The 72,089-nt window shown below is 38.8% G+C and overlaps 1 protein-coding gene across 1 annotated transcript; it reads right to left on the bottom strand.

Annotated features, from left to right (window-relative positions):
* Positions 1-23,156: 23,156 nt before the first annotated feature.
* Positions 23,157-49,563, bottom strand: PPP1R3A (protein phosphatase 1 regulatory subunit 3A). The gene is made up of 4 exons (XM_069003878.1): positions 48,770-49,563; positions 28,183-28,241; positions 27,937-28,073; positions 23,157-25,716 (listed from the first exon to the last, which is right to left on the bottom strand). The coding sequence occupies exons 1-4, from the start codon at positions 49,561-49,563 to the stop codon at positions 23,221-23,223; spliced, it is 3,486 nt and encodes a 1,161-aa protein (XP_068859979.1). The 3' UTR covers positions 23,157-23,220.
* Between the last annotated feature and the right edge of the window lie 22,526 nt (positions 49,564-72,089).

Here is a 72,089-nt window from a genome sequence, read left to right as displayed (position 1 = left end):
TATATGGCTGACCTAAGCAAAAGGAGCTAAAAAAGCATTCAAGTAAACACATGGATTCAAACTCGAAAGTCCAATAAACGCTTAGTGGAGCAACTATGGAAACCAAGCCAGCCTGTTAATCACTAAAGGTTCATCACCACAGAAAATTTTATGACTGCTTTGTGGACAATATTTCAATATTTCTTTTCACTACAATAAGTATTTTCCAAAGAAATTCAACATACTCTTCTTACTTGATATGTTCAGAAGATTCAAGTTGAATACAGGGAGATCATGGATTTTCAGTTGAATATAGTATTTCTACAGGCAAATGTATCGGCTTTCTGGAAAAATCAAAGTTTGTAGACACTGTAATCTAAGCACACTTTTCCCAAACACCATAAATTTGTCATACTTATTCTGGTTCTGTACAGTTGAAATCAGTGGGAACTTCTGCACAGACTCAGGCAAGTGGTGGGTCATCCAACTGCCAACAAGACCTACAGCCACCTTTGCATTTTGTATGTGAAAGGTAATAACCAAAATGAGCATTTCAGGAATATCAGTTTGACACATCAAATTGTGTTAGTCACAATTTTTTTTGAGATTGACGTAATGCAAAAGAGCACAGTAAATACAGACTTCTTCTCTTCCTACGCCCTCACCGCATGCACACAGTTGCTTGGGTATGAAACTCCAGCAAATAATCTGACAACACAAACATGAACTCTTTAAATGTTTAAAATATCCTGATTACAACAGTATTAAACGTGTCCCTTTACTTGGGAACTCTGGTCCTGACAGCAACTAAAATTACTCTAAACCTCATCTCTTTTTCAGACAGAATTTCCTAGCTCCTGCTGTGTGGCATCTACCACTAATCTGACATGCCAGAACAGTGGCAGAACAAAGAGGAAACCATTGTAAATGTATTTATTTTTTAAATCTGCATAAAATGAGTATTTCAGGGATGCAGTATTCAACCTCTGACTGCAAAGTTTAGTCACCCCTAATCAGTCTTCAGTGTAGAATTTTATCAGCAAATGCAGAAAGAAATAGTATCATTTTGTAACTGCATCTGGAGGCAATAAAGTGTGGGTCTGTCTGTATGGGGAAGTTGCAACAAAATATGCCAGGGCATGAATTTCAAGCACAATAACTGCTATGCTCTAAGTCTCTCTGTAGATGCTCTGCAACACCAAGACTTTGGGGGTTTATTCCAGTTTAGCTTAATCCATTTTCACAGTGGACTCCTACAGAGGAATTAGTGTCCACAGAGAGAACTATTTCTTAAAGGTATTCTGCGATATTTTCCAACCAGACAAGCACTAATTGATAATATATTTTAAAATATATATTTCCCCATAGTAATAAAATAACAAACCTGAGTACTTTTTCAGGGGAAATTAGAGCTCCTCAGAGACTAAATCACCCCCATCTGCTGTTTTGCAACCCGTGTTGTATGGCAGCCTCTCCTACTTACACATGCTAAAACAGTGCATGAACAAAGAGAAATTCTGGCACATGCATACATTTTCCAAATTTACATAAAATTAGAATTTCCAGAATGCATAATGTGCCAGCCATCTCCAAGTATTGTTAGTCTGACTTGTCTTTGAACTGGGTTGGTACAGTATCGATTATATATGAAAAAGGCTGTTACTTTCCCTGTAGTACAGGCTGTATTGTAGCATATGTCACTAAAATATAAAAAAAAAAGTGCCAGACTGCTCATATAAAGTGGCATGAAGAAAGCATGCATGATCTTTTTTTTTTCTTCTCTTTTTTTTTAAATTTTTTCTTAGGAATTAATTTCTTCATGAAGATTTTGGCTTTCCATGCCTGAAAAAATGTGAAATGTAGGCAAACAGACACATTTCCTGAAACTGAGTTACCTGTTTCACTGACCAGAAAGTCTTATGTGTTGTCCATCAGGATGGGCATCAGCCAGTGAATCACATCACTTCTAGTTGGGACATTTCAGATACAAATATTATGATGCTAATGCGAGTGTTACTTAGTGTCAGAATTTTAGATTAATTTTCAATATCTAGAAATTTAATCCACAGTCTGAATTGCTTCAGGTCTGTCCTAATGAGTGTTACTGGCATATCACATCTTTATTGATGTTATTTTTAAGACAGATATATGAGAAGAGGGACTACACAGAGACAGCATTTCCCTCCATTAGGAGTGCAGCAAGCCAACCCAAACTGTATCCTGTCTGCTGAGGGTGTGATGTGAGATTTATTATGAAAGTTTTCTCTGTGTTTCAAGCTCAAACATTATCAAACTACCAAATTTTTTTTTCCAGAACCCACACTGAGGGAAAACAACATATTAATGCAGTGAAAATTGTTTGAAAATATTAATTTTACTGATATTATTAGAAAAAGGAAAAACGTAGTTGTGGAAAAATTGCCCCAGCATGTATTAAAAAGGTACCCTGACATTTTTTAGAATGGTTAAAACAATGAAATATGGAACATCAGCAGTATTTAAAATTGTGTTTCCAAAAACCATCTCACTGTTTGTTGAATATTTTCCTGCCCTAAATTATGCCAAAAATTCTACTTCATCTCTTGATATTCCATTTTTATTCCATTAAATGAGTATGAATATGAGTAACAGTTGTTTCATTTAACAGTTTTCAGGGCACAAAAATGCCATGGAATAGAAATGTATCAGAAAAAAAATCAAGATTTCCTGGGTTTTGTTTAAAATATTTCCACTACACTTATCAGGGGAGAATAATTTCAAATGCTAGGTGTTAAACAGATGAGAGTAGATATATGGAGAGTCTCACACCATCTCCTTGTTTGTGAGCTGAACATTTGTGTTACTGGTATTTAGCAGCCCTTACTAGGCAGAGTTTGGGGACAGCTGGGAGAAGTTTCAATGGCCTTCAACTCTTCTGAGGAACTTCTTTACCTTTATCTTGTTCTTCAGTTCCATAGTAATAGTAGATCAAACCATTTATTGGGTTTTATTGATTGGAAAATGGTTCTTAGTAGACATAAAGTAGATGTTTATTTCAGTTTTGCCCATGTACTGTAGATTCATAGCCTGGTCTTACTGCCATGAATGCCTGTCTTTGAGGTTGAGAACATGATGCTGGAAAAGCTTGCAGACATTATGCAGACATCTTGCTTTTGTCCTTACCAAGTAACTTCTAAAATCAGCATACTTTATCTCTTAAACATGAAAAGAGGTTGGAGTTTAAGGATTTTTTGTTGTTGATTGGTTTTCTTACTTTTGCATTGACCAACTTCCATTTTAGTCAAAAGAATTCATGCAATCAAAGCAGTTGAAGTTCTGGGAATCTTCTCGTAGTCTTTTTTTTTCCTAGTACCAGTCTAAATGGAAATACATATTTTTCTAAAGAGGGTCTACGAATAAACAGGATATGTAATGAGCAGCCATTAGATATTATTTCCTCCCTCATGCAGAAAACTCCGTAACTCACTAAGGAAATAACCACTTGTGAGTCTCTCCTTGAAAATGGGTTTTTCATATTTTGTGGCAATTTTCATGTCCCCTCTATTCATGTATATTACTGTTTCACCTGTACATACTTCATTTACATTTTGTGGTACAGTTTTTATTTTGTTGCATTATGACTTCATATATTCTGAAGGCCATTTGGACACAGAAAATACGTTGTGGTAAAGCTCCTACTAGCCTAATTAATACTTACCCAATGTGAAGAAGCCTATAAAATAGGGAAAGGCCCCAAACCAGCACCGTACATCTACTTTTATTTTCCTTTTCTAAAATACCCTAGAGACATAACGCAAACTCCAGCTCGGATGATGTTATCTAAAATGTGTCATGGCAACTACTTAAACACTGATGCAGTAATATACTGTGTAGTTGTAAACTGGTTTCAGACAAGCAGTTTTCTATAACATACAATACTATTTTATTTTTTGGTACACCATTCTTCATTATGTACTTGCTGCAGTGATCAAGAAATTCAATAAGGAATAATTTCAGTATTTTCATCCAGTCTAAAGCAGCAAAATTTTCATGCAAACCTACTGAAATAATGCAACATTTTGTCATGAACTTCAGATGGTGTTTCCACACAGAAAATAGCAACAGTAAAGGATCTGTGAGTTATCCACTTCAGGAAATTTTATCTGTCTTTTGACCCACTGCTGTTTCAAAGGCAGAAAATAGGTCTGAGTGCAAATATTGCACTTGAAACTGTATTTCTCCTTATCTTGGGAACAGTGATGTACTTTCCACCATATCTGAATTTGTTTTACACAGTACTATATTAAGTTTCGCTTACAGAGAGCAACACAGTGCTAAACTAAACATCTGACTTGATAATAACTGGAATTACCGTCAAAGTCACACCCCATGAGCTGTATTTCCAATTTAAAGACCATGTTTCAAGTACTTGGATTCCTAGGTAAAATGTTCCTGAAACAGACAATCCAAGACTACTTAAACACACCATGAGCACAGTCCTACAAACCTGTCTTTAGAGTCTTGCAGAGCCTGAGGTTACTGCCTGAGTGGCCACAACAAGGAGCACTTACTGCAGTTTCTAAACCCTGAAAATAAAGGGGGTAAATAAACGCAAATCCCAAGCAGCCAAAGATGAATGATAATGAGCTTTTTGAAAGGTCACAGCAAGTCACCTTCCTGCAGAGGAAGCACCTATATTTACATAGGGGAAAGTCTAAAGAAACATTAAATTGTGTTCTCTGTCACACACACACCACCTAAAACTGGAAAACACAAGACTGAGACAAGCAGACAGTGCAGCCATACCTGAAGTACTTTGGACTTACCAGGATGTAAAAGAGATAACTTAATAAATTATGATTTTTTAAATTGTTTTGAAGTATTTTTATTCATGATGACAGAATTTGGCTGTGGATTGTCCATACTCCAGATGCAGGTGACAGTTGAGGTCCAGCAGGTGTGGGAGAGCATCCCTTCCCAGCCTTGACTACTCTCCATGTGTCTTGGAGATGGAATAAAAAAGTCTAGTTGGCTCCATGAAGAATGAGCTCATGCAAACCTGCAAGGCAGTTTCAGAGCTGGAAACACTCACAAGCATCACAGCAACACTCAGCTGATACCCCTGGAATCAATCTGGTTCCTACCATGTTTATTGCTTGCTCTGGACACATAGGATCTGAACTGATTCCGTGTTGCTCCACTAATTTTCTCATGCTCCACAGTACTTTTTACTTGCCCTGCAAGGACACTTTTAGTTTGGGCCCAATACTGTTAGGTCACACAAACCATCTCAGGCCCAGCAGTTTGCCCAGCCTGGCAGGTTTTGTCAGATTCTTCCTAGCTCTGTGGGAGCCAGAGAAAGACCAGAAACATGAACAAAACCAGTAAACCTTGCATCTGTCTTGGACAGACAACACAGTAATCTCTTCAGCTATTTTATCTAAGTTTATATAACTTCAAGCACTGGTTGCCCATTATTTCAGATATGGCAAACCATTACTTCTCCAATATGCTTTTGTGTGGAATTAATGATACTGTGCTTTTAAAAGACTGGCAAATGGCTAAACTGCCCTGTAATGCCTTCAAGGAGAGAAGGATTCAAGTGCAGAGACCCATTAGTAGTTTGCCAAGGTGAATGCAGTGAATTGGTGCCAGAAGTATTGGACTGGAAGATGAAAATTTTAGAGGTTCCACAAAATCAAAAGGCCAGTTGACGCCTGAGGGGTGAAGAAATGAGGCACTGCAGTTGTGACAAGGCCTGCATGGATGTGTTGTTTCTAAAATGACTGCTGGGCTGTGTGAATAAGAGCAGAAATACAGAACTGGACATCAGACACCTCCTCAGCCTGCAGCCACCATCTGCCTGCAGCAGTGCTGTGTCATCGTGCTATGATAATTTTGCAGTTTGTGACTGCAAAAATAGTGGGTTTGCAAAGAGTTTAAAGTGTAAGTAGAACCCATGTCAAAGAACAGTAGTCCCAAAATAACTCTCAGGATATCAAAACCATCAAGGTACCTGAGACCTGTGAGATCCTCTCCTCCCAGCCACCACAACAGACTCTTCCTTGCTATTTCAGTCCCCTGTGTTTTCTGACTACCATCAAAATGCTGACTGTGTAGCACTACCTGGTTCTCCAGCCTGGGTGCAAATCTCTTTTTTTTTGTCTCAACTGGGACAAGAGCTGGATGCATGCAATCTGTCTTGTTCTCTTGTATGGATAGGGAAGACGGGTACCTCCTAGGGCATTGATATGTCACATCCCACATGGAGACACTCAGGGTATGGAGGCCCCAGACATGCCATTCAAGGTTGATTTTCAGGCATGGATAGAGCCATTCTTTCAACACACACTGGATTAAACCAGCTCATTGTATTACCATGTATAAACATTTTTTACTCTTACTCTACAATAAATGTAGGGGTGGTTGTAATATTGACTGGAAATAGGGAATTATCATCCTTAAAAGACGGAGGAAGACTGACCTAGAACACAAAGAGGTTATTAATGCTTTTGAAAATATACCACTTGGACTTGAGTCAATAGCTAGTGAGGCAATTAATAAAGAGCAAGACTAACAATATATTTGTATTCTCTTTGTGCACAAAATGTAACTGAATAGACATAAAATCCATCCTGCTATTGTCTTTCTCTTCTTGTGGTTGTGATGGAAAGGAGATGAATGTATTTGAGAGTGGTTTCCTATACACTGTAGTCTTGTACAGTATCCCATTCACATTACAGAATAGGATTGGTACTGCAATGAATTATCAAGACAGGAAGCTCTATACATACTTCTCTATCCCTCATGTAGGGTATGTGACTTGACTTTCCTACAAATTCACCAACTTTCCACAGAAATAAAATGTAAAGTATGGCTACTTCTGTAAATTCTCTCTCTAGGAAAGCTGGAATCCTGAAGGTTTTAAAAATACCAATTTCAAGGAAATTAAAATATTTTTCATTAAGACCTTTTATGCATTTATTTTTAAATGCTTAGCTCATAATGTTATATTGCACAAAACCCTTCACTTCATGTGAGATTGTAGGGGTGCATGCTGACAGCTGGTTTTAGAGCAAATTGCTGCTGGAAAGGCAGGTTGCCTTTTCCCCACAGTCCCAGCTGCCTGTTTCCCTCCTCTCTTCATAATGGAGTATCTTTCTGTGCAGTCGGTTGAGTTCAGTTAGTGAATTATCTATTTTTCTGGCATTCCAGGTAGACCCTGCTATGAGTGACAATTGATTTTTCATCTGAGTAGATGGGTGCAAACCAAATCAAGTTTATAAAATCAATTCGTATTCCAAGGTAGGTTATTAGCTCAGGCACATTTAGTTTCCCTGTTCCAAGCCAGAGCTGTATTCCAGCACAGATCTCTATCTGTTTGTACATACCTTGAGTGGTCAACTCCCAAGCAAGTTTTAAAGTTGTTTTAGAGTACCAAACATTAACTCTAGATTTTTTTGCCAAAATAAACACCAAATCAAACAGAAGCAGGCCTTCCTGATAGCCAGTCTGTACAGTACTGTTCAAATAGCTGGAACACCTACTGCTGTGAGTCCCAGTACTGAAAGCCTGGGTGGGAAAACATAAATGAATTGCAATATGTTTCACAAGGTTACAGGTGATGAAAGTTGCCACAGTTGCTCAATGCTTTGATGTTTAGAGGATTTTAGTGTTTAATTCCTTCTTTACTGAAAAGGCAACTATAGATGGAAAAAATACTTGCATACATGAACAAAGTGATTCTGAGCTGTTCTGAATGGGTTTATTGAATTTGGTCTGATGCATTGAGCATTCCTTTGTCTATATTCAAAGTTTATTATTTCAAAAATGTTGTTAAATGCTATATACATTCAAGTATGCACTTTTTTTTTGTCTGTAAAGCAGCACAAATCCTTGGAAAAAATGAGCACAGAGAGAAATCAGGTCCCCGAGCAAAAAAATTTCCAAGCTACAAATGCTACAAGTGGCCAGACTCCAGATTATATGAGGACTTGCTCAAAGAACTCTGAATTTTCTGCATATAAATACTCACCTAATCTTCCATCAACCTCTTTTCTGTATAATTCCCGCTTTCCATAAACTGCATTTTGCATGCTTAAAGGTGACAACAAAGAAAAGAAAATAATATTTTAGAATCTCTGTGAGGCAGGATTAATGAGTGGCTTAAACTCAGTCCCTTTGAATGGGTATTTATTGATTCTCACTATAACATAAAGAAGAGAATGATGGAGAATTCACTTACTCACTTTGTCTAACTCTCTTCTCTGGTGTGGTGAACTAAAAAGAACTGGAGGTAATGGTTCTGAGATTGTGAAAGGAATATATGAGACCTCAGAAACCTGCATCATTTACAATACCATCAATTCTTAGTTTCCTCTTACATTCTTACTTTCATAGTTGGCAGCTTTAGGTGCACATATGCTATTTTAAATTCAGAATTTGAATAAATTCACAAAAGAAATTTATGTGTTCACTTTACAAGGTCAAAAGCAAATTTTTTTTCACTGGCAACTCAGCCTCACCATATTGGACATTTAAAATTCAATTTGTGTTATTTCTGCCAAATCTAGTACATAAGCATTAGCAATAATGATTTGGAAGCCACATTTAGCTGTTTAGCTGTTATTCCTAATGTGACCATAACTATAGCATCTAAGTGGAGTACTGATAGCCTTGTTAAAGATTCATGCAAGTGCCTGGGACACAGCTCTATTCTATAGCTACATTAGTGCTGCTGGACTGACAAATATAGCATTGTTTTTCTCACTGCAGTGTGACTCACAAAAACCTCTCACCATAACAAGGTAATACTTTTATAAAATAACTTTTCAGAGCACAGCAGGATGTGACAATAATTTGTGAAATAAAAATAACAATAAATGAAAACTTAACATTTTAAAAAAACTGTCTGTAAATCTCATTCTCATTTAGCTTGAGTTACTTTGGACTTGGAAGAAAATGTGATATCTAAGATCAAACTGCTTTTAAAACAGCAATGCAAACTTCAATTTATGCTCTCATGTCAGTGCAAACTGTAATAATTCAAGAATTTTGCAATTACTATTCACCACATGAACGTATTTCTTTCTAATTTTATACAAGTCAACATCTTAAATTTCAGAAAAGCTGTTGGTATAAACAGGGGTTAGAATAGCACATCTGCAGATCCTTCTGTGCAGACACTGCAGGTGCAAATTCTGTGCTAAGTCATGACCCACAGTGTGTTGTTGACTATGACGTGACTCCAGCACATATGAGACTTTGCAGCTAATAATTCTAAAAGCAGATCTGTGTCCATTGAAGATATCTGGCCCATATTCTGTTTCAGTTGAGCACCCCAAATCACAAGGCACATTCACAAATGTGCCAAATGTTATGCCTCTTTCCTGACATTTCACTTGTGAGCTCCCCTATCATATCACTTCTTCCCACTGGGCAGCTTAAAGTCACATCTTGACTTAACAGCTTGCTGGGAGACCGTTTGCTGCAGCAGATCTAAGCTTCCATGGAAGTTTAAGAAACTAAAGAAATACTTCTAACCAAGTAGATTTTTGTTTCCCATTCTGATGGTTGTTTCTCTGCTACCTCTTTTGCAAGAGTAAGGAAAGAGGTGAGCAGTACAAACTACATTTGGTCCAAACTACACATCTTACATGTCTAGAACTGACCCTGAGAGGCAGATTCTGCTACAGAGTTCTGCTGTCTTCTGAGATGCTTCAAGCTCTCATTGCTAATAATGCATGTGAAAAACAAAGGAAATACACAGTGAGATATGCTAGGATATAGACTTGAGGACATAAGGCTGGGCTTTGGTGAGAGAAGTCATAATAATAAAGACATCAAACAGCCCACCAGACTTCCTCATCTCCCCAGCGGCACCTGTGGAAGGCAGAGGCTCATGCCTCTGTCCTCCCATGCCATGCTATAGTGCTGTCCTCCCATGCCATGCCACCACCCCCAGATGTGTTTCCCATCACATGAGCCCATGCTGCTCCAGCTGTGTGCAGGCTCTAGTCTGAACCACCACCACCATCACAGCCACCCCAGCTGACTCTCACACCTACTTCTGGCCCTTCAGCAGTGACCTTTTCTGCTGCTGCCTTTCCTGGAGCTGGTGCCAGGGCTGTGTGTGGTGCGTGCCAGCAGGCAGCAGGTGCACTGCAAGAACTCGCAGAGCACACTCCCACATGGCCAAAGAAGTGCTGTAAGATCATGGATATGGGGAAAGGGCATCATGGGCTGTGATGGTGGATCAGGCATGTACTCTGACTCTGTATTCAGTGTAGCAACAGCACGTGGCTCTTAATTGTTATAACTTAATTTTTCATTTTTATTCTTTAAGAAGTGGGATTCTGAAATTAGCTTTATATTTGGGGCTGGCTTAGAATGGTTTATCTCACAGAGTGTAGTCCCATTTGGATTGGAAAAAATTGTAGCCTAATTGTAGCAGTTAAGCTGGTAATAAACTACTACCTTAAAGTATTTTCCCCAATTAAAAATAAAATCTATCTTTTTTAATACAAATAAAAACGTCTTACAACTTTACATCCTAATTATAGTTTTTAAGTGCCAAATTCTTTGAAAAATCATTACAAGCCAGCTAAAGGGAGAGTGGAAAACAGTTTTATCATAATTACACAATTGTGAAGTTTTACAATAAAGAAGTTTTTAAGAATTTCCGTTTGTCTGAAGTGCCTTGTAGATTTCTTTACAATGTTTTAATTGCACAATCAAAAGCAAACACCTGTTTGAAATTAGCATACATCCAAATAAGGAACAAAGACATGCATTTTTGACAGTGAGAATAATTAACCACTGGAACAGGCTATCAATGGATAACATGCATTCTCATTCACTCTCCTTAAATCAAGAGTAGGTCTGTTTTTAAAAGACACTGTCTCTTATCCTGGGATCATTTATTAGAAGTTCCATGATCCGTGTTATGCAGGAGATTGTAATAATGATGGTAATTTTTGCTAGAGATGTCAGAGAATATTTTGGCTCCTGGGACAGTCACACAGCACATCCATGAGCTCTGGCTCCTGTCAGCTGCCATCAGCCTGCAATCCCTCTTTCCTGCGGATGAAACAGTCAGCAAGTTTTAGAGATATTTATCTCTGTTTGGTCTGTAGCTTTCACACTGCCCCTGGTACAACCTTCCACCTTGAAATCTCTTTACTTAGAATGTTAGAATGAAAATTATATAGTAGTTGCTCTGAAAGTGTTTTGCAAAAGGAAGAAAGCCGCATATATTTAATTAAAACATAAGAGCCCAATTCAGAGGTGTTTTAGGCATCTTTCATTGATTTCACTATCCCTACCTTTAAAAACATAGCTGTTACTTCTTAGACTTGAATATTTGGACCTTACTGTGCCAAGACATGTTCAAGCACTGAATTAAATGTGGTCCCCAGCATGAACAGCTTACATAGATGCTTCAAAGCAGTGAACGAAATTCCACTCCAATGCAAAATTTACTTCATTTATACCCTAAATATTTCTCATCCCTGCTGGTCTGGCTGGGAGCGCAGACTACAACTGCCTCTCAAATAACTAGGGGATGTGCCTGAACTCAGTAAAGGACAGAGCCAGTTGCCTCAGGATTTGTCACCCAAATCCAGCCTATCTTTTTTGGATCCTCCAAGTTCTGCAGGAGGATAGATCCTGAACAGGATATCTATGGCTGGCCTAAGTAGTACTTACAAGCCAGGTAGGGATTTCTTCTCAGGTACAGTGGGATTATACTGTGATGGTTCCTTTCTGCTGTTTCTCTCTTCTGTCTTTTGCTGTCCTCTCGATTCTTTGATCTGCTCCTTGTGAACAGTGGGTGTCATGAGCAAAGCAGTGATTCACGGCCATCTTGGCCACAGTAGCCACAAAGCAATTGAGTCTAGAAACACTTTTGACAGGAGGAAAAGAAGCAAAACTTCTGCTTCAGGACATGAGGAGACCAGACTTCAGGCTGCTCTGGGAATTAGTAATTAGGGTCCCCTGGGAAAAGATTTTTGCATTTGCTGAAGTCCATCTGTGCTGGTCACTTTTAAACATCACCTATGCGCACAGAAGTGGGCAATTCCCAAATGTCAGAAGTCAAGCAGGAGAGGCAGAAGCCCAGCTTGGCTGAACAGGGTTCTTCTCTTGGAAATAAAGCAAATTAGGAAGGTGTATGTCCAGTGGAAGCAATGTCAGGTAACATGGAAAAATAACAAAATGGATTATCACTGTAGCATGTGACAAAAACTGTAGCCAAAATTACCCAAAGCCTCCTACAGCTCAATTAGTTAGACCTTCCAGTCACCCTCAGATAACACAAACCTGTTCCACAGACTGTGTCCTAGACATGTGGTTTTTAAATAAGATTTTTTTTTTTTTATTACTGCTGTCCAATCCCCAGGTTTTTACTCAAAAGATTTTCCACCATTAATTTGTGTAAATCAATTCTAAGCATCACTGTGAAATTTTCATCAATTTCTTGAAATTGCATTTGTGGCATTGCAAAATGACACAATGAAATTTAAATTTTGTACATTTTTCCTAATTTATATGAAATCATTAAGATTTTATGAGCAAATCTAAGTGAAGAATTTGTCTAAAATTCATGTATTTCAGACTCGGATTTGTGAAGTAATTTGCTTGGCTTCACTTTATTCACCCATCCACCTTCAGTGCTTCAGCTCCTTCACTATTACCTAGTTAATATATGAAGTATTTCTTCCTTTCCTCCAAGCAGATGGGGGCTCATTGTGCCATACTTTGTACAAACCAAAGACTGCTTTCCCATCTCAGTAGTTCAGAGTAATTCATCCCAGGGAGGGCTCACTGATCAAACTTGGCAGTGTGCTCAGCCACCTCTGCCCATCAGGAGAGAAGCCTCATCATGACCCAGAGTATGAGCAGACCAAGCCTCCACTTGCCTGCAATGCACTGATTAGACACACCTATGTCCCTGCACAGCTGTAGGACACTTCATGCCAGGAGGGTGAATTATAGTGTAATTAATAAACAACTTTGTCTGTGATGCCAGACAGGAGGAAATGTATTGTGAACACAGCAAGGTAGGTTTTTGAAGGGGGATTGCAATTTTAAATGTTGCAGTTAGAGAGGTTCTCCTTGAAAACTTCAGCAACTATAGGACTGTATCTTCAGAAGAGAATCCATTCAATAGGTGTTCTAGGGTCAGGAGTTTGAATTCTCTGCTTTTGTAGTCACTTCTATCTAGACTTTCCATAGCAGAGCTCTATCTGACTGACTGCCAGCTCCAGTTTATCTTGCAGCTGTCCACTTTGGACCATGATTTGCTTACCACTAATGTAATGGTAATTTGTATGATGGTATGGTTTTATTTCCATATAAGTAAATTATCTGCCATATCTTTGCATTAATATGCCTTTGTACTAAGCTGAAGTAAAAAAGACAAATGCAGTCTTTCTTGATGTCAAATTGAATGGGAGTGCTTGTGGAATACAAACATTTTAAAGGACTTAGGTATTAAAGAATGGGTAACATGCAAAAAGGGGAGATTTCCCGAACCCTTAGTTTGGGGACATTTACATGAACCTTAGTATTTAATTTGTCTGTCAGGAAAGCCAAGAACCTTGTGCTCAACCAGATTGTCAGCATTCTGTTAGGGGGACCCTTCACTGAGCAGTCCTGCTGGATCAGAGGGTGGTTTCACCGACTTAGGGAAACACACCAATGGAGTAAGGGAGACCCCTCGGCAGGTCTTCCCACTTTATGACCCCTCAGTGGGTCTTCCTCTTTGAGTATATTACCCCCTGCCAGTGACTGCCAGTGCCCATGAAGGACTCTAACAGAGTAACACTCTTTTTCAATATAAAATTGTGACAGGTTAAGGTTCGAGGATTGTCAGTGATAGTAGCTGACTGCAAAAATGCATTCAAAGCAATACACGGACAAGCCTCAATAAAATTACTTAGCTCAGATCGATTCCTCTTCTATGGGGAAGAAGACAGGTTCACCCCATTGACTGATCTCAGCAATTGCAATGGAGCCTTCCCTAACTTTTCATCTTATTGTCAACTTACCTGTATACTATTTCTTTATGCTCAGATGGAGTTTGAGTGACTTTAGTCATAAATTCTTTGTTTACTAATGGGTGTAAAAGATAAAGTCAAAAAGTATATAGAGAGCATGCCCAGTGAGGGGTGGTCATACCTTGGAGGTGCGTAACTTTGGGATGGAGGTGTGTGTTAATATTACAATTAGGATATAATCTGAGGTGAGTGATTTCACTACTGTTGTTGGCTCAACACCAAGACATCTCCTATCTCCCCTGGTTGACAAGGTGTTATGCAGCTTCTCAGCTACAAAGTACCATCTGCAAAGTATCTCCCTGCAAGGATTCCTACAGAGCCTGCCCACAGTCTCTCCACTCTGCTCCATCCTCCATTCCATCCCCCTTAGCAGATGCTATGGTTGCAGATTGTCGTGTGTGGAATCATCATGGAATAGGTTTTGAGTATGCCAAATTCATTCCATCCAGGGACCAGCAACTGTATTTTACCCTATAATATCTGCACCATTATAACTTCCATTAGGATGTGAATAAAACTTCTTGGTTTCCTCTAATTGTATCCTCAGCCATCTTTCACCACCTGGGCATCTGAAAAGGAAGTTGTCTTAATTATAGCTATGATGCTAGACAAGAGGCAATAATGTCAAGAAAGAGACAAGATAGGTATTGAAAGGTAGATGCATATTTTTGTTACTAATTTAATTTAGATTGCTGTTAAATTTTCTTTCAAAATACTGTCTCTTCTCATGCACTGAGGCCAAATAATGCTAGCCTATATATAATAAAGGTCTCGAGTGCTTAAAACGAGAATTAAGTGGATCTGAGTAATGTAAAGCCAAAGTCATAATCCAGGGAATCATGTAAGGCAGAGTCCATGGAGTGCCCCAAGTTATGGTCTCCTGGTTGCCCTGATCAGGAGACCTGGCATATAGTGATGTTGCTTTCTCTCAGTGACCCCAGAGAAGGAAATGCAGATGTGCAGAGGAGTGGTGGGGCAGCCCTGTCATCCCCAAACTGGAGTTCAGAGTAGAAAGCCCTCTGGGGATAAAATTCACCACAATATTGGCACATCAGCCACACTGCGTACACTTGACTGCAGCTTCTACCTAATTCTGAATTTATTTAAATTCACCAAGTACCTTTCTGTTCAAAAGTGGGATTAGTCCACATCTGTGAGTTTCTGAGATGTCACTCTGAAACAGCTAATTTTCCATTGCATTGGATTATGAGCACAGAAACCATATTCAGGGCTCCAGGTTGCACTTCCAGATGATGGGCACCTGTGCTCTCCATTGCTTCAAGACCTGTGGACTGTGAAGAAAACTTGCCCACAACAATATGACTGGCTTAAATATCACATGGAACAAACAAACATGAAAATTGTGATGTCTAGTGCATGACAAAAAATGTAGCTTTGTATCCACGCAATTGAACAGGGTTCAGCATTGGTTTATTAAAAATATCATTAACGAGATTACAGTTGTCATAAATCTAATTTATAATCAATTTTTATTGCATGTATAAGTTCTTGACGTTTTCAGAATTAAAAGGAAAGTACATGGCAAGTCATGCTATTGCCTTATGCAGTATCAGACAACACACTTTTGAAAAAACACCATGTTTGCTTCTCACTTGAGATGTCTATGTTAAAGGATGATATACAGCTACAGGTGTAAGTCTGTTCAGATTAGTCTAAAAGGTCACAACTGCAGTGGATAGTGTTGAGTTTCTTACATTGTATGTCTTCCAGTGTTTGATAATTTCAAGGTAATGACAGCTTATTTAAACATTTCTTTACACCAAATTATATAGAATGTAATAATAACACAGTGAATTACTGTACATGCAGTTTACCATGCACATGAGCATAAGATTGAAGGCAAGGACACAGATAGCTAATGGCCACGAGTGGGTTTCTAATGGCCACATGAATGGGTGTATGTGAAACGCACTGAGCCGAGTCCCAGCAAAGCAGACTGCGAGCATGTCCCAGCCACACCATCCAAACACTGCGTTTACAGCAGCCTGCCCACCTCACCTGCAAGGTTAACAGAGTCATTGCCTTTTCCCCCAGGAACAAAGCCTTTATTAATTGGCTTTCTAATACTGATGATTTTTTTGCTACTAATATACAAGGAGGGGAAATGAAAAGACTTGTCTGTGTTTGTGCCCTTTTCTGGAGCGCAGCATGGCTTAGAGAACAGGGATGTGGTGACCACAACCTCAGCCTGAACTTAGAAAAAGATAATTTTCCTATTTATGAATCTCTTGTCTACTATGGGACAGTGCAGGCACATGGCTGCCTGGTTGCTTTCTTGCTTTCTTCCTCTCTTTTCCAGCTCTTTTTATCTTCCATTCTTCCGTCTATTCTGTAAGTTTTATTAGTAATTCTGCCATAATTCTACAAAAATGCTGCATTATATAAAGGGATTCGACACTACAATTATATCACAAAATTGTATAAAACTGTCCTAGTTAGTACTTAGAAGGTTCTTTTATTAAGCAAACACTTCTCTGTGGATAAATCAGTAGTTTATCAAGCAGTATTTCTCTTTCACACCTAATCTTACAAAGGTGTTATAAAAGCCTGACTTCTGTCTGCCAAAACATGAAATAAGGATGGGTACAAGCCAAGACCCCTTGTGACTGCTGAGACATTTCCCATAGGTTTGTCTAATTCTGAGATGGTCAAGGAATTGCTCAGTGCCTAACTGCCCCAAACCATTCAACAGCCTAGACCATTTAAGGAGATATGAAACCTACACAAGAGACCTCCTACCCTTGTCCTTCATCAGTCATGGATCTTGGCTCATTCATAGCACAGAGGGACAGACAGACACATAGCTTGTATGAATAAATAAGGAGTTTCTGAGGAGCTTAATCAGGACTTTCACCCAAGCTGGCCCTTGTTTTTGTCTTTAAAGTGTTCAGGCCACTCCTAATTGTCCATGGTTGCCTTGAGAGGAGAAAGTATTCCTCCCTAATTAAAGGGGACCTACTTTTTGTCTTTTCCTCAGCAGTTCTCATTTCCCCTTCAGAGATACTGGAAAATTGGCAGTATGGAGCTGCCTTCTGTCCTCCACTGGAGAAGGTAGGGCCAGGAGCACAAGCAGTTGGCAGCCCCAGAAAGATCACTGGTGGAAAGGATCAGAAATTTCCACATAGATACAGCTTGTCTAGTGGCTTATATGAGTTTGTATGTTCTATGATCTCCCTGTCATCACATATATGCAAGACATACTCATGCCCTGTAGTCCTTAGGAATATAAATGTCCTCCTGCAGCCATGTATACTATTAAAAAAATCAAAGAAGCTCCTACGTGGCTCTGAACTATACCAGAAAACACAGGGATTGTGGGAGCTGAACTATTTACAGATAGTTTTATATTTCTTCACTAATAAGCACAGGCTGAAACGTACTCTTGTTTTCTCCTGACACACATAGCTTCATGTCATTGGGGACTGACCTGCATAAACAGCCATGAGGCAGGTTTGTGGGTCCAGCCTGAGGCTGTCCCCCCCAGAGGGTTATAATGTCCTGAGAAGGAGCTTTTGTTTCTAGTCCTCAGAGTAATGCTCTAATCTTGAATCATTGAATATTAAGGTCAAGAGTAAGATATTCTCCACTATAATTCCATTAAGCAGCAGTTGATAAGTTACAAAAAGAAGTTAGCATGTATTTCAGTTTTTTATTCTTTATATAGCTAATACCATATTTGTCCAACCTACTCAGAACTTATTAAACTTTCTCATCTCTAGAGGAAGCTGTTCAGAGACTTTCCATTTAGATGTTCTATTTACTATTTCTTTTCCATTCTTCTATGAAATCTAGTTCTCACCTTTCCATTCCCTTTTCCTAGAGCCACCCATACACATATGCACACACACATCTCATAGGTACCACCAAATCATGCATATCACACTTGTTAAATATCTCAGCTCACCAAGTTCATGCCTACTCTGAATGCAGAAATTGCCTGTTCCCTTCAACCTCCCCATGGTTTTGAAAAATACTGTCCTCATTCAGGCATGTGTAGTTTTGGTCAAAAAACCTCCCCTGACACCTACTTGAATTATGAATCCTCAGCAGCATCAAGACCTCCTAGATCAAAAAAGCACACGGAGTCCTCTCATTATCCATATAGCTCTATGGTCTCCTTTGCAGACAGTGTTCTCAGAAGAGCTGCAAGTCTTGGAAAGCTCAACTGGGAGTCACAAAAGGATATGGTTGCCTGAAGTGGAACTGTGCTGGGATTCAAGCATCTTTGTAGGTTTAAGAGAGAAATTCACAGTTCATGGTTAGAACAATTCTCCACTCCTGGTTCATGAGGGACTGATGTAGGCCTGGAAAAGTAACTTTATAGTCTAAGGAAGAAGTAGACCTCACTGAGGAGATATAAAGGTCTTGGTATTAGTTTTGTATTTTACCTAAAGAGAATGCACAAGGTAATCTTGGAACAGTTTATATCCAAATTTCCCTCCAAGCAATGGCTTAAGGGGTTAAGCTTTCTCTTTCTCCAGACCCAAAACTTTGGGTTTGTTTTCTGCAAAGTTTTCTGTCTTTGAAGGCAGCTGTTTAGGTACCTCAGTGCACGAGAGGGCTGCAGAATATGGAACCTGACCTGAAAAATCATGTCCCTGCCACCCAGCATTAAGTAACTAATCCCACTGACAGGTGAAGGGTGTAAGACCTAACTCTGCCATCAGGGCTTTTTATTAGAAAACTTTGGCAGTTCCATATTTAACACATTGCCTATTTTGATTCTTATTCATATATTCAATGACTAGAGAGTTTAGGTGTTTTATTCAGGGATGTATATACCATTGGGCATATAAAATTTAGTATAGTGACTCAGAACATTATCATATTAACCTTCCTTTAGGGATCTAGTTGATACTCTGTCCTCTTTATTTTTTCATTTCCAATATTAACTGGGTCTTTAAAGGCTGTAGCTTGTTTCAGAGCCTATCCTTTGTTGAGCCAGAAGTCACAGATGGATAAGAATCAGCAAGCAATTAGCAACAACAAGTACTTAGGTCATTAATGATGTAGCTTGTTCTGACTATCTCCTGGCAAGGTATCTGGATGCAGAAATTCTTCTTGCTCCTCTCTCTTCTGCCCTGAATTTATATTTAAGGCAATTCAACAGATTAGACATGCAGCAATATGAAAATTAATTTATTTGTTACATGTGCAGTTTGGATAATAGCCATGGGATATGCCTCCCATGGTATGGAATGTAGATACACCTCATATTCCTTGAAATAATGCGAGGAAGCCTTTTTCAATTATATTACTTTTAATCACTATATTGTACCAGAGTCGAACTCTTTGTGACCACAGGATTACCCTGCCATGTAGGATCACACCCTTTTTCTGTTGCATAGCTTGAAGAAATAACTAGAAGCTACTAGAAATTAAAGTATTAACTAGAAATATGTTACTGAGGCCTTGTAGCCAAGCTGAATACAAATCATTGCAAGAGCACAACACACCACTTATTTCCTGAAGTAAGTAAAACTCAGTATTTTGCCAGTGTTATAAAGGTGTTTCTTCCATACTACAAACAAAAGTAAGAGGATTTTTAAAAGATAGCTTATCAAATGATAAATAAAAAAAAAGATAAAATTACTTGCTTTGTTGTTTTAAGCACATACATACTTTAAAGTTCGGGCACCTGTGCTCACAGATCAGTCTAGAGTCCTGTTTTGCAATCATAAGGTACAATATGCTGATTAAATATTTTAAATATAGAACATAAAATCCCAATCCAAATCTGAGAAATGCTAACAGTATTCCACTTGTGTGTAGATGAAATGTGCTTATTCTAACATTCAAATATTTACCCTAAATTCCAACTCTGAATGACTGTACGTGTTAAAATGGCAAACCCAGATGTTTCACCTGTTGGATACAGGAACACAGCTGTTTAAAGCACACTTTCTGTAGAGATTGAAGTAATTTAGCTAAATGTTAGCTGACATTTAGGAATTGGTTTAAATATATTATGACACACAGTAAAAGCCCACTAATTTTTAATGAATGCCTGTATTAATAGATCCTCTCTATTTATCCCTTGCATTCTATTTGCAGGTCATATTGACTCTCCTGAGCTCTCTGTAACATTTTTCTGCCTTTGTCCAGAGACTGATTCATTTCATGAACTTTCCTCCACCCATGGTCCTGGGCCCATCAATCATCCCTGACCCCTTTTCTTGCTCTCCAATCAGCTGAGCTGAGCCTTTGACAATGAACCAAATATTTTGGGTTGAAATGCATGAGAAAAAAAAATTCAGCTTGAAGATTACATACAGACAACTACCACACAAAGGTTCCCATGACTCAAGGATATCTATGCTTCCATGTGAAGGAGCAAAAGGGTCCTTAAAATGCACACTGCTTAGAGTCTCCAAGATTCAATAAAAAAACACAACCAGGCTTTTCCACTTTCACGGTGACTGAACTGTTCAGCTCTCCTTAAAATAAGGCATGTGTCCGAGACATTTAAAGTTCTTTAACTATCTCAGGTGCTTAGGGATTTAGACTTTGTAAGATTAAGTAAGACCTCTCTAAAAAATGGACATTACAAGATTGGGAAAAGAAAACCCCTCTCTGATGGGAGTATCAAATGAGTCTTTAGTCTCAAATGGAAAACAATCTACTGTTTTGAGCAGAGAATCACTTTCAGTTTAAGTAAGTTGAGAAACTAGGAACCCATCTATGCCCAGAGGTACTGCCAAACCCTGGTGACCACAGTCCTCCTCACAATAATACTCCTCCAATGGTTAAAGTACATTCTGATGGATGAAATGCCGAGGTTTGGTAAAGCTGAATATATTCAAACATGGGTTTGAATCCTGTGACTTAGTGTGTAGAGCTTTTACCTAACAGGTCAGGAAGCTGGACTTTGTTCCTTTCTCTGAAGTTTATGAATTCTGCTTTAAAGAGCTATATGGTAAATTAGATTGTAGAGGCTTTTAACTGAACCAAAATATTCTGATTTCTGCCATGGTTGTTTTAACTATAAAATTGATATATGTCCAATGTCCTTGACTTCTCTCACCTGAGGAATCTGGTACTTGACTGAATTATGACGCTTTCAGCAGGACAAGTGCGGGATGTTTTCTTCACTTTTTATCCCTCTATCTGAGGACCTTGATTCTGTCAGAATATATTAGATGCTATTTCAGAGCTTCCACTGTACTGGGAAGTGAAGCAATACCGGATGTCTCTATCCCAGTGAGGCTGAAATTCTGATCCACTTAGGCCAGGGACTTGTCACAGTGCAGGGAATGAACTATGAGAAGTAAGGCAATGCTGTACCTTTTGGAGAAGTGTATACAAACATCATGAAAAGGCTGTCATTTGCTGTCTCCAGGTAAAGGAAGGTCTGCAATCATTACTTTGGACTTACACTGATTTAACTTCAATCCTGCTTTAAGTCTAAGACTAAGCTTTTTATTGGATTCATCTCCTAATGCCTATTGAATTAATTTCTTTATCTCAATGAATATTTTGCTCATATATACCTTTGAACATCTGGACACAGCCTTCCATGTCTCTCCTTAATACCTCTAGTCCATTGCTATAACTCAGTCATGGACTGCTGTCAAAAGTTGTCATGGTATCCAGCCATCAAAACACATATCAGCAATAGATCATGCACATACTTGCTCACCCCACTGAATGCACCACTCCCAAAATGTTTCAAAGTTTTACCCCCCTGCAGAACACGAATGACAAGGTGCCTCCTGTAGCAGAGTGTCCTATCATCCTGAAACATGTGAATAAGTTTTACATGGACTTTAAAACATTTATTTCAGGGCCAAGCTAACAATTAAATAATTTTGCTATTACATAGCTTTGGCCGTATATTGCAACCAGGACTTTCAGAGTTATGATATTTCACAGTGGCAGTAAGGAAAGTGAAACAAACAGAGCTTAAAAACAACTCTTTTTTCTTTTTAATTTCTATGGTTTTAGCAACATTATGCGGTCTTGGTGCTTCTTTTAATATCCTATACCTGGGATGCCTTTTGTGACCATCCTCTGGGAAATGGCTGAAGAGATCCAATCCTGTCCATTCTTTTCCTTCTGGACAAAATTTGGGCATGTGCCTGTGTGAGACACCCACAGCAAAGCTGCCAGTGTGTCTGCCCCACAAAACTGCTGCACAGAACCAATTTGGGCTCTCCTTAGGGCAGATACCAGCCTCTTCTGCCTCACCCAAACCACACAAAGCAGCCTCACAGTACACCAGCGTCATGTCCATTGTTTTCTCTTGGTGTTTGATTAGCTCTAGGTTGCAAGCCATAGGAAAAAAGCTGTAAATCTTATTCAGACGTGCTGCACACAGTCATAGCATTCTTTTGGAAAATTTATTTAATACTTTTTAGATATGCTCAAGCAATACTGATGAAAAATGTCATTCACAGGCTTTGCCCAGGATAACAGTTCAGTGAAATTCTCAGTCATGTTACTCAGTCCAGATTTACAGAACCCAAAAACGTTCATGCACGTGAGTGATCAGTATGAGGCCTGTGGCTGTGGCCTTCAAAATTTACAGGGTGGAAACAGCTCATCTATTCTGCTATGCAGTCACACCCTGGAAGTTACATGATGTTACAGAAGTCAAAGCCCTACATTTTTCAAACAGGGGTACCACCAAAGCTCTAAGTCAAAATAATGAAATAAAAATTTGGAAAAATATATCAAACTATCAACAGGTGCATTGCTTAGAGCATTGGCTAATTACACTAGCAGATTATCTACTGCAATGTCTGCACCAAAATACTGACTTAGGTTTTATATTGTTCCTTGCGTTATTATGTACCACACATAATCTTAGGAAAAAATTCCCAGAAAAATATGAAGCTTTAATGCAAAAGAAATTAAAGCAAGTAAATGGTGGGTTTAAGTACTACAGAGACATGAAGAATTTCTTCTTCATATCCTGCTAAGAAGCAACAGCTGCACTTCATTTTAACTTGACGTGCTTCAGAACTCATACTCATATAGGTATTTAATGATCCAAACATAATGGTCCTGCATAATTTAATTACTTATATGAAGGCTCAACTTCATGTGTAATCTCTTAATAAAAGATGCTGCTGTGGAAATCTTGCTTTGGTTCTAACAATGAATAAACTCTTTAACAGTGAAAATGCTTTGGTGGAATCGGAGATTATTGACCATGGATCCTGAGCACTGTTGGCAGTCAATGTTATTGCTTCTTGATAGACTCCTTGTTTCTTCTTCCTTCATGGCACAGCCAATACAAGGAGAACAGGTAGAGTGCAAGACAGACTATCAAATCATAGTGGTAGAGTGTTCCAGCAAATAGAAGAAACAAGAAGACATAAAATATTTTGAAAGCAATATGTTTTAAAGCTGGAGACTCACTAGATAACTTGAGTGCTTCACTCTTCTGGTTAGAAATATCTGCAGAATCAGAAGTGTGTTGGCTTTCTTTCTGCGAGTCATCAAGCCAGTTTCGTGTTTTCCCCTCAGTTATTAAATGGTCAGATCGAGAGTCTGTTCCTTCATTTTCTTTGGTAGACTTACTAATTAAAGCCTCTGGCCTCCATGACTTCTCTTGTTGGAGCTCTGCTTGATGGAAACTTTGACCTGTACTCCTGCCTCTTCCTTCTCCAGAAATTGCTGTGTCTGAAGTGGAAGGCACTTCTCCTTTTTCAGCTTCAGAAGAGAAGTTTTTGTTAATACACATAATTTCATTTGTTAGATTTGAATTGTACCCTGACTCAGAAGCAACCTTGTCAATGACTTTGGATTCAAAGTGTCTGTGCAGGTGCTCCATACCTCCTTCCACTGTGGGCCCTTCTGAAGATGCCACTGAAGAGCTTTTATAATGGTAACTAGGCACAGTATTTGTACCAGAAGGTGGCATTTTTGTTTCAGCTTTAGAATATAAACAGGAAAGTGTATCAACATGGCTTTCTTCCCTATAGAGCTCTTCTGCTTTCTCACAGTATAGATGCTTCTGGGTGCTCAGGGGACTTTTAGGTACATCTGAACATAAACCCCGCTGCAAATCTTCTTTCTTTTCTGTAGCAGAAGCCTTTACTGCTTCTCCTACAGGTAGAATATTGTCTGGTTGTGCTTTGGCACATTTTTCCCTGCTACTGCATACAGACTTCATTTCTCCTTGCAGTGTTTCATGTACGCATGCATTATAAATACCTAAAACTGATTCCTTTTCAAATTCAGTGTCATATAATACACCCACTGTGTTGAGTTGACAAAGAGCATAATGTGAACCATCATTTCTCCCTTCATGTGTATCAAACGCTGTTTCCTTTTCCTCTGTGGGCCTGTCACTTAGTGCAGTCTCTCGAGGTAGCTTAGCAATTACTGCTTTTTCACTGCCAGGCATTTTTTCTGGAGCACTTTCTGATGTTGTTTTAATTATATAAGCTGTACCTGCCTCTGCTTCCTCTGTAATACCCTGCTCAGAGACAGAAGACTTTTCACAACTCTCTGCCTCCTGGCAGGTAAACAACTCCTTTGTGGAAGTCATGCTCTGAGGTTCCACGCTCCCCCGTACTCTCCACCAAATCTCACTCCCCGTTTCTTGCCACCTCTGCTCCGCGGAGTTTGCTTCGCTTTCCCTTCCAATTGGTCTCCCTTTATTTGCGTTGTCTGGCTTCTCTCTGCCTTTTAACCTCCTAAATCCTCTGTGTTCCTGAGTGTCCTCAGGTTGCCTTTCATCCACCCTGGTGTCCCTGGGTGCCTGCTTGTTCTCAGCTGGCAGAGGTACTGGATTCAGGGCTTTGGCATTGTGTTTCCTGTGTGACTTGAAAGGCTTGGAAGCTTCCTCCTCACCAATTGATGCCAAGTCTGCTACTTCAATGACTTTCTTCTCCTTCGCTAAACCAGTGTTAGAGTTCTTTTCTGACATTTCACCAATTCCTTTTTTGTGTGTGGAATCTGTTGAGACACCAGCATGTGCAAAATTGCCAGCATATAAATCTCCTCTTAAATGTACCTGAACTTTGCTTTCAATCATCTTGATTTTTCCTTCATTTTTGTCAGCATCTGACAACAATGAATCCACAGTTTGGTGAGACATTTGTGGTGCCTGGTGCTCCAGAGCTGGATTAGCATTGCCATCCAGCGTCCTTGCTATGCATGCATTTAATTGCACGGATTCATCATGCTCTGGCGAAATGGTTTCTGGTCTCGTTTCACAGGCCCCTTTTGAGGTACCAGCAGCATCCTCACTGATGAATAATCTCTCCGTCATCTTACTTCCCAAGGCACTATCTATTTCACCTTTTGAAATATCTGTGTGCCTCTCTCCTTGTCGGCTTGAGCCAGTAGCCGTAATATTGATAGCCTCATTCTGCTTTGTCACAGGAAAATGTTTTGCCAATAAAAGGCTTTCACTGGTACCAGTATGTTCCAAAGAGCGCTCATAGCTGTTTACTGAGCCAGCAGTGACTTCCTTCCCTGGTAGCTGACTGTTATAATCTCCTACAGAATACTTAACTTTATCTTTTAATTCTTCTCCTATTGCATGTGAAGTGTTTTCAGATGAGGAACTGATAGGCACAGGGTGCAAGGCACTGCTTCTTTCTATACAGGTTAGCTTTTTCACCAATCTTTCAGTTTCACTTGGAAAATTAATTGGTTCTGTTGTGTATAAATTCCTTTCATCTCTGGAAGAGGTACCTCTAGCTTCTGTGAAGTGCTGATTTAACTGAAACAATAGAATAGAAAAGAATGATCAAAAAGTACTTTGCAAAAATATGCCAAATGAAGGAGGCAGGATTTCATTATGGAAAGTTTTGTTTTCAGTAACAAAGCTTTTATGGAAACATGTTCAAAACCATTTGCAAAATTTGCATTGCATGTATTTTTTAACATAGGTAATGAGCTTTATGGTGGTGCTGAAAGGAGCAGGAAATAAAATAGTGCTCCAAACCCTCTCTCTTTATTCATGAGTTCAGTAAGCTGCTAGTGCATTTTATACAAATTAAATCTGAAGAGAATATTCCCTTAAAGGCAGGCTAATTCATTCTCTGTACATTTGATTCTAGGTTTGGAGAGAGAAAGCTATGGGGCGAGGGGGGAGGATTGGTGCTCAGATGAGGGCATTGATACAGTACATCAGTGTCCGGTTATGTACAGTATTGTCCAGTAAAACAAAGACACATTTCACACTGACAAATACTGTAAGGATTATCTGTGCTTCATTTCTCTCAGGGACCATTTTACAGGCTTCAAACCAGACTGTTTTTAGACAATCTGGTAAGACATGAGTTGGAAATGAGATTAGCAAAGTAAAAGGCCAGAAACTAATCATTCTCCCTCCCGGCTCCCAAATATCATATTGTATTATTCAGCTATGCCTGCTTGTCATTGCACTCTCTTCTCACTTTAGCAGAGTCACACTGATAGCACTAGCTGATCAATTAGAGGCTAGCTTCTTGGGCACCCCTTTATACATTTGCACTTGCTGTAGATACCCCCATTACAGTTTCTCTTATTAATATGTTTTCTGCAAAGCCTCTGCAAACTATTAATAGTAAAACGTCACTCAAAGAAAAGTGAGGGAGCTAATGTCTCTGCAAATTCTGTTTTAATGACCCTCTGCCAACCAGTGCTCAAGTGTATTTGAGTTCTTCGGTGATGCCAACTGTCAGGATTTAACAGTGAGATGCCTGTGTTTTTTTCCCCTCCTCATAACTGACATTTGCATGATCTCAATAATTATATGCAAATCTTACGATTTCCCCTTCTTCTCACATAAGGCTCATGTTACTTGTCAACTGCACAGCTGTCTTGTGAGCCAATGCCTGTGTGTTTCAAAGATTTGGTTGTATTTCCATGTATTATAAGCCTTCATTGTTTAATTCATTAAAGAGCGCACAGTGCAAATTAACATCTAAATTATAGCTCCCCCTTCATTTATTGTACGGACAAGTCTGGCAATTGATAAACAAATAGTTATATTTGATCCTCTTTTTTGTAAAAGGGTGGACTGAGAACAACAAGGGATTTTAGAGGTCCTCCTTTGCACGTTTCACCATTAAGGAAAAAAAACCCAAAACATTGACTTTCAGGCGGTGAAAGGTCTCACAATAGGCAACAATTTTCAACTTTTTAAAGTAAAAGATGACAAAAATTTATATCCAAATGAGAGGAATTTTTTCTCTCTATCAACAAGGAAAAAAAGAATGGTTCCCATCTTCCTCTCTTGTCTGATTCAGCATTCACATTTTCACAGGTGATAGCTATTATAATCTATGGTTATGAATCTGTGCACCCAAATGATATGAGCTGAGAACAGACACTGGGAATAATAGATTGCTGTATGTGTCTCATTTATTGCCATTTTTTCTTTCATATTGAAAAATGCAAGGCAAACCACACACACACATGCATGCACACAAATCCAAATAGATTGAATGTTCACTGAGTGTGAAATTCATTGTAAAAAAATATAATGTAAAATACTGAAATAGAAAAATCTGCTAATATCAATATATATATACTTACTGTACTCATATAATTAGTTACAATTTCAAAATCTCAGAAGCAAACAGTACTACAAGTACAAAAATTTTACAAATAGAAAGCATATCTTTAAAAATATTCCCATCCTAGAGACTAGGAGGAGAGATTTTTTTAAATGTTACCCTTCTAATTCCTTAGAACTGTCATTTAGAGCCTCTGGTAAAGAAGCAAAAGGGAGAAGTCATTAATTTAAGACCAGAAAAAGTTGATGCACTATACTGAAATCAAAGCACCTTCTATTGTTGAATCAGTTAGAGATTCAGTGTAAGTACAGACCAAGGCTTTACATTTGTAAATTAGTACATCAGTCAGCTCTGTTAAAAGGGGGAATTTCACCAGCTTTGAAACGTAAATGGATTCAAATCATTTAATACTGTAGATATAATTGTATAACACTCACCAGCAACTCTAATTCTTTTTCATCATCTTTGTAATCACCCTGGTTGTATTCTGCATTTCTCTCTTTTATATTTTCATTAGCTTGTTTGGTGTCTTTGTCTTCTGCTTGTGAATAAACAATCTCTGGGATGTTTGTGTCTGAAGAGTTAACAGAAACATAGTTCAATAATTTCCATGAGGTTGGTTGTTACACTATTTTTAATTAACATGTGCAGTAAGGAAGAACTAATTAAACTGGGTGTTGTACCTGAAGTCCTTGAGTTATTCCATGTGCCATCATCAGACGTTGCCAATATTTCTTCTTTTCTGTTAAACAAAAAGAAACTTCCTGTGTTATTCTGCAAAAATTATTGTTCTTATTCCTCTTAGACTCAAATATAAAGACTACTAGTTAATTACACGACATTTTGAATGCTGTTTGAAATTCTGAAAACAGCTAGATTAAATGTAGCTTTTTTGAGTGACCTGATATTAAGAGTTGGTCATAAGAAAGAATTGGCCAAGAAAACGAGAGTATGTTGACCTTCAAATTACATTGCAAATCTGATGGGTTTTCCCAGGCCTTTTCTGAGAAAGCAGCACAAAGGTGATTAGATGCATCAGTGACAGGAGAGCATAATTTTGGGGTCAGGCAAGGGTCTGGAAGGATATATGCGTTCAAGGTGCCAGGGCTCTCTCTTGCTTGTGTTTTCCAAATATTTGTATGTATACAGAGATGGCTGGAAAAAGGCATCTTTGTTACCTGAAGTAAACCAAAAGATCCTCCCTGCTTGCGAACAGTATAAATCCTGTTGCTAAGCTATGCCTGGCTGGCAGGAACGAATTCTGCTTCCCTGCAGCCAGTGCAATTTTTTCTGTTGCTTTGCTGGCTGTGAAAACAAAGGCCAGGTTCAACACAAAAAACACCTACGGAGAGATGCTGAGTGCCTGCAGTCCTCATCAATATCAATTGATATCAATCGAACTGCCAAGTCCTAGCAGTTCGAATCGTGTGCTTATAGGGATCTAACCTTTAGTGGAAAAGAAAAAAAACGTTAAGAGAATGTCACTTATGTAAAATGTAAATTATTATATCACTCCTAATGACTCCTCTATGAGGAGCAATTTTTTTTTCTGTAGGTCTTAATTTATGTGATTTTCAACCAGCCGTCCACCTCTGTTACTGAAAATTACTTTCTAATTTTCAAATATTAATCTTTTCCCCTTCTATTTTCTCCTAGTGTCTTTCATTTGAATTGATATAACATTAACTCTGCCACCTAAATGCTTAATTCAGAAGGAGGATGCTAAATTTATACTCTATTAAAAGAATGTAGACATCTACTGTCACCAACTTTTTAAAAACCAGTCTTTATAGGGATTGCCAGACTAAAGCAGACAGAAGATCCTGCCAGTTTAGCATCTGATCTCTGACACTGGCCACCATCAGATACTTCAGGAGAAGATGTAGAGTTCTTGTAGGAAAATACTTGGAGTAATTTGCACTGCCCTCTTAAATTTCCTCTTGGCCATTTTTTATTAGAAGCTGTCCTTGAAGTGCAAGATTTAATGCTCTCTCAGCAATTCTTTTCCACCATTAATTGCAATAATGCTAAATATTCTTGCAATCTGTATGAATGTCATGTCACTCTTGAATTCTGGTATGTGCATAACCTCCGTGTGTTTTTCACTCTTCTACTCACACTGAGTTGTATTTTCCCCTAGCAGCAGTTGCTATAATATGCATTTCATTCTGAAAAGGGTGGCAGATCCACCTTTTTTCAGTTGATCTGTGGAGGTTTTAAGGTAAATCATTAGAGCTTATCGTTTATACAAAGGGTTTTGGTGAGGGTGGTTGGTTTTTGTTTGTTTGTTTGTTGGGGTTTTTTTACTGTTCAAAGGCTTGTCATAGTGTTACATCTAGTTCCCAGTTTTTTCTGCCCTTTTGCATCTTTTTCACTCATCTTCTTCCACAAATGTGTAAGTTGGGGTTTAACCATGATACAGATCCATCAAAACATTTAGGTGCTATCAGGGTGTCTGCAAAAGCCCCAGATTAGGAGCCAAGACATGTATAACACATGAACTGAATCATCACCCCAAGAGTGACCCCAAAACCACATGGGCCCAGCAGGAAACCTTCCACTGCTTTCCAGTGGGGAATAAAAGAGCATCTTAAAGTGTCAACATTTCTTTGAACGTAGCTGACTACCTGCAGTGTTCAGCCATATGGATGCCACAACTCTTGGGAAGCAGGGATGGCACAATTTGCTGCTAGAAGGGACTCTTCTACTTCGTAAAGAAACCAAAGTTTGACAAATTTTTTCATTCAAGGAGCATTCCCAGGAGGAGTTGTTAATGCCTATATCTAGCATAATATTCTAGTGGTGGCTAGAGTTCACATCCAACTACTGTGGCATCCAAGTAGCAGTGCCACTTTCAGCTTCTATCGCACTCTCATGTGATTAAAAACCCCACTGCACATCATTCATGCAAAAAATACCCAGATTATCAGGATACAGAACATTTTGGGGAAAACTGGAGGGCAGATTTGCCTACTCCTAATGAAGTTGGATGTACAAGCAGGATCCTTCTTCTTTAGCTTAAATTTCATACGTTGGTGAAAGGAGAAACTGGATTCTGCCCCTGGCTTGCTGTGTTTCCTATGCAGTGAATATTTTTGGTTTTGGTTAACAAATTTTCAGTGTAAAAATATAGACAGAGTGTTTGAATAAGGATGCTGAGTACCTATTTTATAAACCTTTAAACGTACAGGTATAAAGACGCTTCAAGCTGGATAATTATGGGTGTGTGCCAGGATAGTGTTACTTTATCTAGCCTTATTCTTCTAAGCATCTGTGTTCAGGCAGTTCTGTATATCATTCCTATTATCAGTGGTGAGAGATTAACACTTCCAAAAGGAGATTCATTCCCTCTAAATTGGGCATCATGAGTAAGATGGAGTGATGTATCCTTCGAAGGTGCTTCTCTACCTCTGAAAGGTAGACCTTATTTACTGACTATAAAGGGAACCTACAGTTTCAGCCATTATGTAAAGCTCCATGAATCTCACCTTGTAACTATAAATTCAAACTGGAATGTGGTTATGGAGTTTTAGTGGCTGTGACTGTAACACTCAATGTATGTGGGCCCCTCCGTTTTACTTTTGCTGTGATTGGAGCTGAATTTTTCCTTTGTTCAAGTAGCATCTGGAGCCTTTGTACACAAGTTTCTTTTCACAACAGCAACACAGGTAAAAAATAGCAATGATAACACAGCCTCACAGCTAGGATATACACTGCAGGGCTTGTAGCATAATTTCTTGCCTACTGCACTGAATTTTGTAAAGATTTCTGGTTTTTAGACCATTATTTGTGCACACCTGCCCTGCAAATACCTGAGCACAGGGAATGTCAATGTAACAGTTATTTTACTTAATTTAATTTTATATCAGAAATATCTGTCCTCATATAATGATTCTTGGGAGAAATCTAAAATTGGCTTAAATTGAGGATATTGATACTGCAGTATTTGAGGATCACGAGGAGCATAAAAAATAGTAAATTAGACCACTACTTCAATTTAGGAAATTATATGAAGATGTTGAGGCTATGGGTGCATATAAATACAGAACAATCTCAAACATATATGTATATCCTAAGGTCTGAAATACTTCCCCAAAAACCAATAATAATTAGCTGCTTCATCAAACAGGGGCAATTAGAAGGTGTTTGTCTAGTTGGTAAGTTTTTCTCCATATTTCTCTGAAAATGTCCTAGCACAGTATCAGAATTCCACGAGCAGATTTTTAAATTAGAATATTAATTAAGCTTTTGTTTCAGAAATTAATTATTGCACTTTGTTGTGAAGGGTAGTTTAAACTTGCCTTATGTGATGAGAGACACAATATTTGTGTTCTGTTAGAAAGGGTTTACTTTTATTTTTAAGTGATACAGGTATTCTGACAACAATGCAAGCTAGAAAAAAATCCATTATGTCAGCTGATGTGATTCCACTCCAGCATAAGTACCTGTAAACCTTCATAAACTCTGTTGTTTTCTCTCATTCAGCTGAATGAAGCACATCTTCATAAAGTACACCAGGAACTTAAGAATTTCTAGCAGGTGAAAAACCCCAAAACCTATGCTCATGTGATTCATCCTTGAAATTATCATTCACTCGTATTGAATTATAAAAATAAATCAGGACTGAAAACAGGTTATCATTGTAATTTTGCATTATAAAGAACAAATATGAAGTTCAGGGGCTAGTTAGTAGGACTGAGAGGACTGAAAATGTGATGGACATTATGTGAAGGAGTTCAGAAGTCTCCAAGTTATGTGGAATTGGGATCCCAGAGAGGAAATGTTAAACTTGAACCCTAAAGATGTGGAGTAGATAGAAAATTGTAAGTGGCAAGAAAAAATAGCCAATAAACAATATTTCTTTGGCTTCATAAAGGGTTGGAATAAACTCAGACATGTCAAGGCTTTCGAACTAGCCTTTTTAAGCTAAATAAGAATTTTTTTAGAAGTGAAGTTTCATCAAGATTTCACATAATCTACATGTAACCCAACAACCAAAAGGCTTCTCATAAATTCTTCTACCACAGTGCTAGTTTGGGGGGGGGGGGGGCAGATTCTTATAGGAACAGAAATCTTGCAGGGCATAACTGATAGGAAGAGCAATTTGGAAAATTATATTATTTCATCCAGTCTGGGAGCAGAACTTAAATATGCTCCAATTAAGAGAAGCAGATAATCTCCAACCCAAATCTGAGAGACCCAACGGAGGAAAACACATATTGGTTTAAAACCTTTCCTATTCAGGCCTATTCAATTGGTGGTATACTGTAACAATATCAGAAGAGTAGAAAAAGGAGTAGCTATATTTAGGAAAAAGAAGATAAATAGTGTCAAGGCAACTACAGGCCCAGGTGTCTTCAAAAAGTTTTCACAATATATTTAGAACAAAAATGAGAGAAGAAATATAGATAAATGGAAAATGGCATAAAAATGCCAGACTCACCTGATAACATCTGTCTTTGATAAGATTACTAAATTTCCCTTGTCTAAAAATCAGTTATCTGGACTTCATTAAAGCATTTGTTGTGCAGCCACATGGGAAATTTATTAATTAAACGGGAGAAGAGGGAGATGAGCAGAAGAGCTGGGCGGTGGGAGAGGGGCTTGGTGCCAAGCAGGGTCCCAGGAGCTGGGCTGTGGAGCTAGCAGGCATCGCTGGGGAATTGGAGAGGACAAGTCATGCAATCAGACTTACTCAGTCATGTTATTAGAGACCAAAGCACAAGAAGTCAAAGTTAAATTAAATCTGTGGCAGAGACGAAGTTGGGAGACATCACCAACACAGAGGAGGATTGAAAGAAATCGGTGGCCTGGAGGATCAGAATAATAGATAAGGGATGAAATTCAAAATTAGAAAGTGCCAGGTTATACATTTAGGGACTAGAAAGAGTTCCTGCCACAAAACTAGGCCTCAAGTTGGAAGAAATGGGTGAACAAGAAAAATCTGAGGGCTTTTTTTTTGTCAGAAACCATTTCCAAGGCACTGGTGTGAGATGAGATAGACACTGTGATATCAAGGCAAACCAAGTTCAGCAGTAATGTCTCAGAGAAGGTATTCCCAGTTATGAAAGATTGCCAAGAAATGTTCATGTTGTGGCACCAGGCACCAATAAGAACTCCTCTAGAACATTGATCTACAATGTCCAAGAAAAATTGATTCAAACTGGAACATGTTCAGAAGAGGACTAGAGGAAGGCTGGCAGGATGAAAAATCTATAATAGCCAAGGAGGCAGATCAAGTAGTTCTATTTTCAGCATAACAAAATAAAGTCTGAGAGGAGGAATAAATGCCCTCTATTGATATAGCAAAGGGGTAAATACCCAAAAGATGAAAAAGCAGAAAGACTGTTAATGCATTAATATAAAGAGTTCACAAAAACATTTATTATGAAAACTTAAAAGAATATCTGTAAGCATTAGAAAAGTATATCTTGTCATTTTTTGGTTCAAGTATCAGACACAAGAAACTGAGAAGGTCTCAGTATGGAAACATGAATATATTTTTGAGAACAAGATTATGCAACACATTTCCCAAGGGATAAGACTTCATGATCCTATGATCGCAACCCAGCCCTATTTCAAATGCTCCTCTGCAGCTATATGCCCTGAGAGTTATGCTAGCAGGACTGCACGTTTGCACTATGGAACAGCAGGTGCTTTGGTCTGGCCTGAAATAGGTTTGGGATTATAGCCAGGAGCAACAAACTCCATCATAATAGGTGGGGTTATCACTTTTCAGGATTTTAGTTCACACACCAATATTTGGCTAAAGTTGTGTCTGTATGTTTGTATAACTCACAGTACCATTCACTTTGTTCTGTGATATATCCACTTATGCTAGATCTTACTATCTAAATCATACGATATTTATTTTTAAAAATGTGAGAAAAAGGCTAAAATTGTTGGATTACAGAGTATGGAAAGATGAAAATGTACCTGAACAACTCTGAAATTAATGCAACCTGATCAATTTTATACTATCTCATATTTAAAAGAAAACATGGGATTATATTATTTAGTCTGAAATTCAGAGAGGCATGAGGTTGTGAAAGTATTCAAAGAATGTATTTCTCAAATATTTAGTTAAAGTAGGTAAAAGGGAAAAAAGTTTTTAACATTATTTTATCTAAAAATATTCTTAGGTTTTGTAGGTGCTTTCATGCTTCTGATTTTTACTGTAGATTCAAAATCAAAACAAATCAAAATTCTGCCCTGAAGATAATGTAGTTGAAGTTGAGGTGAAGCTAAAATGTCCTCATGAAAAGAGCTGGCAAGACTGAAGTTGCTAACCAAACAGTAGTTATATTTTAATTTCAGGACAGATTTCTAAGCCTCAGAGTAACCTCATACAAAAGCAGCCTTCAATATAACTAGTGCTTTTGGATCTAGTGCCAAAAATAGCCAGCCTTGCTGAAGAATGATGCCACTGGGATGTAAACAACATGTGAGATCCTTGAAATGAAGTAGTTCCATGTGTCAGCAGTGTTTTACTGAGAAGCAGAAGAGCAAAAAGTAAATTAGTGCAGTTAAGTACTCATGTTTGAGCTGTCACTGGAGCCAAACAGGCAATCCTGCACAGACGTGTAACCCCATGGAGCTGGGAAAGGGAATATGGGGAGCGAAGGGCAGGCAGCTTAGTTTGGTTATTTTTGTATCATTAGCAGCAGATGTAATTTCAGAAGGAAGTAGAGAAGGAAATATCTGCATTTAAACAAGCAACAACAAAAATTATTTTAAAACATTTATGTCCACATCAAAATCAGAAAGCCTGTAAAATGTTTTGAAGACCTGGGTGAGAAACTAGAGAAAGGATTTTCCACACATAATTCTAAAATTCAGTACGCAATATCATTCAAAATCCACAAACATGCAGCAAGAATGAATTTCTCAGGAAGAAGTCATTTTGGAAAGGATTAGGAAAGACTTTGTATGTCTAAAGTTCTAAGCAGAGCTTTAAAATTCTATTCAATTTTTTGTAAGGCTCAGAAGAGTAAGAATTCAAGACATTTTTTTACTAACATAACTCCCATAACAGTTGTCTTGCTTGAAAATATTGCTCCATTTGTGTTGGTCCTAAAATACCAGTTGAACAGGGCAGAAAATATTTCCAAAACAAATTCACACTAAGAGGAAAATGCAAGAAGGGAAAAAAACCTTGGTACTATACAGAAAAAAAAGGCAAGCTAAAAACATACGCTTCGTTCTGGTTCGGGAGCTACCAAGAGTCCTGATGCAGACCTTCAAAGTGCAGACTTTGACTTCTTTTGTGAAAGTGTCTCCAGAGTTAATCTTTTTCTATCTCACTAACTGAATATATGAACTAAATATTTAATGAATAAAGACAAACTCATTCCTTGCCTCCATATTGCTCAGTCCAAAACTCGCTACAGGGACAAGTCTCCCAACTGATTTAAACTGATGTCTGTGTTCTCAGAATTTGAAGTTGTGGTTTTATAATACAACCACGCCACAATTTATTATCATATGTTCTTAGTCTCAAGCCCTGGTGCTGCCAGAGAAGTCACGGCTGAGCTCAGGAAGAGGAGGTATAGACTTGGCTTGAAGCCAGCTTTGTGCCTTCTGGGGCCTTGCCTCGCTGTGCCTCAGCACCACCCAGGGCCCGTAATGTGGTGTGGAGATGACAAGGAGGCTGAGAATTACCCTGTCTATGCACTGGCGTAAGAATGCAAATTTATTATTTCTCCTCTGGAGAATTTCTAACATGGAAGACTGCCTATTGGAGGTGTGTCCAATGGCCTCACCACTGACCTCTTATTTTAGGACACTTGAAAACTGAGAGGCCACAAAACGTCTGCAGCAGAGACGCGTGCAGTGAGACACGTTTATGTGCCACCACCTGTGTGTTATGGAGAGAAGCCATTAAGCACAAGTTCAGACTCCCAGGAGCAGACCACTACTATACACAGAGGCTACAGTGTCCAGTAGTGCCTGGCAGTGCTGGCCACGCTGGAGCAAACCAGCTGGTGGGCAGTAGGATCTGGCCTCATCCAGAGTTCTACCTGTAAGCTGTACCTGCCCGGGCTTTGAGCTCCCTGTGTCTATAGAAAAAACAAGAGCCTTGATAAAGCTAAGGAGCAAAATCATCGCTATTGCCAGAGCTGGTGCTTATTTCTTATTTGTTTACCTGCATATTTTGTCTAAATGAAGGCAGAATATTATTTATATGAATGGTATGCTCTCATTTGGAATTGACACTAATGAATGCAAGGCCCTTTCCCCCTCTTGTTTGTACCATCAAATTAATTAGCTCTATTGTGACATCAGTATTTTTCTCAAGTAGTTTAAGGCATGAGCATTTTCTTTTCTTTTTCTAAAGGGCATCTTCAGTGCCCTTTATCTACCATAAGAATCATGCATCACTTGTATTTTTCACAACTAATGCTGTTTATTGTAAAAACTGATTGTGATGTGAAGATTGTTATACTGTGTGGCAAATTGCCCAAACAATTACTGTAAATGCATGAGCCATAAACTGTACTGCCAAGGACACTGGTAGGTTAGCTCCTATAAAAGAAACAATTAGAGTCTGAGGTGAAAATAATAGAGATGAGATGACAGTTATTGAAAAGGCAGAACATCCAGTTTAATGTTGTAAATATAGGTTTGTAGATTACACTGATGGTTTTAAAGTGTTCATGACTTATTGAATGGAATAGAATATTCCATACTTTAGAATGGGGCCATAATTATTATTCTCTTTTAATTGTGATGTCTGATGCATTTGTGAGCAGTTGTTGAGAACATCTTCACATTATACTGATTCTATTTCTAAATTATCATCCTGCTTCAAGGGTTGGAGGGTTTTTTATTATTTTACTTTCTTCGCATTTTGTTGTTCAGGGTCTGTTCTGAACAAAGTATTTTCTCTTGAGGAACTTGGAGTGCTTAGAGGGTTACAGCAATAATTATTTCAGTTTCAGCCTACACACTTCACTGCTTTAAATCATCATTAGAAGTTTCATCCCTCAGCAACTCCTGCTGAGACCGTCTTAAACTCCTAGAAACAATTAGATAAGAATAGCTAATCTTTATAACAACTTGTATATAAAGGTATTGATAAGAATTTGCCAGAAATTAAGGGAATACATTTTTTTTCTTAGAAATCGTCTAAATACAGAAAAAGGTTATTCATGATTGCTAAAGAATTTCAATAATTCAAACCAGATTTGGAGTATATGAAGATTAGGGTGCATAAAAAAGAGATATGCAAGAAGATGTGTTGCAATAAACTGTGGTATATATATAAAGAAAATGCAAGAAAATTGACACTACTGTGTGAGAATATTAAACAGTCCTCTGTTTTTTTTTAAGACAAGACATAGGGATAAAAGACAATTAAATAAGATTTTAATATTAGACCCTAGGGAGAGCTCTAAATTACTGGACTCAGAATTATGGCTGTCCAAGAAGGCAGAGGTTCTGGGCACATAAAATCAGAACTGGGAAGGGTTTAAAGGAGACGACAGAGTGAGCAGCAGAGCAAAGGTAGCAGCTAGGGTGCTGTTGGTGTGAGCAGCATGTGTGAGTTCTAAGCTACCAAACCCATTAGGCAGGGGAAGCTGGAAGAAGCTGTAAAGTGGCTCTGAAAGCAAGTTGCAAAGAAACTAAGTACTCATCTAAAACAATTTTCAGAGAAATGCCTTAGGTCTTTTTCAGGCTTTTACATAGTGTTAAAAAAGGCTGATCTTAATATTATGTAGGGGTGTCAGAGCTGTATTGGAATTAGACAGAACAGCACTGAAGATCAGGGAGGTGTTGGGGAGAAGAGCTGGGGGGGCAGCAGAGCTGTGGGTCTGGGCAGTGGCTGCATCCTCAGGCTGAAATAACTGCCTCTTTCCAAAACTCGAGGCAGAGTCCTGGGAGCTAGACCTTAGGTATAGCAGAAGCCAGCAGCTGCATTTACTAGAGACAGACTAAGCCTATACAGAGCAGAGAGCATGGTGTGGAGAACTGCTATCCGTGCTGACAACAAAACAGAACACAGCTGAAGCTCAGCCACCACCATTCCTCGCTTCTGCACTCCTAGTGCACACTCCTGAATTTTGACTTCTTAGGTGGCTTTACCTGAAAATATGGCAAATTCCCACCTAAAAGCATTTTGGCTTCAAATGATCCCTTGTTGTGGAGATGTCATGTTAGACATGCCTGAACCATAACATTGTTATTATAGGTTGTGTGTGGCAGTATTGTGGCTTTCTGTTTATATGTTTAATTTTTTTAAGGAGGTATTTAAAAAATAGAAGCACAACAGAAAAATAATTTAATGTAAACAATGCAGAAAACAATAATTTAAAGTGATGTTAAATTCAAAACTGATTGATACCACAATGGAAAAGATTCAGAAGCAAAAACTGCAGACAAAATCAACATCTATAAATGAATAGCTGTGTGAACACTAAGTAGAAATAACTGAATATATTCTAAAATATTGCCATTACAACCCATCCTGTTAAAATGAAGCTGTATGTAAAATAGGAGTCCTTATTACAAATCTAGGCAAGATTGATTTTCTTATATGACCTTCAACTATCAGCAGCGTTAGAGAAGGCTCAATCTAGTTCTTAGTAAATAGGTGTCACCCAACAAATGGGACTGACACTAATTAGCTTCCTTGTGGATAGTCAGGAAACAGAGGGCAGAGGCAGGAGAGGACGTGGTACACTCATTATTAGAGCAGTAGGTGAGGGCATTTGCTGGCTGCCGTGGCAAAGGAGGATGGCACTGCAGCAGCTGCTTGGAAACTACCCTGGGAACAGAAGATTGCATTTCCAGGAGTCAGTCAAGCAAAGTTCTCAAGCATTTTGAATGAAAACAGTGCCACAAAGAACCTCTACTTAAATGTTTGAAATTTGAGGAAGACAATATTAACCAAGGTGGTATTTCTCCACCTTGAGGAAATACCCCTTAGTTTTTGTCTTCTCACCTAAGAAAAGGGGCTGTCACAAGAAGAGGAGAAAAGGTGAGCCTGGAAATGGACAATAAAGGACTGTCAGTAACTTCTGCACAAGGAAAAATTAGAAAAGAAGTTTGGAAAGCAAAGTTGAAAAAGATGCTCAGAATAAGTGATATATGGTATGATGATTAATAGCATCAAGGGGGAAAATTGATCAAGAGACCAGCTGTAAGGGAATTCAAGCTTTTTTTCTGCAAAGATAATTCCCAGTAGGATTCAGACAATGTTTGTAATAAATCTATTTTTATTAAGATTATTGGATTGGTGTTATCCAGGGGATTATATTTTCCAATTACTAATATTTTCATTTTTCAGTCTTAGTTTATGATTGAAGCAGGGACATGGGTGGCACAGAACAAAATGCATTGGCCTGACTTGGGATGAGAATAATCATTGCCTCAAAGCAAACAAAGTCCCAAGAAATTAGTCTTTATTTTCTAGCTCATTAAAAAAGACCTTGAGTTTTAATAGCAAAACATTAATACAATTTTTTAAAAATAAAGATGTATATCCATCCAGTTGAAGATTTTAGTGCCATCCAGTCTGAACCAGGAGCCCAACACCAGTTTGGTGCCAGGCTCAAACCTTTAATATTGCACTGTCTATCCCCAAATCTCATGAGTGTAGGTATGAAGACTGCAGAAGAGCCCATTGCATAATGTCAGTTATACCTCAAATTAAGCTATAGAAATCATAAACAGGAACACTACCACTTTTTTGAGACCTTTTCACAGCTCTGTCATGATTGTTGTACCTTATTATGATATCCATGTAGCAACGTTGAAGCAAAACCAGTTCAGAAGTCGTGTTACACAGCTGTTTTATATGCGGATTGGTCAGAAAATTCATTGAATCCTTTGACAGAATGGGCTAAAGTATTTCATAAACAGAGAACCTCTCTCAAAAATGTTCTCCAGGGCAGTGTTAGAAAGTCTGTTGAGAGATCCATTGTGAATTAGCAATGCAGGACCTTACTATTGAGATGTTGAAAAAGAGGAAAAGGTGAGGCAGGAGTCAAGTTTCCTGAGGGCTAGGCTTGGTCTAATGTCAGAGGATATGCTTCATAGGTTGCTATTTTGTCTGGAAGAGGCGTGACCAAATATCAAAATGGTGCTGTAGAAAGGAGCAGGGGGTAGTGTCACTTTGTTCTTCTCTTGCTTCTTTCTCCCACTGCTTTAAAAGATTGGAGGAGAGAAACTTTCAAGTTGTTTCTGTTTTGGATAAATCTGAGAGGAGAAAAACATTAACCCATGTGGCCCCTGGTCTTTTTCTGAATCTCACATGGGAAAAATAGAGAAGGAGCAGTCTCCTCCTGGTGTGTCAGAAGAGAGTATTTTCCTAGAGGCTGCCTGCAGTATGCTGAGGCACATATACAAGAAGGTGGTAAGTGCCTCAGATAGACAGTAGAGAGATAGATGGTAGTCAGGTGAGACTAAGACACAGATAGCAACCCTGGGGAGGAGAACAGAAAGGGTGACCACAAAAATGAGCCTTAGACAGTTGTTCTTGAGAGAGGGCAACAATGATCTAAACCTTGGAAAGCAGCTGTAAATTCAGTAAGTAACTCAATAGGATAAAAATCCCAGGTGTTATCATGACAAGAGACTTTTATAACCTTTTTTTCATTTTCCACCTGCTTACTACCACACAGCAAGAAGGCAGCTGTGTGATAGGTATCAATATTTCCATCAAGAAGACATGGAAAAAACCTAGGAGACACTGGTTCAGATTTACTAGGGTAGCTGTGGAGACTGACAAACTCCCCAGCCCTCTACCATAACATGAAGTGTTTCAGGCTAGTATGTCTTATGTTTACCACCTAGCATCTATAAATGTTATTGCAGGGACAACACTTGTGTGTCAAAACAAAATGTAAATGCCAATCCACTTGGTGCACCTAAGTGCAAGGTAGGCAAAACCTGCCAGCTTTGCCTAGTTCACGTTCAGTTGTGTAGCTCAGTGCCCTTTAGGACTACAGTTAGTAACCAGCACTAATAAATCTTCAGGTTTAGTGTTAGAGTATCAGCTGGTTCCACAAATCAGGAGGAGGGTGGAAAGACTCAGAAAACCAAGCCCCCTATTATGCTTTGGCATATCAACTAATACTTTCTTGTGCATGTCACTGAAGGTCTAGGGATCAAATAGCCACTTCTAACATTCTCCCACAGTGTTTAAAATGTCTTACCCCCTCCTTCGCCCTAAGGCAGGGACTTAATTTAACTTTCAAAGTATTCGTTTGGACCATTTTTTCCACCTTTTGTAGATGAGAAAATAACCCACATTTTATCTTAAAAATACCGTGGGCAATTGGTTCTCTGGACTTACACTGCTGCTGAATCCATTGCTTCAATTTCAGAGCTGTGGTGTGGGACTGGATCACAGCTTAAAGTTCATAATCAGAATAAACAGCTCAAATGACACTGGTAGTCGATGCAATGATTAAATATGACTCCAGTGCTCTCAGCTAATGTTGCACTAACTTTAAACATCTTTTCAAGACTAACATTTAGCAAAGTCAAGTTGAATGTAATGGAACAATTTTTTTTTCCAACTGAACATTTATGAACTGTAGTACCTGAATGGTGGACAGGAGAGAGTATTGAAATGGTCATTTACAGCCTGGTTCAATTTGCAAAATAGATATCTTCCTAAACAAAAGAACCATTGAACATACAGGAGTTCATTTAACAATGTAGTTCTATTTTTCCAAAGGTCCTTAACCAGCAATCTGAAAGAGCATCTGGTCCTGTAAATATTAACATTCAAGGATAGTTTTACACATGAAGAATTCTACAAAGTTCAGTGAGATTCCTGATGTTCATTAAATTATTTATTGTGCCTATTGCAGGATCAAGCCAGTTGCTGAATTGAAAAGTTCTAAGAGTCAATCATAATAGTGTTACAGTACTGGCATATTTAAATAAGCTGATGAAATTGTAGCAACTGAAAAAAATTTTAAAAGTGTAAAGCCAAGCAATGCATGTAAAATACAAGTACTTATTATGGCTGAGAAATGACACCCAGATTACAAAGCACTGGTTTTATATGATTTCATGCAAACAACTGAAAAAGCTTTATAGCGACCAATATTTCCCACACATTAGAACACAAATTTCTGTTCTGTAGTATTGGTAAGAGCAGTTTCTAAAGCAGATCAGGGAAATGAATGAGAAACCACCAATACTAATAAATTCCATAGTAAATACTATGCTAGGATTGTCAGTACATCAACATGTTATTTTCATGTGGTGTTCCCTTACATTTCAGAAGCTTCTTTTAATATTTCTAGTGCAATAAATGGATAGCAGATGGGTAGCACAGTTTACAATTACCAAAAGCAAAAATGTGACATGTTTTCAGCTTTCAGGTACTCTCCAATTAGGTGACCACAAGTACAAGAAGAATGTGTCTATTTGTCTGTGCATACCATTCACATCCATATCTTCCACCTGTTTCTTTAACACTTCTGTGATAGCGTTCAAAGACCTAAGCCATTCACCTAAATATCTGTCTTTAGGGTCTTTAATAAGTTTCATATTTCAAATAGTATGCATGCCCAGATTTTGAAATATTATGATTAAACAGAGAGAAAAAAACCACTGAGCATAGTTTCTGGCCAAGTAGGATTGCTCTCTACAGAATATTTTTCAAGTGGTTTATCTTAGCTTACTTTAAATTACTTTGGAGAGTAAGGCTGCAGCAATTTCATCAAAAGATAACTCTAGAGTTGCTATTAAGAAGCAACTCCTAATACTCAAACTCAGTTCCAAGCTTGCTTTTACCCCACTTGTCTGAATAAAATATTTTAGAGCACCTTAAATAATTACCCTGTGTCCCTGATAATCATGGTCTTCAAGTACGTGGAAAAGTCTTATTTTGGTGCCAATCCTACCTAATTCTACAACTGAGAAAGACTGGCAATGACCAGGAGGCAAGAGAAGGTCTGGGAATACTAAGTCAAATTAAACACAGAGAGGGGAGTGTTCCTCTTAGCTGGCTCCCTGTGAATGGATAGCTTCTCTAGCAGCTGCTCTCCTGGTAAAAACAGTGACTGCAGTCACTTCCTATTAATAGCAATAAACTTTAGTCAAATCCCATATCTGTATGCTGATCAAGATGTAACTCATGATTTAAAATGCCAGAAACAACCTCGAGATTAAACAGAAGTACAGAAAGAAGATGTGTTTTAACACCTTTTCTGCTCTTTTCCCTTCCTGATTGTGGTGACACACAATCAAAAGAACAAGGATTAAAAGGAAACATAATTTAAATGCCATACTTTAAACAGACCAGCTGGGAATTATACAGTTGTTCCTCATAGCAAAGTGCATGAGAGACTATTTCCAAGCATCTTTGTCAGAAGCCTTAGCATTTTTTAATCACATCATGAACTTGTGGGAAAGGCCAAGAGGAGCTGAAGCAAAACTGCATTTCTCAGGGCAGCCTAAGCACTGGTCTGCCATCTGCCTGGGAAGACTGACTGAGCATGGTGCCATCCTGCCAAGCTGGGTCTTCAGCAACTTACTTCCTTTGTCTCCCATCAGGAAGGAGATGGTCAGCAGCTGAAGAAGGAAAAAGTACTCACGCACAGAAGAAATTTTCTCACTGGCAATTGCTTAGAAACCATTTAGTATTTATGTTGTCAAATTTGGCATTGGCAGCCCACAGACATGAGGGGTTTAATCTCTTCTTTCTCTTGTGCACTGTACATAGAACAGCTCTTGTAAGAGCCATTGCCCTATTCTGTGTTGTGTTTTAAAGTGGCATTATGGAGGGAAGTGAATTGGTGCACTACTACTCAAAAAAAGGTACAGTCTAGCAATTACAAAAAAGAAGCATAGGATCAATATCAGCTGGATCACAGTGATACACTTGTGGATCAGTTCAGAGGGATATATTTGTGGGCTCAGAGAGCTAAGGGGGAATAACTCTAACAGTTATTACAAAAATACTAGCCTTCCCCTTCCTTGTCGGAGGACAGGAGTCCAAATACACAATACCCTTTTGTAAAATAATTCTCATGCTGATCAGCCATTTTCCTGGCTCTTTTGCTCTTGACAGATGGCAAACCAGGGCCAAGCACAGAAATGGGATGTAGCACCACCAGTGACAGGGGATATGGCTTCCATAACTTTATCACTGCACCTTTCAGCATGATCTGCAGGAGTCTGCCTCAAGCAACACCCAGCCACTTCCTGTCTGATCAGACCAAGGCAGGAGCCTGGTGGCCACAATAGAATCACGTGGTCCAAATCTGAGGACCAGGAAAAATTCATGTTTGGAATCATGATCCATATTCCAAAAGCATGAGAGTCAAAACAAAAGAGAAAGGAGTGGAGCTGATACAAATAATTTACATTTTTCTGACTTTTATATATATAAATATATATAAATTTTTAAGGTATATACATTTACATAAATAGGATAGAAATTAGGCCTGTTTATTGATAGAAGCTTTTTCATTTCCAGTGACACTCTTAAAATTTTAGGGGTCAGTTTTTCTCCTGAAGTATATTTATGACTATGTTCAAATTAAGCAAACACTTTCAGATAGACCAAAGCATAAATTAATTAATTTAAACATTATTTTCCCAAACTGTATTTTGTCCCTGTGAACAAATCCTTTGAAGACTTTTGAAAACCACAAAAATTCTTGAATTTTATGAGGAAATAATTTTAGGTTGTTAAAATACAGCTAGAACCAAATACTTTCTGAAACTTTAAGAGAAGACTATTTGTTCATACCTAGACATGGAAGCAAAAGCAAATGAAACATGAAATGAAGAGGCAGACTTTTAAGTGATGTGGTTCTGAATATCCAAATATAGACAGTTTTCAGCATTAATTATTTGATGCAATTTTGCTTTTTACTATATTTTTTTTTTCACGTGCAACTTTTGAGGGTTAAGTCCATTTTTTTATATATTTCTTAACAATGATGTCAGAAGTCAGCCTATTGCCCTCATTCACTCAACTTAGTCCTGGACCATGTTCTTAAGGGTAACTTGAAATAGTCATATTATTGTGTTTCCCCACTAAAACACAAAACTTTGTTCTCTGAAAGTGCATATTATTCCTTTCACTTAACTAACACAACTAATCCTTGCTAATGACATTTAATGAGCCACACGAGTATGCCCTAGAGTGGATCAGACTCTCTGCTTAAAAGACATAACCCTTTCATGTCTTATTTTTTAACTGCAGAGGTAAGTTGCACATTTTAAGAGAAAGTACAAATATCTCAGAGCCAAGAGTTAAAAAAAAAAAAATTAAAAATGCTATTACAGGTTTCTAAATTTGAAACAGAGGCCTAATGAGTGTCCTTTTAAATTATCCTTCTATTCAGATTGCTATGAAGAAGTCTTTAATTTAAGATGTCCAACTCATGGGTATGGATAGCAATGTTCCCTACCTGTCACTTTATTGCGAGAATCATAGATATAATTGCTTTTGTTCCTATGTATTTGCAATGCTGCAACTCCAACGACAAGCTAGTTATGGTCAAGGACCATCCCCCACTTTGCTAAATGTTCTATAACCACCCAGCATAGCACATATAAATGCTGCAGAGTTTATCATCCAAACCAAAAGTAAGAGGAGAGAGAGAGACGGGCTGGTGGAGGAGAGCTGGTAAATGGGCAGCACTGCTCAACATGAGATGAAGGAGTAACAGCACATTAGCAGCCTCACTGCCAATTTTGGAGGGTTTGTTTCTTTTGTGCTTTTTTTGAGATATCAAAGCAAAGGAGTTTTAATGAGGGTCTGAAGGAGAATAATGAGGTACTTTTGCAGATGTCTGCAGGGTGTTCCTCCTCACTCAAAGGGGCAATATGTACAAAGACACTTTGAAAAACAAGTGAGCAATGGAAGCTGGCATCTTAGTTATTCTGAAACAAAAGGCCCCGATGCTGACCTCATTTACACTGGTAAAAGCTGTGACTCTTGTGAAGTCAATGAAGTCCCTGTAGCATAAAATTAGTCCTGGATTACAATCTGCCAGAACTGTCTTTCAGAAGCCTTGGTGACCACTGAAACAATATTCCAAAGATACTTTCAGCTCATTTTTGCATTTGCTGTAAGGTCTCTGTACATTTTTCTGCCACTTAAGAGGATCTTGAAAGTGCATGCTTGTTAACTGTTTGACAGAAATGTGTAGCAGATCCTAGTGCAGACAAGAATCTGACCACTTTGGTTTAAATATTTTAAACATACATGTGTATATGTGTCTATATGAACAAATATACACATTCATGTATACATCCATCCATCCATCCATATGTATGTATAAACACATGCACACATATGCAATCCTCTTCAGTCTGACATTCATAGTCTGATTAGAGACAAAGTAATTTTATATTGAGAAGAAGACGTTATCTCATTTCCTGTTTTTTAAAATAGCTCTCTGAGTGATTTACACATAAATCATTTAGCATATCCATGTAAAAGACTATCGCCCAGAAGGAAGGCTTCTAGAACTTTTGCTAGCACTATGCATATCACAACAAACTTTAGGGAATTAAACACTTAGGAGTCATTTGACTTTAGATGCTAATGGTATCTAAATTTTCAGGTTATTCCTGACACCATCTGGAAACCCAGGGCTCACTAAATTGACACTCAAGTCTCCATGTCCATCCTCTGTTCCTTGTGGGCTACCTGAACTCAGGCTGGAGTCATACCACCTGCACATGCCTGTGGTATTTGATATCACAGCCCTGCTGCAGGGTATCTCAGGCTATCTTACTTATCCAGAACAGATCATGTGATGCTTCTTAAAGGACAGAACTGATGTATAAACCAGACACAAATGTCAGGAACTGACCGCAGGACATGTAAAAGTATCGTTCCCTCTGCTCTGACATACTGGGATGTTCCTTCATGGAAGCATGACCATGAGGGCTCCAGAGGTGGCCCAAGGGACAGCTGTCAGGAGAGCTTTGTGGACTGGCTGTGAACCAGGCCTTGGGCTAGCCTTTGGGCGGCTCCTACCCTGTGGTGCGGATACAGGTCCTAAGCCATATTGTGTACCTCTCCTCACAAGGCTAATGTGTGATTAGGGCTGGCAGAAGCTCCCAGCACAGCAAGTCTGGTTTTGGGAATGAAGGTTCTACACAGAGGAAGCCCTGGCTCTCTCCCTCTTCCTTAAGCTCCCACCACCACTGCAGTTCTGTTCCCCCTTCCCTACCAGTTCATTCCAGTGGAAGAGCACCAGCAAAATCAAACAGCACTGTCTTATTTGGAAAGAATAAGAACTAAAACCCCAACATAAATTCAAAAACCCAACATTAACTTAGTTCTGGCATCCAAGTATTGCAAACGACATTACAGGTAAAATACAGATTTAGTTTTGCAGAAGTACAACTGATTTATCCCAAATTTGGGGGGGGGGGGGGGGGATAATTGAGAATTAGATTTTTTGCATGCAAGATTGTTTTGCCAACAGAGAGAACATAGTTAAAAACAGTAGGAAGCCAAAAGTTACTATTCCCAAGTGTCTCTCTTTATATGTGATTAAAGTAAAAGTTAACAACTGCCACTTTATAATTAACATATTACTTTTAATCAGAACAGTATATACAAGATAAATTCTATATATTTTTTTCTTTAATATATTACTGATCCCACCTTATAAAACATACTTCATTTCACCATATGTGAAACAGAAGCATCAACCAGTGGCAGGGAAAAGGAATTATAGACCTAATATACAACTTGCAGAATAGCCCAATGACTTGCTGGAAAGTTTGTACCAGCTATTGTAATTGCTGAATTCTTCTCTCAGTTATCCAATTCTGCTTGATGAACCACCAGTGCTATTTCTGATTTAATAATTGCGTGTAGAGAAAGAACCATGAAATAAATTGTGTGAAAACCCAGCTTTTGTTTTGCTTTTAAATTTTTGTTGACTTACAAAGGAAGTGGATGCAAAGTATTTTAACTGTACAGCTACCTTGGTCTAGAACAAAGATCCCACTGATGTCAGCTCAGTTTATATCCTACAGAGATCAGAACTGGTACACAGCCCACAGAGGGTTTACAGACCCTCACACTATTTTTCAAATTAATGGCATGCATAAAATTATGATCCCAACTAATCTGTCTGCAGAAAACCACTGGCTGATATATACAAACACTTTAGTGAAAACAAGTCTCGGTCTAATTTTTCATTTAGAAAAAAAAAAGGTAAAATAGTAGAAAATAACATGGGCAGTCTTGACTTGAGTAAGCACACATAGAAAGTCAGAATTAGTCAGCTACATTCTAAATTACCAAAAATTAAGGTGTAACCTCACCTTCTTTGTGTTGTCTTTAAGCAGCCTTTACGAGATCTATCTGTAACCTCCTTCTGGGGTTTATTATCCACCTTGGGCACAGTTTCTTTCTTGTGACAAATCAGTGTGTAATTTTTGTCATCATTGTTTGCCCAGAAAGTACCAACTGATGTCTCGTAGCGTATGCAGAACTCCACCTTAACTCCATCTTTCTGGTAAGGAGGCACCAAAGAAATCTTAAAGCAAAACTGATCTGTTTCACTACCACAAGAATTAGGCATGAACTCTGCGAGGATGTCATAATAACTGAGCCAGTTATTCAATGTCATTCGAACATACACCTGTTTTTCAAAGGACACATTGAGGACTCTTATAATGCCGTTCATACAGGTAATCCCAGGCAGGAGAAGGACTGACTCCAACATTACTTTCTGCTCTCGCACTTTTTGTAAAAGTTCTTCTTGAGAAGCAGGTAATGTAAATTGCTGGGAGAAAAAATATTCATCCTGAGGAAAAACTTCATCTTCTGTATCATTTTCTTGCCCTGTATTAGGAAATTCCCAGGTATCGAACTCTTTAACAGACACAAGATCAAACCCAAATGCATCAGCAAATGAAACTTTTCTTGAGATGTTGGTGGGAGTATCTACCTCTTCTTCTTCTGAAGCTGAAGAACTCCGTCTTCGGGGACGTGGTGAGAAACGAAGTTTAATGTCAATATTAACATCTTCGTCCTCTGAAGCAGAATTATTTCCAGTGGGGACTTGCAATAAGTTAGCCCTGTTAACCTGACTAGGTTCTTCAAAAGACTCCATTGGGCTCTCTGATATAAACTGAAAGGGAACTGTACAACTAGTAGCAGCTGATATTTGAGATAACATGATTTAAAACAAGGATTAATGTTACAGTTGACATTGCAAAAGGGAGTCAGGTCTATTAATAGGTGCTATGGTGTGCGAGCTATGTTGGCCTTTCTCCATCTGACAGTATTAGATGTTACAATTTCAATGATACATATCAAATATTGTATTCCCTATTTTTATGTGGCTCTGTGTCATAAGAAGAAGAACAGCATTTAAAACCTGACTTTTTTGCATCGTTAAATTGCACAGAGCTATTTTAAGATGATCAACTTACGTTGCACAAAAAATTCAACATATTGCACTAATGAGGAGCTATTCATCTCTGATTAGGATGTATACTTCATCATGTAAATAGTTTCTATATTGATAAAATATTCCTATATATATTGTCAAGGCCATTTTTGCAATGTTTTCAGATATAAAATGCAATGTCGCATTCTGCCCCAACTTTATACCGTGCTGACTCAGTGAGCCAGATACTAGGACTATGCCAGCTTCTTCTAGCTAAGGACTGGCCATCACAACTTCAATGAACCAGGAATACAATAAAATATTGAGGTGAGTATTACCGCAGTCCTGAGCCCTAGGGTATATCACCGTGTCCTGCAGCCATAGGGAGGAGGAGGAGAGAAGATCCAGCAGGCAGGAATTGTGCAGCAAGATTGATTTATTTAATTATTTTACAAACTCTTTTATAGACTTTTTTCTTCACAGTCCAATTGGACAAAGGACCAGCCACCCCCTGGGGGTGATTGGCTAAAATCCTAAAACATCCATTGTCAAAATATTTTTCTACTATACCATAAACAAGACTTTTCAAGGTTGCAGGTGTCTGGGTTGTTTACATTCCCTGCTACCTCTTCTCCGTGAGAGAAAAGTCTCTCACGGACTTAGAAAACAGCAAGAAAATCCTCGCTAGCAGCACTTTTGTATCTACAGGTGAGTACACTGGAAATAAACTTGTAAGGTACCATTGTAAATATGGCTGAGTTCACCATTAATTAGATTATGAAATCATCTCGTTCTAGATTGCATTGAGCATCATCCAGCCAAACGGAGAGAAAAGCAACTGAAAGAATTAACTTAGGAAGCCAACTCTGAAACACAAACCCGTTTCACACAGCTACAAACAGGAGGAAGAAAGACACTACACTTCTTAAAGGGAGTTCAACCTTTGTGCAGGACATCTTCCCATGATAAGAAATGAAACAGTGGCTTCTTAATCAACTTATTCAGTTAGGATTTGGCTTTCACTTTTATGGCATTCCACGCATGGAAAGATTCAGTCTTTATAGAACAAAGATATTGAACTCAAAATGTCACCTTTTCCCATCACATATTTAACATTTCCTATTTCCCTTGCCTATCTCAAAGGGTAAGCCTACACTGTAATCTAATAGTACAGTACAAGTTAAGATATATAGCAAGACTATCTTGAAATTAACTATGCCAGAGACTGACAGCATTAGTAATATCATCACATTGAATCCTTCCCCTTATTGTTATAGTCTCACTGGTAACTTTAAAACTCATCTGGGTATGTCTATTTCCAGACAATAAGGTAAACTGCATCTTACCACAAATCATCTTTTCTGCTTCATCTTTTTCTGATGAAGCATCCCCCCCACACCATGAGAACACCTCCGGGTCTTACCAATGCTCCATCAAAACCCTTCAATAGCCATCTCACCTGCTATTGTAAAAACATTCCTAATTCCCTAATCATACTTTGAGAAAATGGCATATCAGAAGAGATTTTAAAAATACCTTTCTACCATAAACTGCGTAACTCCTACCCTCCAGTGAGGTTACTGACTTCGAGCTAGTGCTTTACAGTGCTGTATTTTTTAACAAGGGTCAACTGTAAAAACATTCAAGACTTCTTGTTTAAATACAGATGGTAGTGCTATCCAGTTAAGTTCATGACTGTCTAAGAAAGCAGTGAGATCTCCAGAACTTCCCCCACAGAAGAGTCCTAAGTCTGTCTCTGTGGGACCCCAGAAGCACCGTGTCTACCTGCTCCCACCTATGGCTCTGCACAGAGCTTCAGAGCTGATTTGCTACATGCACATTTTGACTTTTTACTGTGTGAATTAGGCGCAATTTGGAAAATGAGACTTCTTACTCTAATGGGAAGTCAATTTCTTCTGTCAACATAATCTAAGAAAATATTACTGTAGTAATTATGCAAACAAGGAGAATTTATTTATGACACTGTTAACTTATTGGTTACACCTGTTTCTGTGAAAAGCTGTTTCCTCTTTTGCATTCTGTATATTTCTTACAAAAAGCTACACGGAAAAATGCAAATGGGAAGATAACTTCCCTGATCAGCCGTGGTGGGACACGGAGGCTAGAGGCGCGGGCAAGAGGAGGGCTGCCAACCTACTGTGCTTGGGTGCATCTTGGACCAAGGCAAGATTTGAGAATGGATTCATTTCTAGTTGGAAATTGGAGGAGAAAAGCAGAAAAAGAAAACTCGTGGAAACCACTATTGCCTCTAGACCGCATGAAAATAGTTTAAAAACTGGTTAAAGAGGGGTTTGATCTATTGATTACTTTTGTTGTAATTGTTCTTTTCTTAATGTCTGCTGAAACCAAACATCTATTTGTCTTGGCCCAGTCCAGCACCAATTCAGTCAGGGATAACCCTTCCATTGGCTTCAGCAGCTATTACACTAGATATTATGCCCAAGCTAACAAACAGATCACTATATTCCATCATGCTGTGACAAGGACTACCTAGGAAGGAAGGATAGGTTGCAGAATGTTCTGAAAACAAAGACATATTCAAAGACATATTTTTGTTTAAATCAAGTACTGTCAGTGACATTAATTAATGGATATTATTCTGTACCTCTCCATCTTGCCATTCACTCAGTTCAAATATAATGAAAAATAATATCATTTGTTCTCCACATCTTTCAAAATGGTTTCCTAAAATACCTAAATCAGACAACAGAGTAACTACTTCCTTTTGAAGTATAACAGCAGAAGGTCATTTTAGAACATTTTAATGGGACAACTTCTTTAATGACTTCTTTACTGAAGCCTCATTCCTTAGTGGTTTTGAACACATCAAAACCAAAGTTGAATCAAGACAAATAGTTTCCAGGTGTCCTTAAACACTGTTTAAGTCACAGTGGAAACAACAAGTAGAATTAAGAATGTGTAGAAAATAAGACAGCTCTGTGTGGGTTAGCCTCTCTACCAAACAGCATGATAAACATTAGAGGGAAAAAACATTACAGAATTAGGAGGCTTTGGACCTAAATAAACCCACAATGGAGCAAAAAAAACTACAGTCAAATTTTTTTTCACATCTATTATTAGCAGTTGATTTAGTTGATTTTTCTTTGCCTTAACTGGAAGAAAAGAGGCTATACCTTTCTGCATCAAGAGGAAAACAATTATGTCTTAAGCACGGACTGAAGATGAGCAGTATAAAATCTGGTTCCACTTGGCTTCCTAAAAGTGTATTCCCCAGTGCTCTAGAAAACTGCACTTCTTCAGCAAATAGTATGAGATGTATTACTTTCTGCACTGCTATTAAATAAATCTATTAGGATAAGGCATAAATACATTTTCTCCTTGCAGAGAACACTATTCTAGCTGACTGTTGAATGGTCAAAAGTGCTGAACCAGAGGTAGAAGAAATATTTTAAAGGTGATATACTTTAGAAAGAAATATTGATGGCATATTTTGAGAGGTATTTTGAAACAGCAATTAATTCTGAAAGTATGTAGAGCTAAGGAAGAAAAGACATTATTACACTTAAGCAATATTTTCTTTCTAAATTCCATATGACTGTAGTTAAATATCAGTAATAAAGGCTGAGTGAGGACAAAGGCTGCCTTCAATTGTTTTCTGCTCTTCGTTATGGATTGTATGCACTGTCAGACTTTTTAACAAAGCTTTGTCCTATGACTGCAACTGGTCTACTTTGTGACTCAAAGGAGAAACCAGACCACTCCCTAAAATGTGTGCTTGTTTTCAGAGTACCAAGCAGAAAAATTGCAGGCTTTCAAAATATATGTGTAGAAAAAGAAACATTAGAATTATTGTACAGGGATAGCCTGGATTCAAAGCTAAGACACTGAAAAAACTCTCTTTAACCTAAATTAAGGACAGAGGAAAAAAACAATCCTTCTACAGTGAAAATTCAGAACAGATTACATTACTGGAACAGAATTTCCAAATGTTCTGTTATCCTTATTCAACTTTTCAAGTCATTTATTGACAAATTTACAGGATAAACTATTTAACTAGTCTGGCTGATAAAGCCAGTCCCTTCTTTTTCTGGTGCTTTGTAGGAAATCTCAGATTTCTAACCATGCAGTGTTTTAGCAGCTTTGTAGAGAATGTGGAAACAAACATTATGCTTTAATAAGGTGTGTGCAGACATTTGAAGAGGCATCTGCTTCCCTGGGTTGGAAAAAGTCTGCATAGTAAGAATACACAGTATGCTTTCCCTGTCTCTCATTCTTCTTTTCAGATAAAACTGGACATTGATCCAGTGAAGGTTGTTCCTCTAATGTAAGAGCTTTGCAAACATTTCAGACAGTGACAAGAGTGTTCCCACAAAGAATAAGGATAAAACAGAGAACTTTTTTAAAAGGAATCTTGTTTTTGGCAAAGAGAGGAATTTTCATCTTTAATGATAAGACTCAGAAGAAAATAAAAGCTAACTCCAGAAATAATGTGGAGAAAGAAGGAACAAGCAAGACACCCAGAAGTATAAGATTAATATTTTCTTTGATGGTGTATCTGAAAAGCAAAAATCATGATCTTGGAGATCAGGACTTTCAGCCTGCCAAATGTAGGGGTTTTTTTACTCACCCTTTTATCTTTCATTCCCTGTAGAATCTTTCTTTACTTACTGCAAGAACTGTTCATCTGTTCAGATATGGAGTCCTTTCAACACCATTTTTTTTCTTATTTAAGATTTGAGTTGAAGTATCATGCTTTTGACTTTTGGGCATGTACTGCATTTAAATTTCTAATTCATCAGACTGGCTCCTTTTAGTGACTTCAGTCTCCTCAGTTTCTGAAAACCTGTCCTTAAAACTGAAAACTGTAATAAGATTATTTTCCTTATTCTTAATTTAATTTTTGTATTTGTAGGCACTCAAAATCTGGGTTCTGCGCCTTGTCCTTCTTTTAAATCCTTCCATTTACAAACTCACTACTGAAATAGCAGAACATGTGGTTGATTCTGCATTTCTTGTTTGGAGCTTTGGGGAAAGGAACACACAGTCCTTGTCACAGTGAGCAGCATTTGTTCTCCAGTCTACAACTGCACTGTTCCATAAAAACATAGATTTCAGTAGAAATAACCTAATATAGCAAAATTGCTATTCTGAATTGAAATCAAGTTTTTTTATATTATTATTATTGCAGGAAGCCCTTTAGGTATAACCTGCTTAAAGTTGCTGCTACAGAAATGGCATGATTGTAATAAATAGTCTAACGTGCCGGATCACACATTATAGAGATTATCTCAATAATTTCTGCTATGATTTGGCAACCATTCAGCTGCAAATAAGAGAAGAGGAGAACAAACTGGGTAAATTAGTCATCAGAAGGTCATGAAGTAACAGAAACAGAAAGATGATGGCAACTTTAGGATGTTCCAGGCAGGCAATTTCTAGTAGGGATAGAGCAGGTCAAATGAATGCCTTCAAAAGAAATGATTGCTGAGACTGAACACCAAGAAAAAACAGTTAAACAGCTCATCATGTCATCACTAGGAATTTTGAACCAGCAAGGCTGTTAAAATACCATGTACATCCCATTCACAATGATTACTGGAAAGGTGTTCTATTAAATCTTGCAAGCAAGCAGGTAGCAATTCTACTCCGGCACAGAAATATTAGATAACCCATGTGACCTTAGTGTTGCATTATGAGCCTTGTTTTCTAATCTAAAAACATCAGGCTACCAACTGAAACATTGGTTGGTCAATGTGAAACCCTGAGACAAGGCTTACAAGTCCCCAATCAAGATGATCAATCAGGATATGAATTTCAAAGCCAGAAGGAAAGGAATCATTTTAATGGATATCCTAATGTCCCTCTCTCTCTGACAGAACTAGAATGTGAAGGGAGCCACTAAGTGTTATTTTCATCATGCATAAGAGCCTGAAAAACAGCATCCACTTCAGCCTTGTAAAGTTAAATCTTTGATGCCTTTGTTGATGCCTCAAAACACAGACCTCATTTGTGAATACATATTTTGAACATGAAAAGTGACCCAAAAGAAGAAAATACATCCTCTTTCAAAGCTTCCACCATGTTGGTCTATTTTGTTTTAGAACATATTTCTACATATTTAATAACCTTCCTAGACTAATCTCACGAGTTCATAGAATCATTGAATCATAGAAAGGTCTGGGGTTCCAACCCTACTGTCATGGGCAGAGACACCTTCCACTAGACCAGGGTGCTCAGAGCCCAATCCAACCTGGCCTTTTAAGGGGATGAAGTATCCACAACTTCTCAGGGCAACCTTTTCCAAGATGAGATGACTGTGTTTGCCTTAACAGTGACAGACCTCAGGAGGCTGAGGGCCATGTCAAACTTCAAGCGACAGTTTGTGCTTTGAGGGTGACAGAGCACAGAACTCTCTGACTCTGAGTGGTAATTGCTCCTTCAAGTGGTTTCTTGGGTTGGCAGAACTGGTCACTTGCATACTCAGCATGAAAGCTAGTTGCTATCAGAGAGTGGATAAGAAAAAAAGGGGAGCAATTTGTGTTTGGTTTTTTTTTTTGCTTTAATTCCATTTCACCAAGAATAGCTACATTGCAGCTATAAAATTTGATAGGTAGTTTCCTTTCACACAGTACTTTCTATTAGCAGGTAAAACAAATGTTTATTGTACTAAATACAACATGTTTGACTAAGTGTAGAACACAGGAACCAACATGTTGGTTTCAGTTTGTTCTGCATATCCCTGGAGAGTCTAATCCTTTCGCAACTCTATCTAGGCACCATAAATTTCTCATTAATCATTATGTTTCAATGGGGAGCACCGAAAGGTGTTTTCTCAGATTATAATGAAGTGAGAGGCTAACGTCATGGTCTGTTTATCTTCATACTTAACATAGTATAATTATTTTGTATTTTTTTTCATTCAGCTAGGACTTGCACCTTGACTTTTGTAAACATAGGCAGTTTGGTTTTCATTGTTAAGGATGTTGACTTAACAGAGTATAAAATAGAAACCTGGGTACATAAGTGCAGCACATTTAAAGTCCAACTTTCATTTCTCCTGCTGGTTATATTCAGTGGACCAATAATTCAACTGGCTACTTGCAGTAAAATATCAGAACACTTAAAATAAATGCTGGGCTTCAGGCTGCTATAATGAGTGAAGACTCTTCTGAAAACAATGAAGGAAATATAGACATCTGTACAGTACGAGAAGAAGAAGAAGGAAAACTGGCTCAAGGGATTATACCCCGAATTCCCAGCTCTCACATACATCCCAAAAAGGGTCTTCCTGCGACTGCAGATGAGGGAAGATTTCTGGATAAACCACCTCTGTCATACATAGCTTTGATTGCAAAGGCAATACTTTCTTCCCCCACAAACAAACTGAATTTAGCTGCTATCTACAAATACATTGAAGATAATTTTCCTTTTTACAGGAACAAAGGTCGAGGTTGGAGGAACAGTGTAAGGCACAACCTTTCACTAAATGATTGTTTCATCAAGGTGGGAAGATGTGAGGATGGAAAAGGAAACTACTGGAGTATTCACCCATCAAACTTAAATGACTTTGTTCACGGGGACTTCAGGCAACATCGAAGGTCACGAAAGCGAGGGCACCAAAAGGAGGTAGAGCACTGCCTTGCTGTGAATTATTTCATGCCATGGAGACACTATTCTTCCTGCCCAGCACCAGGTTGGCTTTACCAAACACATTATTTTCCGGACCCACTGTGGAAACTTCTGTATGCTGACAGACTACAGTTTGTGCATGAATGCCAAAAGTGGAATGTTGACAGTGATTTAATCATGAGGAAGTTTTCACCTCAACTACAGACTGATAAACCACACAGCTCTTCTGGGGACTGGTTTTATGGATCTCCTGCCACCTCAGTTATGCAGCAGAATATTTTCCTAAATATTCAGCCGAGTTTCCCTAATTCCCTTTTATTCTTTTCTCAAAAACAGCACCAAAGTGAAGCATTCAGACACATGTGTAAGTACTAGAAAGTATTTGAAATGCAGTAACTTCACAGGCAGCTTGGGACTGTGTCAAGATATATGTTGCACAGTTTTGAACTTTCGTATACGTTTAAAGACAGCAGAAGTGCTTGCTTACTTATATAAGCTAGTGATTATCCATGATCATTACCTAAGTGTATTAGCTTTGAAATCATAACAATGAATTTTTAATAAATCTGCTAGTCGATGGCCATGCATAGATTACTTTAGTATAAAAGTAAATCCATTCACACTGACTGCCCAATGAAATTATTTTTAAATTGTTCTGTATTAATCATATTACTGTATACTACTGCTCTATTGGATTCAAATTAATACACATGTATGTGTATTTATAACTATATATTCAAACATGTATGACCATATATTTACTTTTACATTATATTGAATAGGAAGGATTAATACAGTTTTCCTTTGTCATTTGAGAATGTCTTTGAAATGCTACTTGTCACCTCCCCTACTGCTGAAAATACTGAATTATTCTTCTACTCATTTAATATTATACATTGGTTAGTACTCACTTGGCACTATTAATTCTGATGCATTGTATTGATCAAAAAAATCATTGTACATTTATATATCTTAAAATGTTAAGTTAGTTACTTGTTCTTGTTTGAATAATTGTTCAGACTAATAAATATTCCAAGTGAAATAGAATTACAATATTATGTAAAATATGTTTTTGAGTTCAAATCTGCTTTTTAAATGCATGGCCACGTATTAATTAACCCACTTAAGTGATTACTTAAAGGCAACACTACTAATTATGAGTTTACCCATTAGCTGGGTATAATCCATTTAAGAAATTTTCATTTTTCGGATATTTTCCCCTATTGCTTAGGCTTATATCTATGTTTTTAGTTTACATACTCATAGTTATGTACATAGCTACAGAGTATATGATGATATAAAGTGCTCACCTAAATACATTTTTTAAATTTATGTATCTATCCAGCAACCTCCTGGTAGTAGAAACTTTTGAAGTTTCACACGGGGAAGTGTAACAAGCACTACTGTGAAAAACCCAGCTATGCTAAACTATAAAACTGGAAGAACTTCCTTTGAAACACTTGCTCACAGAAAATGCAGATTAAGGCACTGCAGTGCCTCAGACATGAAATGCCTTTGTGTGTGGACAAAGAGAATTGGACACAGGTGGAGAAGGTGGGATGAAGGGGCTGGTTGGATGGGGAGACTGGCTAGAGGAAGCAGAGATAACTGGAGCTGGACAAGGAGCTCAGACATGTTGATCAACGTGTTGTGAGAAGCCTAAGGAACGGATATTGTGAATGCCAGGCAATTATAACCAGAGGAGAATGAAAGCTGGGGATAAGAATCAGGGCAGGTTTGATGAGCAGTGTGTGGGAAAAGTCTCTGCCTGCTATAGTTTATGTATTGGATAAAATTAAATATTCATAGTTCTTTAGCTGTCAGCAAATTACTTTAAAATTACACAAGATAACAACTTACTCCTGTTTGTTCTCACTGGGCTTACTTGGCAAAGCTTGTGAAATACACCTGAGGATATTCCTAGAATGACACAGTGTCATTTGACTTCATCCTCCCTGCTAAATAAGAGTTGGAGAAGGGCATTAAAGTGTATAACATGACGCTCTGCTTGAGCTAATGTGACCTATCACTTACTAGGTTTTCCTTTGAGCCTGAAGTAACCATTTTAATTTGCTCAGGAAAAAGAATTGTGTTTTACCAGACTAGTGATGACAGTGGAAATGTGGCATGTACCAGTCCCTAGGCATGCTTCCAGATCTTAGTTCCAGTTTCCTATGGGAATGCAGTAATAGGAACTCATATAAAGGAGAAGACATTCTTCTGCTCAGATGCTCAGATTTTATTTGAAGACCACTTTGAAATAGTTTTCATACCACTAGTGATACACATACCATAGAATGAGAACTCCCATCTTAGATATTCCCACTATGATTATGTAGCTGTCAGGGTGCTTTCTTATGTTTTTTGTTTTATTCAATGTGTTTTAACTTTTTGTTTGTTTGTACAGCACCTGCATGACACCTTGGAGGAGGATTCTTTTCAAGTAATAAGCAACAATTTATTTTGTCCTCATCGTTCAGTGGGTATCCATTGCTTTCTAACTGTGCATAGCTCACTACTCTGAAGACAAAATTACTCAATCACTACTACATTATCATCCTCCAAAGCCTTAATATAATTTACTTGCAAAATAACCTAAGAGATGAGGAACATCTTGAAGCACAGACCTAAAAGTCTGAGGTCAAATGTACACATTCACTTTGGACATCAGGTTTGTGACATCACTGTGTAGCACTTTTTGCTCTCAAAGCTCAGCAGATGAGCTCCCATTGCCCTGGCTTTCAGCTCTGAGTGTTCAGAATATTTCCAAGACACAAAGCAACATGGAAACAAGTGACCATCTTCGTAAGTTCTATTTTGACAACTTGTCCTGCAGCAGATGAAAAAGGCAAATCTGTATCTCCAAGGCAAGCTGCAACTGCTATGATATAGAAAACACTATTTCTTCCTGTAAACCCCAACAGAGTTTGAAGTTATTTAACAAACAATACCCATAATTCCCTCACTGCATGATTTTAATTAACATAGAAAAAAGGTCCACCTTGGATATGAAATATGGTAAACACCAGATTTTTTCATACAGCTACAGGAGATATTTTAATGCCTTCAACTGAGGTAAGGGCCAAGTTATGAATACACTATTTAGACAAGATGCCATTTTCCCCTGCCCTAGTCTCTGAAAGCTTGGCATTGCAACCTTAAAAATGTTTTTTTTTCATTTCATTAATTTTGTGATGAAAATGTCAAAGTACTAATTTGCAAACAACTTGAAGTAAAAATTTCAAAGTAATAAGAAAAAAATCAAGTTGTGTATTTTACCTGAATTCTAAACCCCCAAATACACTTAGCATAGGAAAAAAAAAAAAAAATCTGATCTTGAAATATAATCTTCCAATTAGAGAGGACATTAGATTTCTGATACAGGAAATTACCATTTAATGAGAAGACAGAAATGTTCTTGAAAATTAAACAGATTAATTACATGCTTGTACAGGAATTTATGAGGCAGTACTTACGGTGTAAGAGACTCCCTCAGAAGCAAAACCAACAGTTACAGATGCTGAATTACAAAAATCCAACAAAAACACAATATCTAAAGACTGCACATTGACAGCTTCAGCATTTTCCAGCTGAAATGTATTACTGGGGTTGATAAAAATGTCAGGAAGTCAAAATGTTAGCATTTTGACTATTATCCTCTGTTATACCCATAAATAAGACAGAGGTCATCTTTTTACAGCAGATCTACTTTAGGAGTCCACAGATGCAATGCCAGTGTATGACATAAATAGCTAGGATGGAGGTTACATATGCTCTTACAAATAAAAATTGTCAATTGCTTTCACCTTCTTTTTGCACTAAATAAAATTTTGAACCATATATTTGCTAACACTTTCAATAAACTATGCCTTAATAAGGAGCAGTAAGAGAACTGGGTCTGAACATGAGAACATTTTAGTCAAGTAACATTATACAGGTAACAATTTTAAGGCAGATAATAACAACAACTTTGCAGTTGACCTTCACCAGTTTATACAAATATTTATTCTAAAACTTTTATAAGGCAGCTCTGGCCTGCTAAGCACAGAAAGTTAGTATACAGTTTAATTTCTGATACATTTGCTGCCCAGCAAGACTTCTGACTCTGAGACTTACCCTCTTTCATATTGAAAATAACTGCTGTCCAGGGGCACAAATGAAAACTTTGTAGAAAGAGAAGCCTACAAGGCCTCTAGCCACTCAACCTTATGCACACTGACTTATGCTCACCCAACAGTTATCCATTTCTTGTACTCCCTGAACAGGTTATAGAAGACAACCTTTGGAGGCAGCAGAACAGAAATTCCTCATCCATTGCGCTGTGGCTCATGTATGTGGATGCATAAAGGATTTGTCAGGTTTGGCCTGTAGTGACACCGTGAGGGAACAAAAGAAAAAAGGGGAAACACTCAAAGCTTCTTTGAGCATTGGTGTAATTGGAAATGAGATTCTGAAAATGAAAATGTCCCAATCACACAGAAATGATTCAGGATCAATAAAGGACACAGATATGGTTGATTGATTTAAATGTATCCTCCTGTAGCTAATTCTTTTAATTTCTTTGAAGTGTAATTTTTATTAGGATCTTCCCAGGTTGTTATAATCTGATCTGTGTATGTTAAAAATGTGAAAAAAAATGTAAAAAATGTTCCTGATCTATATTATACATGAAATAGCGATAACCACTTACAAATTTAATTCTTTCTCTGTAAGGGGTAATGTCATTCCAAATGGATCATGCAGACATGAGTCAAACTACACAATTATTGTACCACAGACCAAGTTTTGAACCTCTTTGCTAATACTGACTCCTGACCAGGTGCATCCCAGCATGTGAGAAATGTCCTGGGAGAGCCTGCTGAAGTGGTTGAAAGCCACCACAGCAGCCACCGACCACCTTGCCCCTGTGATATGTTGGCATAGATGATGTGACTGAAAAAAGTTGGAGGTCAGACTCTCCTGAGACCTTTAAAACCCTTTTAGTCTGTATTTACACTATGTTTAATAGGACATTAGATATGATGTCCAGACTCCTCTGTGTCTTATCTGTTCCCAGTACAACTGAGGATCTGGTCATCGGCATTAATTCTTTCACCCTTTCTTTCTCCTTGTGCTCCTTCAGCATTTACTCTGTCTTTCTGCATCTGTGTTCCTTTGCTGCCTTTCATTTCCAATCTGAATTTCCCTCTTCAAGCTTTTCTGTGGCCCTACTCTGTTACTTTCTTATGTATGGCTCAGCTAACACTGTCAGAGAAGAACCCTGGATCCTAATGTTACCAGCTCACCACTGACAAAATGAAGCTTATGTCAACATACTGGAGTAAGACTTTAACTCCTGAAAGAACAATGTAGAAAGAAGCTATAGCTACTGATTCTGATTCTACCAACAACCATAAAAAAAGAACTAATTTCATTGGAAGCAACAGACCATAAAGTAAGTAAAACTCAGGCCTGTAGACTTTATTTCTATCATAAGACCATACCATAATAATTTTCCAGTGTGCCTGACAGATTTCTTAGCTCAGCCTATAGTAAACTTGACTCAACAATAGTTTCTAAAAAAGGTCATGGGAGTGTTTTTACAGAAAACATATGTCAACTGAATTTGGTAATCCAGAAGAGTTTACAGTGTTAACCAAGCAATGTTGCACATGAACGGAACTAAGCATATTTTCAGTACAAGACACCTTTTAAGCTGCTCAATAGTAAGCTGTTGAGATTGTTTATCTAATGCAGAAACTTTTTCAGACATTTGAAGCATGTGTGTTTGTTTGGGTGTGCACACAAGCACTTGTGCATATTTATGAGTGCTCAAAATCTCATCCTTAAATGGTGTAACTTTGCAACAACTTGAAAAATCTATATAGGAGGTACAGCGGGTGTAAAAAGCACATTAATGATGCTTCAGTATTAAGAGCTGGTATGTTGGCTGCCTTCATTGCTCCTCATATTCATGACAGAAAAGCTAGATATGTACAGATAATTATCCCATTATTTTAGTAATACTAACTCAAAGATGAGATTAAAAACTGTAATTCTGTTTAATCCCTGTAGCCTGTGACACAATCAAAGAAAAAAGGTAAAGAGAATGCAACTCATAATGCAGAAGTAGAAATAATGTCATAAAGGATACTCCCATCAGTTAAAACCTCTAGATGTACATCTGATTGCTGCAGATGAAGAAATCATTGTTTAAAACATCAAACACCAGGTTCACAGACAATTCTGAAATGCAAAGCAACAAATTAAAGAGCACACAGTAAGAGTCAGAATCAATCAGGACAAAATTTATGTCATGCTTGAAAGCCTTACTAGAATTCATACAGCAATGCTTCAGTTAGTAGATCTTTTGTTAATTGAGATACAACAATACATACCAAAATTTAGTGAGAAATGGCAGATGTGCTACTAGCTGATAATTACTTTGCAAATCGGAATCAAATAATAGCTTTCTAACAATTAGAGTAATCATAGTAATTTTAAGGGTGGAGAGAACAAGGATGATATCAAGTTTGTGATATAAAAAACTGGAATTAATACTTGAATAATCTCCATCATTAATCAAGAAATAAATCCATCTTGCAAGTGGATTTCTTGAGAGCAGTTAATAACTGCCATCACACTTTCCTGAGCCTGCAATCCAAATATAGATAGAAGAATGACTGATATTAGTTGTCTAAAAGTGACAATTCCCTTCTGAATATCACCAGAGCATGTGACCTGTATAATATGAAGTTTTGAAGTTAAATGATCTTATAAGGAAATAATTCAGCAGCCAGCTTGATGACTACTGTGCATCACAAGCATAGAGACATAAAGACTTTGGTAAACCTGTTGTACCTCAAGGTAGGATGAAAAAATAGTGCTATTTTTTGGTGTGTATTTATTTAAACTAAAAATCAAAATTTGTTTTCCACCAATTTCAAAGCATTTAACTGTATTCCTTTTATATCCAAAAGATTTAAACCTCAGTTTAGAGGAAGATGCACCACCCAACAGGTCATGGGATATTTCCCAGGCACGCTATCTTCCTGCAGAAGCTGTTCCCTCTGCAAAGCTTTGGAACACAAAGTCAGTAAAAGCTACACTGGATATTGTAAGTTCCTACAGCCCAGCAAAGGGCAGCTTCTTGCAAGGGAGGATGTCTGAAAATGCAGTCCCTACTGCAGCACATCCTTCTCTATTCACTCCAAATACATGATAGGTCAGGGGCCAGATAAGAGATCTCCCTCTGCTTCTCAAAGGGGTTTCATAAACTCACAAAGACAGACTCTCATTCCTTCTTTCTCCAATTTTCTTTCCTCTTTGTTTCAGAATATAGTCAAAATGTACACCATTCAGGACAATCTCTTGGTCTTCTAGGCACCTGACTTCTGAATGTTTGAGCACTGTAGCTTGTTAAGAAAAGAATCTAAACAATAGAAAATTTTTAAAAAGGCAACAAAAACCACTTTGGTCATCATAACTCTTAGAATACAAACTGGAATTTCATTTGTCAAATACATGTTTTTGGTTTATTTTTTTCCTTAATAGCCTGCCTCTTAACTTACGAAAGTCAGCTGTAACTTTCATGCCAATGTAAATGACTGTGAAAGGCAGTAGAAAACAGGCACAATGTGTAACAGTGAACAAATATACAGAACAAATATTTTACAGACTCAGAACATGCCCAAATGCTTTTTTAAAATCCAGCACCAATGTGCAATCTAACAAACTCCACAGAGACCAATGACAGTTTGTATATTTGGGGTACCAAACATTTCAAATAATTTGTATGGGGAATTAATGTGAAAGCGAAGTCCTGTGTTTCAGTGACCAGAAGACATCTAATCATATAGAGTGAGAACAGATGAATTAAACTCTGCTGGAAAAAACCAAGGTGCTTGCTAAACCTTTGGAATTAATAAAGTAATCTATTAGCAAACAAAAGCAGAGGCAACTTTCCAGAATCCAACATGCCAGTGAATTGTTTCCTAGAATGGCAGTTTGATGTATGCACATGAAAAGCAACTGGAATGGCTAATTTCTCTAACTGTGCTTCAACAGAATACTGTCACTTGAAAGACTAAGGAAGAAATATGCCCTAACATGGTCAGTGGATATTACTGTGAATTTATGCTGTGATTTCAATAGTATACTACAAGAGACAAATACTGAAAGAAGAAACAAAATTTTAATTCTGCTGGAAAGCAGAATTTTTTTAAAAGTAACTTTTTTCCATAAAACTATTACAGCAACTGTCTGCAGAATGGTAAACTTCTCTGTGGTATCTTAACAAAATACCTAAGACTTTTCCAGACTAGTGATTGACTCTTCCAGGCAAAGTACCTATGTACACCTATTGCAAAATAATGGTGTCCAGGATTTACTGAAGAGTGCCAGCCAGTACTGACACAAAATATGGCCCTCTGTGGCTATATGAGTGAAGAAAATAACCTCAAATACACTTTTATGAATTTTTATGTTCTGTGACTTAGAAGAGAGACAGAATAAATGCAGGGTTTTCTGCACCCGCTGTTGAACTGTCTATTTTCTTAACTAAGTGGCAGAAATTTATCCAGCACATTCAATTAATCAGGCTTTTTGACAAATACTTCATTTGACAAATGAAATAAACTATCTCTATATTCCTAACGTCCCAACACCACATTTTTGAATAGAAGAAGAATTCAAAATGTGTTAGCCCTGGCTCTGTGCAGATCATCTAGCAGTTGTTTATTATTCCAGCCTCTTGGAGGTATTTCAGATCAGGTTAGAATCTTTTAATAGCATCAAATGACACTGATTGATTGGAGGAGTCAAAAGGACACATGTTATAAGGGAAAGAGAAGTAAGAACAGCATGTGTACTGAAGGCTGATAACAAAAGAAATGCTCCCAAATTTGTAGAATGGGAGACGGTGAGGGTCGAGCTTAATGTTTCTTTCCAGAGATGCTGCAGTGAAGAGATGCAGAAGGCAACAGTAGCATGTGGGTACATGTTCCTCATTAAAGTTTTCCATTATTTTATCGCATCGTCTGACTTAGCATCTTTCTGGCCTTTTGTGGCATTTTCCTATGCCATGGCAGGACTCCAGTCCTGCATCCTTTCTCTGGCAGCTACCTGCCCAGAAAGAGGCCCTGAGAAGGGGAAAAGCCCTTCCTCTTTCTTCTGTGTCTTTGAATTGCTATCTTTGAGAATTCTCTTTACTTTGGACTTGGATTTGGAAGGCTCCACAAGCTTTACTTTTTTTATTTTTTTTTTAAATAATTTGCAGTTCTGACATGACTGTAAGAGGAATTGCGGGAACCAATAGGACTTCTGAAAAACAAGGTTTCATACAGATGAAGCCACCACACTGAGCATGTGGAAGAGACAAGGCCAGTTGTTCAATGGGGAGAAGACAGACAAAGGGGTGAAGAGGGATAGGCTCTGGCATAAAGTCTCTTCATTCCTGAATCAGAGAGATTGCTCAGTCTGGCTTATCACAGACTCCAGCTGTCTCTCAAAACCCTGGTTCACTCAGGAGGAAATGTAAAAAAAAGAGGAGTGGCAGTGACCTGGCACAAGCAGGAGCTGAGCTACTGCATTCTCACAAAGTTTCATCACTACTTTGGATCAGTCACATCAGTGGTGTTAGTCAGTGAACTGGGAGCAGTGCTCAGAACTCAGAAAATGTACAGCCTCACAAAATGGTGATCTGAAACTCTAAAGGAAAAGCCATATATTAGATAATGTCACAGCTTGTCAGACCTGTGACCTTTAATTAAAGCATGTGCAATCATGCTTTTCAGTCCTCTCAGCAGTGATACTCAGCTCAAAATGAGATATTTTCAGAAGCAGAAAGTTGGTTGGCAATGGGTCTGAAGCGGGGATGCTAGGTCAATCTTTCTGAGGTTCTGGTTGGGTCTAGTGAATTAGTAGCACCCTGCTATCCCAAGCTGTGCCTTATATCAGTCTTCTTCATAGAGGCAAGTGACACAAGACTGACACAAGAGACTGAGATGGAAGACGAAATCCTTTTGTGCCTTGACTGTGTCTGAAACAAGATACTGGGCGGTGCTGGCAGTCTGTGTCAACAACAGTCTAACTAACAGCTTACTCCGTGAATATCTTCCAGAATCATAGAACAATTTTATTTGGACGAAATCTTAAAGATCATTTAATTCCAACATTCCTGTCAGGGGAGGGTATACCTTTCACTAGACTAGGTTGCTCAAAGCCCCATATAACCTGGTCTTGAATGCTTCCAGGGATGGGGAATCCACTTCTCTGGGCAACCTGTTCCCGTGTCTCACCACCCTCATAGCAAAGAATTTCTTCCTAATATCCAATTTAAACTTACCCTCTTTCAGTTTAAAGCTATTACCCCTTGTCCTGTCACCACATGCCCTTGTAAATAGTCTTCCAGCTCTCTTGCAAGTCTGTTTAAACAGATACAATTCACACTTCATGGGGAAACTGCACATGCAGTGTGATAACCTCATCCTTTCCCCAGATTTTCACAGTGCCAGTGCTTCCGTTGCTTCAAACATTGGTCACTTGCTTAGAACTGTCAGTAAGGGTTGTCTTTGTTGCAAATAGTAGTGGTGGATTTCTTTGGTGGTATGGTTATAAAGCTTTGGAAATAACTGCAATTCCCATTTCACTGGAAGTTCACTGACAGGGTGCCAGGGTGTGATTCTAACCTACATGAGATGCACTTTGTCCCATTATCATCATGAAACCATGCAGTCCCTGGATTTAGCTTTTTTCATATATTTGCCATAAGAATTAGTTTGCCAAAAAAAAAGAAAAAAGCTCATCAGTCTTACACTAAAGGTTAATGCTGTTGTAAGAGAATTGAAGAATAAGGGCATTACCAAAAATAAGAGCATTACCAGCACCTTTACCAAAAGCTGTGTGTCTTCCTGCAAAATGTAGTATGTCCTAAAATTCTTTCCTGATGTTCCTGTTTGTCAATGAGTTAAGTACATGCTGGTTTAGGAACACAATTTCTTCGTACTAATCTCCCATTTTTGTTATTTGCATGCCTAAATCCATGTGCAATGCATTGTTAATTTACCCCATAGTCTTCCCAAGGAACATAATTTGTATGCACATAAAATATCAATGCAATATCTAGAGATGAAATCCAATGGAAACAGTTTGCTATGAAATTCAGTCTTTGTTCCCTCATTTTTCCACTTCACTGACTTGCTTTTTCCAAGTACTCCTAGAGATCCCTTGTGCAACCCCTCATTATGCTGCATTATTACTTTATTTGGGAAATAAACTAAAAGTAAAAATACTATACAATCTAATTTCCCATAATTGTTGGGATGATGTTAAGACAGTTTTTCAGAAGAGAAAATGCTCATCAATTTTATTTCAAAACCACATTGGAATTCCACATAAATTGGTGCCAGAGTGCAAACGCTTCTCAACTGGGAATGGAAACAGGAGGGAAGAGAAATATATGCCAGCTCTCAGTTTAATAGAAAGGATGTGAGATCCGTTTTATTTGAATCAAATACTATTTAGCAACTTAAGCATCCGGAGCACATCTGATAACTTGGGTAAAATGTATTGATTTCTCTATTGATTTTTCTAAGATACCTTCTCTGTGAGGGAGTTATAACTGAAAGTAGCAAGTGACCCAGCTAATGCCAGCTCTAAATAGTGTGCAAGATGTTCAGATATGCAAGATGGGTCATCACTAAATTCCACAATGTGACAGGTCCTAGTCTTCCACTTGGAGGCAATCCATGGTATTGGTTCTTTCTCTCTTGGCTTGCAATCTTTGAATTTTTTTCCAATATGAAACTTCTCATGCATTTTTCCACCACTACGAAAAAGTGGCTTTGTTCATGAACTAGATGTATATATGGATTACACAGTTTATGGCCTTTATACTACTATACATTAACTTTAACCTTAGGATCAAGCATGTAAAGCCTTTTTCTGCAGTTCCAAAGCTGATTCATAAGTTGAAATAATACACAGGACCACATAAAGTATCTGTGGATTTCTGATCAATTTATTTCCAAGACAAGCTATAAACTCTGCAATGTTTGTCACTCTCTCTGAGCAATTTTATATAAACAAAGGATAGCAGGAAATTCTCACACTCTAGAAAACACTAGAATTTCTGCCACTGCCTTCAATGGAATCAGAATTTCCTGGGCACAGAGGAAATTTATCACTGAACTCACAGCAAGTTTTACTTTCATAGAATCATAGAACATGCTGAGTTGGAAGGGACACATGAGGATCGAGCTTGACTCCTGCCCCTGAGCAGAAAACCCCAAGAATCACACCAAGTGCTTCAGAGCACTGTCCAAATGCTCAAGCAGTACTTTGTACTGTTGGTTCTAGCACTGCAGTGTGCTTTCTTAAATTCAGAGCATAAATTTAGAGCATAGCCACAAAGTACACCTTAGAAGTAGAAAAATAACAATTAAGAAAAAGAAGAAGAAAAGCCTAAAAAATATCCAGTAAAGGCAACCTTGAATTACACTTAACATTATACATATTTGCACACAGGGAGTAACACTTGAAATACACTTCCAGCAGTAGGAACTCAGACTTTAAGTTTCAACTCTAAAGGTCCAAGAATAGAGTCTGCAATGAAGAGTATTCTGGGCCCTATGGTCCTTTAACCACCCATCCACAGGACTTTCTGCGTGCCCTAACTGTGAAGAAGAGGTTGATACTGCTCCTCAGATGGTAATTGCCACAAAGGAAGGGGAAAAACTGGGCCAAATAGGTGAATGGCTGCACTGTGAGAAGATTTGGCTACTCTTTTTTATACATCATAAAATAAGGGGTCATCCTTCCAGCAAGCATTGTGTTTACTTCTAGTTTCTCTGATAGACTTTATTCAGACACTGTTTGCTCCAATTAACAGAATGGAGAGAAACTGGCCAAATTACACCATGTTATGTCCCAGGCTTCTAGATGAAACACCCAATAAGGTGGCACAGACCTGATTCACATCAAGACTCTTCCAACTCCAGAAGTAAAAATTTACCTTGAGATTTATTCTCTAGATTTGTAACATTTTAGAAGCAATTCATGATCTCTGGCAAAATGTTAAAAGAAATGTTGCACCCAAGGACTCTAACATATATGTCCTGAGAATACATAGTTTGAAAAAAAAACCCCAACCAACCAAACCAAGAGTAGACAAAGAAGCTGAGTTCGGCCTGCTGCACTCCAGGCACCACGGGCTGCCCCGAACCTCCTGCAGGCGAAACTGTGCCTCTGTGCGGGGATCATTTGCTCCGGGAGCGGCGCATTCCCGGGGGCTGCGCGGGGACCGGACCGCGGCACAGCGACCGCCCCCGAGCGGCTCCCCGCGCACCGCCTCGGCTGGCGCTGCCGAGCCCCGCCCCGGAGCGCTCTGTCAGCTGCACAAAACGGACAACGGCAGCAACTCAAACCTAAACCAAACAAAAAACCCAAATAAGAACTCTTCTGTTAAGTGCTGTTCATTCCTGTAATGTTTCCCTGTATGCCCCGCACAGGCCCAACCGGGCTACATCCCCACGCCGCTGCGCCAGCAGGGCGCGGAGTAACTAACCGGGGAAGGGCCCGGGCCGGGCGCTCCCTCCCTCTCGCCCGCCCTGCTCCGCCGCCGGCCACGCGGGGGCACCAGAGCGCCGCGCTCCCCGCGTTCCCTGCGCTCCCCCCGTTCCCTGCGCTGCCCGCGCTCCCTGCGCTGCCCGCGCTCTGCGCTCCCCCCGTTCCCTGCGCTGCCCGCGCTCCCTGCGCTGCCCGCGCTCCCCCCGTTCCCTGCGCTGCCCGCGCTCCCTGCTCTCCCCCCGCTGCCTGCGCTGCCCGCGCTCCCTGCGCTGCCCGCGCTCCCCCCGTTCCCTGCGCTGCCCGCGCTCCCTGCGCTCCCCCCGCTGCCTGCGCTGCCCGCGCTCCCTGCGCTCCCCCCGCTGCCTGCGCTCTCCCCGTTCCCTGCGCTGCCCGCGCTCTGCGCTCCTCCCGTTCCCTGCGCTGCCCGCGTTCCCTGCGCTGCCCGCGCTCCCTGCGCTCCCCCCGTTCCCTGCGCTGCCCGCGCTCCCTGCGCTCCCCCCGTTCCCTGCGCTGCCCGCGCTCCCTGCACTCCCCCCGCTGCCTGCGCTGCCCGCGCTCCCTGCGCTCCCCCCGCTGCCTGCGCTCTCCCCGTTCCCTGCGCTGCCCGCGCTGCCTGCGCTGCCCGCGCTCTCCCCGTTCCCTGCGCTCCCTGTGCTGCCCGCGCTCCCCCCGTTCCCTGCGCTCCCTGTGCTGCCCGCGCTCCCCTCCGGAGCGGGGCCGGGCAGCGCTGAGACCCCGGCGGTTGCGGGTCCCGCCCCCGGTCCACGCTAACCCTAACCCGTCAGCAGGTCTTTTGAGAGGAGGGAAGAGCTGTCTGAAGGGTGCCGTGGGCGAGGCGCGTTCACTGCTCCTTCCGTCAGGTGTCAATGGAGTGTTTACCAGCGCCAGGGTGCGGGTGTGGGTGTTGGAAGGTGTCTCTAGCACCTTTTATAGCTCTTCTCTGCCCTTGTAATACTTGTTCTTGGCACGTGGAAACAGGACAGCAAGTCATCTGTGTCCACCAAAAGAGTCACTGGATGCCCTCCTCCTCTGAGTGTTGCTCTATGGTGCCAGTGCCAGCAAAGCTCCTATCGCCACTACTGAGAGACAAT

Source organism: Aphelocoma coerulescens, chromosome 1A, assembly GCF_041296385.1.
Source record: "Aphelocoma coerulescens isolate FSJ_1873_10779 chromosome 1A, UR_Acoe_1.0, whole genome shotgun sequence".
Lineage (NCBI taxonomy): Eukaryota > Metazoa > Chordata > Aves > Passeriformes > Corvidae > Aphelocoma > Aphelocoma coerulescens.
The sequence above is the reverse complement of the archived record's forward strand: the minus strand, read 5'-3'. Positions and strand labels throughout refer to the sequence as shown.

Coding starts and splice junctions, on each gene's coding strand:
- PPP1R3A (XM_069003878.1), bottom strand. CDS start 49,563: ATGGAGTCTTTTGAAGAACCTAGTCAGGTTAACAGGGCTAACTTATTG. Junction 28,074..28,182: donor GAATAACTCAAGGACTTCAG/GTACAACACCCA, acceptor TTAACTCTTCAG/ACACAAACATCCCAGAGATT. Junction 25,717..27,936: donor AAAAAGAATTAGAGTTGCTG/GTGAGTGTTATA, acceptor CTATTGTTTCAG/TTAAATCAGCACTTCACAGA.